Source organism: Aotus nancymaae, unplaced genomic scaffold (assembly GCF_030222135.1).
Source record: "Aotus nancymaae isolate 86718 unplaced genomic scaffold, 86718_ANA_hifiasm-v0.15.2.pri h1tg000009l, whole genome shotgun sequence".
Taxonomy (NCBI): Eukaryota; Metazoa; Chordata; class Mammalia; order Primates; family Aotidae; genus Aotus; species Aotus nancymaae.
This window is the reverse complement of record NW_026988420.1, coordinates 2213976-2286064: the sequence shown is the minus strand read 5'-3', so window position 1 is coordinate 2286064 and position 72089 is coordinate 2213976. Positions and strand designations below refer to the sequence as shown.

The 72089-nt window shown below is 40.5% G+C and overlaps 2 protein-coding genes across 2 annotated transcripts; one reads left to right on the top strand and one right to left on the bottom strand.

The window, feature by feature from the left end:
* The first annotated feature begins 21425 nt into the window (after positions 1 to 21425).
* Positions 21426 to 64453, top strand: LOC105709473 (ankyrin repeat domain-containing protein 18A-like). Its single transcript, XM_064373444.1, has 14 exons — positions 21426 to 21477; positions 28207 to 28716; positions 28875 to 29221; positions 30707 to 30775; positions 37477 to 37558; positions 40534 to 40607; positions 44015 to 44178; positions 52464 to 52644; positions 53844 to 54758; positions 56334 to 56483; positions 59118 to 59230; positions 60864 to 60987; positions 62602 to 62813; positions 64218 to 64453. Exons 1-14 carry the CDS (start codon positions 21426 to 21428, stop codon positions 64381 to 64383), a joined length of 3159 nt encoding a protein of 1052 aa, XP_064229514.1. The 3' UTR covers positions 64384 to 64453.
* A 500-nt stretch (positions 64454 to 64953) lies between these two features.
* Positions 64954 to 67706, bottom strand: LOC105709464 (ATP-dependent 6-phosphofructokinase, muscle type-like). The gene is given in 3 exon segments (XM_064373455.1): positions 64954 to 66538; positions 66540 to 67684; positions 67686 to 67706. Coding segments are annotated over 3 exon segments (2337 nt in total). The 3' UTR covers positions 64954 to 65367.
* Positions 67707 to 72089: the final 4383 nt, after the last annotated feature.

The following is a 72089-nucleotide window of genomic DNA, read 5'->3' as shown; positions in this document are numbered from 1 at the left end:
CCTGGCAGGTGGGGGTGCACACCACCCCTTCCCCATAACTTTGTCTCCACTGTGGGTCAGCACATCCCTCCCTCCTCCAGGTGGTACTCGCGGAGGGGCAGGTGGGACTGAGCCCTGGGGAGGCACTCACTGGTAAGCACTGTAGTCTAGTGGTCTCTGCAGCCAGAGGTGGCAGTGTGAATCCCCCGCCCCCAGTACTCAGAAGCCAGTGGAGTGTGTTTAATTGTGTCCCCACTAGCAGATGTGCTGAAGCCCTGACCCCTGGTACCTGTGAGCGAGGCCATCATCTTTGTAGAGGATCACATTAAGATAGAGCCATACTGGGTAGGTACCAAATCCAATGACTGGTGTCCTTGTAAGAAGGACCCTGACAGCAGGGAGAAGGTGGTGCCCTGACAACGGAGGCAGAGACTTGAGTGATGTGGCCACAAGCTCAGGGACACCAGGGATGGCACCAATAGCTGGAAGAGGCAGGAGGAGCCTGTCTGGGGGGCCCTCAGAGGGAGCAGCACCCTGTAGACACCTTGATTTCAGATCCATGGCCTTCAGGCCTGGGAGGAAATGGCCTCATGGGGTAGTTTGTCGTAACTTAGAGCCATTTCTTCTACAGAGTCCTAGCCCTGGGGTGGATGCCCTGCTATGGCGCATGCACATTTGCCTTTGCTGGGAAGTCGAGGCTGAGCCCAGCAAGTAGAGGCTGCAGTGAGCCATGAATTGGCCCAGGCCACTGCACTTCAGCCTGGGCGACAGAGTAAGACCGTGTCTCAAATAAAATAAAGAAGAAAAGAAACCTGAGAGTTGTCCTGAGCACCTTCTCCCTAACTCCGTTCACCCTTCACCATCCATCTATTGTCTTCTCTTCCTCTCCACCGCCTGGAGCCTTGTTTAAATCATCATCTCTCTCCTATACAATTGCATTAGCCTCCTACTTTGTCTTGTATAATCTATTCTCGACAGAGCCATCAATCAGCATTTTACAAGGTAAACTGGTAAACTCACCACCTCCAATTACAACCTTCATTTCCCATTGAATCAATATAAATCCAAACTCCTTAGCATGACTTTCAGAGCCCTATGTCATATGGTGTATCTCTCCAGCTCACCTCCTTTCAGTGCAGACCCTTGGGCCTTATTTCAGTTCCTCCACACAACAACCTTTTTCTACTTCAGGGTCCTTATACATACCATTTCCTTTGCCTGCAATGCAGCCCTCTCCCCAACCATATACACTTTGCCTGACTGACTTGAGCACATCCTTGTATGGGTCTCAGTTTAAATCTCCTCAGAGAGGCTTTTCCTTATCATCTAATTTAAATTAGGTCTCTGTCATATAGTCTCTCCCAGCACCCTGTACTTTCCCTTGCAGCATTTATCACAATTTGTAATTATAGATTGTTTCATATTTGTCTGTCTTCCTGGGCTATGGGCTCCATGAGGGCAAGGACTGTTTCTATTTAACTCAGCACTTGGTGCACAGAAAGATTTCCATAAATATTTATTAAATGAATGAGTAAACAAATATGAGCCTGGCATGGTGTCTCATGCCTATAATCTCAACACCTTGAGAGGCCAAGGCTGGTGGATCACCTGAGGTCAGGAGTTTGAGACCAGCCTGGCCAACATGGTGAAACCTCATCTCTACTAAAATTATACACACACACAAAAGAAATTTAGTCGGGCGTTGTGGCACACGCCTATAATCCCAGCTACTTGGGAGGCTGAGGGAGGAGAATCACTTGAACACACCACTGCACTTCAGCCTGGGTGACAAGAGTGAGACTCTGTCTCAAAACCTAATTAGATGCCTAATTAGATGTTCTAATTAGATGCCTAGTTAGATGTTCTAATTAGATGCCTAATTAGAACAGGCACAGTGGCTCACACCTGTAATCCCACCACTTTTGGAGGCCAAGGTAGGTGGATCGCTTGGTCTCCGGAGTTGGAGACAAGCTTGGGCAAAATGGCAAAACCCCATCTCTCCAAAAAATACAAAAATATTAGTTGGACATGGTGCTGTGCATCTGTAGTCCTCGCTACTCAGAAGGTTGATCCCTGGAAGTCCAGGCTGCAAACCTAATAAAAGTATGTTACAGGATTAGAAGAACATTTGGTATGGTTTGTATGTTAATTTTGTTTGTGGGGCATCCCAAAGCCAAAGATTGCCTTTTTCTCAGCTGTAATGAAAATAACCATGGGTTGAATTGTAGACTTTTTAGTGTTAAAAACATATTTAGAGTTGGATTTAGCCTTATGGATGAAGAAACAGAAGTTGTGGCCTGCCAAGGTTATACAGCTTGTGAATGGCCCCGCTATTTCACCAGATCAAATAATGGCCATGTTGGTGACTTTAAAAAAAAAAAAATTGGGCAGTCCCCCAACCAGAACGTATTCAGAATGACTCCCTAGTAATTTTTTTTTTCACTAGGACATAGCAATGAGCTTTGGAAAAGGGAGAAAGGATGAAATTATATACGCTAAATACACTAATGTAAATAGGATTTCAACCAAATTACAATCTGAATTTGAACTTACATTTCTTCCGTAGCATAAAATGGCTGATCCATCTTAAATCCATTTCGAATCAGTCTGTAGAAGTTAGCATCAACCGGAATGCCAGGGTACGGATTCACACCTGAGGAAAACATTAGCCAAGTGTAGCCATTCATCTATTTCTTCATTTGTTTATTGATTCATTCAATTAACAAACATATATTGAGAGCTGCCATGTGCCAGACACTGTTGCAGTCACATGGGCTACAGCTGAGAAAAAGAAGTCACAGCTCATGCTCTCAAGCAGGTTATAAACCAGTGAGGAAGACAGGCCAAAGGACACCAGGAAATAAAGTCACAGGCTACAATACTAGTAAGACCCATCGATGTTGGATAGGGCAGTGGTGGGGAGGAGGGGGGTCACCAAGAGAGCAGAGCATGCAAAGCCCAGAGCCAAGGGAGGCCGGCAGTGCCCCAACATACCAAGTGAGAAGATTTCCCAGAGTAACATTCCGTATGACCAGACATCACTCTTAATGGTATAGATCCCTTCAAATAGGCTTTCAGGGGCCATCCATTTTACAGGCAGACGGGCCTGTGGAAAACCCAGAGGAGATAAGATGGTGAATTTTCCACGTACAGACATGGCTTCTTTTATCTTGTATTAAGATGAAACGTAGGCCGGGCGAGGTGGCTCACGCCTATAATCCCAGCACTTTGGGAGGCCGAGGCAGGTGAATCACGAGGTCAAGAGATTGAGACCATCCTGGTCAACACGGTGAAACCCTGTCTCTACTAAAAATACAAAAATTAGCTGGGCATGGTGGCACGTGCCTGTAATCCCAGCTACTCAGGAGGCTGAGGCAGGAGAATTGCCTGAACCCAGGAGGCGGAGGTTGCAGTGAGCTGAGATTGTGCTGCCACTGCACTCAGCCTGGGCAACAGAGTGAGACTCTGTCTAAAAACAAACAAAAAAACAAAAAAAACAACAACTAAATAAAAATAATCCCTGGCCTCCAGAAGCCACTAGCCCTTTCTTAGGAAGCATGAGTGTGGAAAAATCACGTGACCCAATCACGCTGTTTGGTAGCAGGGAAACAGCATTGAGCTGGAGTTCCGAGGGTTGAATACCAGCTCTACCACTCTGCCTCCCAGTTGTGTCCATTGTGGCAAATCACTACTTCTCTAAGCTTCAGTTTTTTCACCTGTAAAATGGGTTGTTAGATTATCTTTGAGTTTTGGGAACTTGGAATTTCTTTGCTAATGCTTTCCCCATCAACACCACCACCCGGTGTAGTGAAAAGAGGCATTTCCAGATGAAGTAAATAAAGGAGAGCTCCCAATACCGAGGTTCGAATCTTGGCTGCCTCATTTACTTGACAAGTCACTTAATCTGTTGGGGAGTCTCCGTCTCAGTTTCTTTACCTGAAATATGTAATTGACAAATCTCACCTCATGGAGTTGTAAGGAGTAAATAAGGTGATATAGGCCGGGCGCGGTGGCTCACGCCTATAATCCCAGCACTTTGGGAGGCCGAGGTGGGTGGATCACGAGATCAAGAGATCGAGACCATCCTGGTCAACATGGTGAAACCCCGTCTTTACTAAAAATACAAAAATTAGCTGGGCATGGTGGCGCGTGCCTGTAGTCCCAGCTACTCGGGAGGCTGAGGCAGGAGAATTGCTTGAACCCAGGAGGCGGAGGTTACAGTGAGCCGAGATCGCACCATTGCACTCCAGCCTGGGTAACAAGAGCAAAACTCCGTCTCAAAAAAAAAAAAAAATAAGGTGATATAAGTGAAAAGAGCTCACACATACTGGGCACTTAGTATTTACTCAATAAAATGCTAGTTAAATATAAACTGAGTTTTAAATGGGTTATCTGTCCTCCTTCCTAAATTGTTAAGAGTCCATTTTCAGTTCTGTATTGTCTACATAGACCTGGGTAGATAGTGTGTCCTTTCCTCCTGCTGTGATTTCTTTGAAAATTACATAGAAAGTTGGTTACTGTCAGAGAATTAGGTCAAAAGGTTGGAGGAAATGGAAAGTCCCCAACTGACTCAAAGCCTATTGCACAGATACCTATAAACAGTTAACGACACTATAAGGTAAACTGAAAGAAGACTTACAGAACGAAACAGAAAGTGAGCTGGCAAAGAAAGAGTATATATGTATATGTGTATCTATCTATCCCCATTTTTTTTGAGACAGGGTCTTGCTCTGTCATCCAGGCTGGAGTGCAGTGGCGTGATCTCAGCTCACTGCAGCCTCGGTACTGTGGGCTCAAGCAATCCTCCCACCTCAGCCTCCCAAGTAGCTGGGACCACAGGTGCACACCACCAGGCCCAGCTATTTTTTTGTATTTTTGATAGAGACGGGCTCTCACTATGTTGCCCAGGCTGTTCTCAAACTCCTGAGCTCAAGTGGTTCACCTGCCTCAGCCTCCCAAAGGGCTGGGATTACAGGCATGAGCCACCGTGCCCAGCTGAGAGAGGATTGGTTGATGTTACTCACATAGTTGGGCGTGGACTTGTAGGGATCTTATTCAAGCTGGATGTGAGGACTAAGTAGCATCTTGACTGCTGGAGAGTAGAGGGTGAGCAGCATATTTCAGGATGAATGAATCATATAAATTAAAAGTCCAAAGTTGAGAATGTAGAGTGGCAAGTAAATGGCTGTACCTAATATACAGGGAGAATGCCGGAATAGAGAGGAGAACACAAGTGTGAAGGCCGTGTTGCCAGGATGGAGGGTTCAGGACCACGTGGGTCTTGGTTTGAGCTTCTCTTTTCATGTCCCCATACCCACAGGATATCCGGATCCCCTTCCTTCTGTTCAGGGGACCTGTCAGGTATCAGGAACTGTTGAATGGCAACATATCCATGCATGGTTAATTAGTTGAGGGAATCCATGCTTTGGGACAGACAGTTCACCAAATTTTTTCTCCCAATCCCTTCCACTCTTTCCTGACCCTAGGTGACCAGTGTCAGAAGCACCCAGAGAAAATGGTAACTCCTTTAAGCAGATTAGAAAACAGATCCCCGTGGCCAGGTATGGTGGCTCACACATGTAATCCCAGCACTTTGGGAGGCTGAGGTGAGCTGATCACTTGAGGTCAGGAGTTCCAGACCAGCCTGGCCAACATGGCGAAACCCCATCTCTACTAAAAACAAAAAATTAGCCAGCTGTGGTGGCGCATTCCTGTAGTCCCAGCTACTTTGGAGGCTGAGGCAGGAGAATTGCTTGAACCTAGGAGGTGGAGGTTGCAGTGAGCTGAGATGGCACCACTACACACCAGCCTGGGTGACACAGTAAAACTCTTTCTCAAAAAAAAAATAAATAAATAAATAAAAAGAGATAAAGAGAGAGAAAAAGAGGAAGAAAGAAAGAGAGAAAGAAAAAGAGAGAAAAAGAGAAAGAAGGAAAGAAAGAAGAAAAAAAGAAAATAGAAAAAGAAGGAAAGAAAAGAAAGAAGGAAAAAGGGAAAGAAAAGAGAAAGAAAAAGGAAGAAGGAAGGGAGGGAGGGAGGAAGGGAGGAAAAGAAAGAGAGAAGGAAGGCTCCCCTCTGGATGGGAGGAATCCAAAGAGGAGCCCTTACTCACGGCTCCTGCAGCCTGCCCCAGTCTGAGCCAGTCTGAAGGAGGGGAGCTTGAAGTGGGTCTCAGCCGCCTTGCCCACTCTGCTGGGCACTTTGGTTGGTGCAGAGCACAACCCACACAGCCACACAGGCAGTCCTGCCCACTCTTCACAATCCTATCTAGTCCCTTGGTTGAAAAACTGGCCTTGTCACCTTCCCCAGGATGACCTTCCCTGGTACATCTGTGAATACCTTTGTAGAATCTTTGTTTCTTTTCTTTTCTTTTTAATTTTTTTTTTTTTGAGACAGAGTCTCACTCCATCACCCAGGCTGGAATGCAGTGGTGTGATCTTGGCTCACTGCAACCTCCGCCTCCCGGGTTCAAGCAATTCTCGTGCCTCCACCTCCCAAGTAGCTGGGATTACAGGCACCCACCACCACACCCAGCTAATGTATTTTTAGTAGAGATGGGGTTTCACCATGTTTGCCAGGCCGGCCTTAAACTCCTGAGCTCAAGTGATCCACCCACCTCGGCCTCAATGTGCTGGGATTACAGGTGTGAGCCACCGTGCCTGGCCAGAATCTTTGTTTCTGCATCAAGAACTAGGGAAAGAAAAGGACTCTCAGAGAACCAGAGAGAAGGAGTGGGAAATACATGGAGAAAACATCGGTTAAGGCTTTTATGTCTAACCTCAGCACAACAGGGTTAGAGCAGGGAAATCACTGATTACATGATTACATACCTAGGCAGTTAGACAATGGTGAACTGATGAAGATTTTTAGGATGGAGAAACATGCTTCAATCTTTAAGAACCAGATCAAATATTCTGTGCTCTGCAAAGCCTCCCTCAATTTCCCTAGTCAGATTTCAGGATCCTTCTTCTGAATTCCCATAACATCCAGATATAACTCCATGTGAGACTCAATCCTAGTGTCTGACGACTTTATTTTATGCGTCTCTCTCTGTAGTCACTAGACTTATTAATCAGGGCAAAGATTGTTCCCTGTTCATCTTTACACCCCATGGGGGTAGTGCTTGGCCTGTGATATTAAATAAATGAGTGAAGTCAGTATGAAAGCAAGCTGGAGACCACATCTGTTTGGTTTGTCGTTATAGAACCTGTTACTAGCATGATACTTAGCAGGTAGTAGGCGCTCCGCAAACAATGCTGGAACAAGGAAGGAAAAGAGCATAAAAGGAAGTTTCGAAAAGCGAGGCAGAAGATGAGATGTCAGGACACCAGTTGAGAGGGGACGGTAGCAGCAGGGATGGGCACGCTGGGGGAGCACACCAGGCAGGGGCTGACAAAAGCGGGGGACATGCGTGTCTCCTGTTTCAGAAAAGGCATCTGAACTAACATCATCTCCCGTCTCCTACTCACCTCCATAAATTAGAGGAAATGTGGTGGTGGTTTATTTTAAAAAGAGAAGTGAGACCAGGTGTGGTGGCTGACACTTATAATTCCAGCACTTTGGGAGGCTGAGGCACAAGCATCGATTGAGCTCAGGAGTTCAAGACCAGCCTGGCCAACATGGTGAAACCCCATCTTTAAAAAAATAAAAAGAAAAAAAAAAGAAAATACAAAAATAAAACACAAAATGGCAAGAATCAGTGAGCCTACTTAGGAAAGAGAATCTCAGAATAAATAAAATTGTTATCATATATTGTTAGTGAATGCCACATTCACTAATCTCAGTACAATGTAATAAAAAATCACCCAACCGAAAGAAGCCCCCAAATTTACATACCAAAAATTAAAAATCGGCTGGGTGCGGTGACTCATGCCTGTAATCCTAGCACTTTGGGAGGCAGAGGTGGGAGGATCACCTAAGGTCAGGAGTTCCAGACCAGCCTGGCCAACCTGGTGAAACCCCGTCTCTACTAAAAATACAAAAATTAGCCAGGTGTGGTGGTGGGCACCTGTAATCCCAGCTACTTGGAAGACTGAGGCACGAGAATTGTTTGAACTCGGGAGGTGGAGGTTGCAGTGAGCCGAGACTGCACCATTGCACTCCAGCTGGATGACAAGGGCTTGAGACTCCGTCTCAAAAAAAAAAAAAAGGTTAAAAATCGTGCTTCTTAAGGAATTCTTTGCTTAAGAAGAAGGGGAAATAGGGACCAGAAATACAAATGGATATTGCCTATTAAAACCTGTGAGAGTTACCCAAATCCATAATTCTAAATTCATTGATTAGAAAACAAAGAAAAATGAAGATCAATAACTAATCTTTCTTTCCCCCTCTTTTTTTCTGAGACAGGTTCTTGCTCTGTCACCCTGGCTGTAATGCAGTGACGTGATTATAGCTCACTGCAGCCTCAAACTCCTGGAGTCAGGTGATCTTCCCACCTCAGCCTCCTGAGTAGCTTTTTAAAAGTTCTCTTTTGCAGAGGTGGGGATCTTGCTATGTTGTGCAAGCTAGTCTCAAACTGCTGGCCTCAAGCAGTCCTCCTGCCTCACCTCCCAAAGTGCTGGGATTACTTTTGTGAGACACCACACCTAGCATAATTAGTCTTTCAATTCAAGAAGCTAGGGAAAAAACAAAAAATAAGTAACAATAAAGAAGAAGGAGGAGAGAGAGAGGAGGAGGAGAATGAACAAAGCAGGAAGAAGGAGTTAATAGAGAGATAGCCAGATTTAATGAAACAGGAAGTAGCAACAGCAAAGCAATAGCGATGATCAGGAAAACCAAAAGTTGTTTCTTTGAACTAATAACGTAATTGCTAACATTTTTTGAGTATTAAATAATACAGTTTACTAATGTATTAGCCATAATATAATAACTCTTAATCCTCACATGAATCCCCTGAAGTAGGCTCTTTTTTTTTTTTTTTTTTTTGAGACGGAGTTTCACTCTTGTTGTCCAGGCTGGAGTGCAATGGCTCAATCTTGGCTCACTGCAACCTGTGCCTCCCGGGTTCAAGCAATTCTCCTGCCTCATCCTCTCGAGTAGCTGAGATTACAGGCGTGCGCCACAACGCCTGCCTAATTTTGCATTTTTAGTAGAGACAGGGTTTCTCCATGTCAGTCAAGCTGGTCTTGAACTCCTGACCATAGATGACCCACCCACCTTGGCCTCCCAAAGTGCTGGGATTACAGGCGTGAGCTACCACACCCAGCAGTAGGTTCCATTATTACACCTTTAGCAGACTAGTAAATTCAGGCACAAAGAGGTTAAGTCATTTGCCTAAGGTAACATGGTAAATGTCAGACTTAGGATTTGAATACAGCAGTCTGAGTGTAGTCTATGCTTTATATTAATACTATATATCAACAAAGTATACAAATATACTACTAAAGCTACTATCTTTGAAGTGAACAATTAAGAAAAAAGAACCCGGGCACGGTGGCTTACGCCTGTGATCCCAGCACTTTGGGAGGCCAAGGTGGGAGGATCCCTTGGGCTCAGAGGTTTGAGACCAGACTGGGCAACATAATGGGACCCCATCTCTACCAAAAATTTAAAAATTAACCAGGTGGGGCCAGATGTGGTGTCTCACGCCTGTGATCCCAGCACTTTGGGAGGCCAAGGTGGGAGGATCCCTTGGGCTCAGAGGTTTAAGACCAGACTGGGCAACATAATGGGACCCCATCTCTACCAAAAATTTAAAAATTAACCAGGTGGGGCCAGATGTGGTGTCTCATGCCTGTAATCCCAGCACTTTGGGAGGCTGAGGTGGGTGGATCACCTGAGGTCAGGAGTTCCAGACCTGCCTGGCCAACACAGTGAAACCCCGTCTCTACTAAAAATACAAAAAGTAGCTGCTCATGGTGGTGGGTGTCTGTAATTCCAGCTACTTGGGAGGCTGAGGCAGGAGAATCACTCAAACCTGGGAGGCAGAGGTGGCAGTGAGCTGAGATTGTGTCACTGCACTCCAGCCTGGGCAACAGAGGGAGACTCTATCTCAAAAAAAAAAAAAAAAAATTAACCAGGTGTGGTGGTGCACACCGGTAGTCTCAGCTACTCAGAGGCTGAGAGGCAAGAGAATCACTTCTGCCTAGGAGGTTGAGGCTGCAGTGAGCTGTGATTGCACTACTGTACTCCAGCCTGAGTGACAGAGTGAGACTCTGTCTCGAAAAAGAAAAAGCCCAAATAAATAACATTCAGATGAAAAGGAAAATACAACTAAGGAAAACAGAACCCTGTCTCCATTGAAAAAATACAACAATTAGCTGGTGTGGTGGTGCACACCTGTAGTCCCAGCTTCTTGGGAGGCTGAGGCACAAGAATTGCTTGAACCTGGGAGGCAAAGGTTTCAGGGAGCTGAGATCATGCCACAGCACTCCAGCCTGGGCGACAGAGTGAGACTCTGTCTCAACAACAACAACAACAACAACAACAACAACGGAAATAAAGGAATGGAAAGGTCGGGTGCAGTGGCTCACACCTGTAATCCCAGCTACTCCAGAGGCTGAGGCAGAGAATTGCTTGAACCCAGGAGGCAGAGGTTGCTGTGAGCCAAGATCGTGTCACTGCACTCAGCCTGGTTGACAGAGTGAGACTCTGTCTCAAAAAAAAAAAAAAAAAAAAAAAAAATCAAAACCCAAAACAAAAAAGAAATGGAAAAGAGTGATATATTACAACTATACCCAGCAACTAGTTATGGGAGTAGAGAGAGACTGAGGTGTTAGAGATGGTTCTGGAAACTTCTAGACAGTGAGTACGGATGAAAAGCAGATGTTAATTAATTCAGGTGGAGGACTGGAAGTGTTGTTGGTATTTGTGCTACACAAGCTTCTCGAGATGGTTAGCAATTCAGTGGTAGAGATGTACGTATGGATTCAATAGTTTCAACAAATGCTAACTAACTGCTCTACTTCACAAAAGGCATGCATAAAGAGCTACTGTTCATCCTTCAGGGTACAAGCAAAGCTGTCATTGTGCAACCCCCAGTTCACAATGGATATATTTTTGGGTGAAAGGATATATATACACACACACACACACACGTACACACACACACACACATACACAATTTTCAACAAAGAAAAGTGAAGTCTAGGAGGCAGTCTGGACAGTTCACACTAAAACTGTCAGAAAAACAAAAGACAAAAAGAAGTAGATAGTAGCAAGGGCTGAGGGAAGGGAGCAAGTCTATGAAATTTAAATAGAATGCATGATTCCTAAATCATAAAGTTCTTATGAACAAATACTAATAAAAACATCTATCGCCTTTAGAAATTTTTTTTCTTTTAGAGACAGGGTCTCGCTATGTTGGCCAGATTGGTCTTGAACTCTTGGCCTCAAGCAATCCTCCTGCCCTGGCCTCCCAAAATGCAAGGATTATGGACGTGAGCCACCACGCCCAGCCTGTATAGCCTTCTATGTCTATAAAAGGCAAAGGAAATAGGCAGGCTATTGAAAATGAAAATGAAATAGATATTAAGTCTGGGAAAAAGGCCCAACTTTGCAGATAGTGAAATAGTTAAGGAGATAGAACTTCTTGCTCAGCGAAAGAGATGTGAGAGGCTGACGTACCCACTGTTCAGAAGGCTCTGGAAAATACAGAGTTCCCAGGCACCATTGGTAGTAGTAGAACTCAATACAACGTTTCTGCAGGGCGGCCTGGCCTTGTGTATCACAGTTCAAGTGTGCACCCTTCTCAATCCAGCAATTCCACTTCTCCTGCTTACCCCAAAGTCAGACTAGATCGAGTGTGCACTTTTCAGTTTGTTTTGTGTAACCAGTTGGTCAAAAGGTCAATGATGATGCATCAGTACTGTGGAACTCTAGGCTGCCATGAAAAAAAAATATGTGGCCATACTTAGTGAATAAGGTAAATATGTAACACAGGCAACTTATGAGCAGTATAATAACAATATATTGATAATTCTAAAGTAAGGATCTAAAATAGAATATACAGCCTGAGTCCACAGACACAAATTTGTGTGTGCATAGCAGGCTGTCTATAACAGTGGCTACTTGTCATGATTTGTAGCCTTTTTTCTCTTTTCATTTTTTTTTTTTTTTGAGATGGAGTCTCACTTTGTCTCCCAGGCTAGAGTGCAGTGGCGTGATCTGGCTCACTGCAGCCCTGCCTCCTGGGTTCAAGCAATTCTCCTACCTCGCCTCCTGAGTAGCTGGGACTGCAGGCGTGCACCGCCATGCCTGGCTAATTTTTGTATTTTTAGTAGAGATGGGGTTTTACCATGTTGGCCAGGATAATCTTGATCTCCTGACCTCATGATCCGTCTGCCTCAGCCTCCCAAAGTGCTGGGATTACAGACGTGAGCCACTGCACCCGGCCTATAGCCTTTTTCCTATATCTCTTTCTGTATTTATTCATTTTTTAGAGACAGGGTTTCTCCACATTGGTCAGGCTGGTCTCAAACTCCCGACCTCAGGTGATCCACCCACCTCGGCCTCCCAAAGTGCTGAGATTACAGGCGTGAGGCACCGCGCCTGGCCCTCTTTCTGTATTTCTTAAATTATCTATATGACTGCATGTTAACTTCATGTTTGGAAAAGGAAAATAAATTTCTTTTCATTTCAGAAAAACATTTGAAAGTTGTGAAACTCCCAGGGGAAAACTCAAGAATCAGTCCCTTGTATTAACTGCATAATGAACAAATTTCTTTTTGTGGCCTTTCTCTTTTATGATTTTTCTGCATGGTTTTAGGATTTCTAGGGTGACATTTTATATCTAGGAGCAGACTGAATAATGAAATAAAATATTTGACTATGACTTGATTTCTCCGTTAATAAAAGGACCAAAATTGCTTTGTTAGTTATATGGAATATCCTTTGAGACCTATGCATAATAAAAGCAATTGTCTACACATGTTTCCTGAAAATATGTACGTGTATTATATACCACTTAAAACATTTTAAAAGCGATGGTCTAGGCCAGGTGCAGTGGCTCACATCTGTAATCGCAGCACTTTGGGAGGCCGGGGTGGTGCGGGATCACTTGAGCCCAGGAGTTTGAGACCAGCCTGGGCAACATAGTGAGACCTCGTCTTTACAAAACATAAAATTAGTGGGATGTGGTGTGGCATGACTGTGGACCCAGCTTCTTAGGAGGTTAAGGTGGGAGGATTGCCGAAACCAAGAAAATCAAGACCATGGTGAGCTATGATTGTGCCACTGCACTCCAGTCTGGGCAACAGAGTGAGACCCTGTCTCAAAAAAATCAAACAAACAAACAAAAAGTAATTGTCTATATAAAACGCTTTATTGTTTAAATAGTTTGCAATATGGGTGCAGAACATGTACGTTACACCAGATGGTTATCAGTGTTCTCTCGCCTTCCCACATTCAGATGTATCAGAACATGGATGGCCGTGTTTCAGAACGTCCTCACACCTACCAAAACAGGCGACCTTTCAGTAGAGATATGAATTCGGGGCCACTCTCTCCACAGGCTCAGGTGGAAGATTCATAGAGGAACGATTTAGTCTTAAGGACTTCATCCTTCCACCTATCCCTAACAGGCTGTAGATTACCAAAACAAGATTAATTTCATTACTAAAAGGAAATCTGTTATCAACTGCTGCTTCGCTGGACTTTTCTCTAGAAGCTGTCTGCATTTACTCTTGTTTTCAAAGGGACTTTTGTAAAATCAAATCATCCTGTCACAAGGCAGGAGGAGCTGATAATGAACTTTACTGGAGCATCGACTTGCATCCAAGGCCTTCTCTGGCTGGCTTGAGTGAACTGGGTACCTGAAATATAGTATATTCTTGTAAATACATAAAACAAAGCATTTTTGCTAAAGAGAAGCTAATATCATTTTTAAAAATCTATGTTTTAAAATAATATGTAACTTTTTCAGCTATTTAGTGATATATTTTATGGATGGGAATAAAATTTCTACTATAGAACTGGCCGTTATTGAATTATTTACATGGTATAATTAGGGCAGGTCTTAACTGGAGTTCATGAACCCCCTGAAATTGTGCACCCATAGCCACCTACACATTGCTTCCAGAGCACGTGTGCTTTTACCCCAAGATATAAGGAATGTGTAGGCAGCTATGGTGTCACAGCCTAAGATGTCTGCAACAACAAGGGTTCATTACAAACAGCAAGTTTATAAAGAATAGGTATTCTAGCATAAACAGTAATACATCACCTAGACGCTTTGGCAGCGTTCCCAGACTCAGGGGCAGTCAGAAGTAACATGAAGGATTAGTATTTTCAATAAAGTTACTTTTGTCCCCATAGTACCCATTTATTTATTTATTTATTTATTTACTTATTTATTGTTTAATGTCTTGGTGACAGGGTCTCACCCTGTCGCCCAAGCTGGAGTACAGTAGTGAGATCACAGCTCACTGCAGCCTCAAACTCCTGGCCTCAAGCGATCTTCGATCACATCTGAGTAGCTGGGATTACAAGCACATGCCACCATGCCCAGCTAATTTTTAAAATTTTTTGTAGAGACAGTGTCTTGCTATGTTGTGCAGGCTGGTCACAAACTCTTGGCCTCAAGCAATCCTCTTGCCTCAGCCTCCTGAAGTGCTGGGATTACAGGTGTGAGCCACGGTGCCCGGCTCCCTTTGTTCTTTGAGGCTTAGCACCCTCCATCCCGCAGGCTTATGAACTTGGCTCGTCCCTCACCCCCGCACTTACACGACAGATGCCACCAAATTCTGCCTCTTTATTCTTCTCGACCTCTGTTGTGTGTAGTGGTGAGGACAAGGGATCTGGCACCAGTCAGCCCAGGTCGGAATTCTCTTTCCACCTGGTCTTAGCTGTGTCACCAGGGGCAAGTCACTCAACTTCTCTAGTCTCAGTTTCCTTTTCTGGAAAATGAGACCACTAATAGCATCTCTTTTATAGAGTTGCTAGAAGAATTAGATGATTTAAATATATAACGTAGGTAGCATAGAAATATAGAACATAAACACATACATCATGTAGATCAATGCCTGGCATCTCAGTGTGACCTAATAGCATCATTTGTGCTTTCCTTTATAGTTTTAATCCTTTGCCCAGTACCAGGTAACCATGAACTCAGTTAGATTGCCAGTCCTTTTGATGGCAGCAGCGGCCATCTGCAGTGGTCATTGTGAAGATGCCAGCTGTAGTGTGGGAGCTGCAGGGGCTGTGAGGGCCACGGAGCTGGCGGGAGCCCCGCCCCCTTTTGAGACGGCAGGCGGGAGCCCCGCCCCCTTTTGAGACGGCAGGCGGGAAACCCGCCCTCCTGGGAGCAGCTGCCAGCTGCGGACTCAGGCATCCCTGCGCTCTCAGCTGGGGAAGCCCTCCCTGCCCCCACTGCTCAGAAGAGTCTGCCCTTGCTGTCTGGCCTCTTCCCACTCCCGGTGGCACTCAGATTTTGGAGCAAAGTTGAGGCTGAGCACGGGTGCTGTCGCCACCCTGCTGCGTGTGTGCACACTCAGGGCGGTGCTGACATGCCAGCCCCCTGCTGCCTTTGGCCCCTCTGGATTTTAGGTACCGACCAGCACAGGAAGGAGGCCAAGCCAGGGCGGAGGGTGTCTGGGGGCAGGCCTGCAGGTGCTCCTCAGGAGGAACAGCCTGGGCATCTATGGAGGACGTAATTGATGGTAGCAGGAGGCAGATAGGCTCCAGGGCAGAAGGGGTCAGATCCCCAGTGAAGCCCCACCTTCAAGCCAGGGACTGCTCGAAGCATGGGGGCCAGGCTCAGTTCCAGGTGTGGTCCCCGGCAGGAAGTGAGGACTTTTGGTGCTTTTTCTCCTGGCCTATGCACTAATCAGCATGCACCTCCTCCCTTCTGAAGCCTATTCACCTCTCTGCTGCCCACCCCCCTACTCAGCCAGATTTACAGAGACCTGGGCACAACTTGCCTGTGGAAAGGAGCTACCCACTTTAGGTCTCCTGACAGCCGTTCTGTTGCTCAGTGAATTTCTTCTCTGCCTTGTTCACCCTCCACATGTCCGGGTACCTCATTCTTCCTGGACACTGGACAAGAACTTGGGACCCACTGATCGGTGGGACTGAAAGAACTTTAACAACTTGGTGACAAGGAGGAAAGCCCAGACCTAGGGGCTCCCCAAGCCAGGGCTGTGACATCCTCGTTGGGGCTCTGTAGTTCCTGGCATCTCCAAGCTGCCAGGCACCACCGTGTTCGCCTCATTCAGACGCGGGTGTCTGCAGTGGTAGCCGAATATGGTGCATCTAGCCCAGCTGTAGCCTCTCCCTGAACCGGCACCTGTGCCAGTGCCTGGAGCTGCCCACCCCTCTGCAGCAGCCAGAATGCCTGGCTGTGCACAGTGGTCAGACCCTTGGTCACTTGCCCAGGCACCCTTCCTGGCTCTGTGTCTGGCTCACCCTTTGCGGGTGTGGGATCTGGGCTCCTAGGGCAAGCTGCTGAGCCAGACTTCTGGGCTGAGTGGGCGGAATAAGCCCGGAGGCTGCAAGCAATACTCAGGCAGAAGGCACCGTGGGCCATAAAGGTTTCCGCCTGGCAAAGCAACAGCCAAAGATCCCGTGACTCCGTCCTCACCGAACTCTTCCTCCAGTCTCTCCGCCTCCAGTGTTTTCTCTAAGCCACTGCCAGATTCATCTTCCTGAAGTACTGATTTGCTATTTTGCTGCCTGCAGGGCTTCCTGGGGTCTAGCTGCAAAAGCCAGGTTCTCTTCCTAGCACTCCCCATGCGCTCACAGCCTGGGCCTCAGCATTGCTCAGCCCTGGCTGCCTAGCTTGTCTCTCTAGTGTGTATGTCTTGAACGTTCCCCCCACCGGTCTTCCTTTTTGTCACCCTCCCTCTTCTTGGGATATCAACGTCTACGCTTCCTATTTACGTCCTTGCTTCCCGACCAGATTTCAGCTCTTTCTTTTCCTTCAGTTTCCCCACGCATGAGTGATGGCTTCCTGCACTGAAATCCTGTAAGGGCTCCTGGTCTGTATCTTAACACAGAGCCTGCCTACCTTACGCTGTTATCTTCTTAAGTAAATGTCCTGTCTTCTCAACAGGATTTTAAGAAGTTTGAAAGCAGATATGATTTATGCCAAGCTGTACACTTAACTCTGATTTGTGTATACAGTCAAGATACAATGAGTATACATAGTCAATCACTTTTTTACCTACTCAAGTAAAACATAAAATGCGCTTGATGTTTTCTGAGGAAGTTTAAACTTGAGTTAATAACTTACCCTCTCCAATGTGCTGTTAACACTTACCTTGAGATGACTGTTGGGTTCTACTATTACGTGGTTTTCTGTATTTCTTTACTTTTATGTTTTAGCTTTCTGTAATTCTCATTTTGTCTCTTTTTCTCACACCTGTCTTTATTCTTTTTTTAATTTATTTTATTTTTATTTTTTTCCTTTTTAAAAAAGTTAAAAGCCACCATGGCAGTCTTTATTCTTTATTGTGGTAAAAAACACATAAAATGTACGGCCCTAACCATTTTTAAGTATGAATGGAATCATGTTAAGTATATTCACACTGTTGTGAAACAGATCTCCAGAGCTCTTTTCGTCTTGCAAATATGAAACTCAGCACCCTTTAAATACTAACTCCTCAGTCCCCCTTACCCTGGTCCCTGGCCACCACCATTCTACTCTGTTTCGGAGTTTGACTGCTTTAGGGAACTCCTATAAATGGAATCATATAATACTTGTCTTTCATGTCTGGTTTATTGCACTTAGCGTAAGGTCCTCAAGGTTCATCTATGTTACACGTGTCAGAATTTCCTTCCTTTTTGAGGCTGAATAAGATTCCTTTGTATGTATTTATCACATTTTATTTATCTATTCATCCTTCCATGAGCATTTGGGCTGCTTCCACCTCTGGGTTATTGTGAATATGCCTCTATGAACACGGTGTGCAAATATCTCTTCAAGATCCTGCTTTAGGCTGGGTGAGGTGGCTCACGTCTATAATCCCAGCACTTTGGGAGGCCGAGGCGAGTGGATCACCTGAGATCAGGAGTTCAAGACCAGCCTGTCCAACATGGTCAAAGCCCATCTCTACTAAAAATACAAAAAATTAGCTGGGTGTGGTGTTGGGCACTCCAGCCTGGGGGACAGAGTGAGATCCTGTCTCTGAAAGAATAAAAAAGTTTGAAGTATATTTCCCCCATCTTCTTGCTAAATATATTTACACTCAGCTTTGGGAGGCCGAGGCACAAGAATTGCTTGAACCCGGGAGGCAGAGGTTGCCGTGAGCCGAGATCACGCCACTGCACTCCAGCCTTGGAGACAGGGTGAGACTCTGTGTCAAAAAAAAAAAAAAAAAAAAAAAAAGACCTGCTTTCAATTATTTTGGGTAAATCTTCAGACGTGAGATTGCTGGATCATAAGGTAGTTGTATTTTTAACTTTTTGTTGTATTATTATTATTATTATTAATTTTTATTATTGGTAGAGACAGGGTCTTGCCTTGTTGCCTAGGCTGGTCTCAAACTCCTGGCCTCAAGTGATCTTCCCACCTCAGCCTCCTGAAGTGCTGGGATTACAGGTGTGAGCCACAGCACCAGATCCACATTTATTATTTGTAAAGACCCTTACTGCAGTGCTCATGTGTTTCTTCGGCCATCCAGTATCAATTCCCATTTCACAGCAGTAGCACTGTGATTTGGGATATTACTTCTCCCTAGTGTAATGCAGTCTGTGGGGACTTCAGTCAGGTGGCCTTGCCTTCTAGCCAAGGAGGATCCTTGACCTACCCAAGGCTAATCAACTTCCTTTCTTGTTCTGGAATTTTATAGATTCAGGCAAGGACAAAAAACAGTTGGAGCTTATTCATACAGTTTCAGTCTCAAAGAGTGGCAAGCAGTTCTCACTTTCTAGATCCCCGGAGCTGTGCTGGTCTCTTTTCTTTCCCCAGCCTGGTCTCCAGGCTTCCTCTGAGCCACCCCGTATCGTTTCAGCAAATCCTCTTCTGATGTCGTGAGGCCAGGTCTGCCTCTGCTGCTTACAACTTGAGAACCTTGCGATGGGTCCACTTGTGCTGACTCACGGATTCCTTGGCAGAACTGAGGCTTTCATCTGCTTTACCTTTTGTTTGTTTGTTTGTTTGTTTGAAGACAGTCTCATGCTGTCTCCCAGGCTGGAGTGCAGTGGCGCAGTCTCAGCTCATTGCCACCTCGACCTTCTGGTCCCAAGCAATCCTCCCACCTCAGCCTCCTGAGTAACTGGGACTACAGGTGGACATCACCAGGCCCGGTGAATTTTTTCATTTTTAGTGAAGATGGGGCCTCGGTATGTTATTCAGGCCAGTCCCAAACTCCTGGGCTCAAGCGATCCTCCTGTCTTAGCCTCCTAAAGTGCTTGGATTACAGGCATGAGGCACCTCGCCCGACTTGCTTTCCCTTCTCCAGCCTGTCCTCTCTGGTTTGGTCTGCTAATGGTTTTTCTAGCTTTGAGAGCTATACTAATTTATTTTCATTTTTATAGTTTTCTATTATCTGGATAGGATCTGAGGAGGGAGTGGAGTCACAAGTGTTTAGTAAGCCTGCTTGAACTGCTTGTCACAAAATGCTTGCTGGTGATGGTAGGGAGGAAAATAAATGTGAGTTAACACTTGCAGAAATGCCTTCCTTTCCCTTGTGCCAAACTGAGTTCCTTCAGGATACATACACTTTTGGTTTTTTTAAGACAGAGTCTTGCTCTGTTGCCCAGGCTGGAGTACAGTGGTACGATCTTGGCTCACTGCAGCCTCCGCCTCCTGGGTTCAGGCGATTCTTGTGCTTCAGCCTTCTGAGTAGCTGGGATTACAAGCACGTGCCACCATGCCCAGCTAATTGTTGTATTTTTAGTAGAGACAGGATTCACCATGTTGGCCAGGCTGGTCTCAAACTCTTGACCTCAAGTTATCCGCCCTCCTCAGCCTCCCAAAGTGCTGGGATTACAGGTGTGAGCCACTATGCCCAGCCACATGCACATTTTCAATATGAATTCTCTGATCAAAGCCAAAAAAATACATTTATACCTAGCATCACCAACGGAGCCCACTCATTGCCGTGTGCACTATGAAAGTCACCAAAGAATTTGATTTCCTTGAAAGTGATTTTCTTTTGTCTGTGAGCTTTATCAAAATGGAATCATGTAAATCTCCAGATCCTTCATTCCTAAAAAGAAATCAGCATGATGCTCTTAGGATTCATTTACGGTATTAACATGGAGCTGAAGTTTTTTTTTGTTTCGCCGATGTACTGTATAGAAAGAGAATTACACTATTCATTCTTACACTAATAACATGTGAGTAGTGTTTTGGACTGATAGTTTGGCTGGATGGTGGCTCGCAGGTGTTCTTCCTGTTACTGTACTTAATTTATTTATTTATTTTTGAGACAGGGTCTCATCTTGCTGCCCAGGCTGGAGTGCAGGGGTGCAATCAGCTCACTGCAGCCTCGAACTCTGGGGCTCAAGACATCTTCCCACCTCAGCCTCCTGAGTAACTGGGACTGTAGTCCCCCTGCCAACACAACTGGCTAATTTTTCGGGGTCTTGTCATGTTGCCCAGGCTGGTCTTGAACTCCGGGGCTCAAGCGATCTGCCCGCCTCTGTTTCCAAAGGTGCTGGTTGACAGGTGGGAGCCACCGTGCCTGGCTGCTGCTGTGCTTCGGAACGTTTCTTCCGTATGTGCCAAATCTGATATTTAAAAGGCAACATTCTCTGTGGAATTATGGCACTTAAAAGCCTCTTAAGGAGAAATGAAAATCGACTCTTATTAAACCCAACTCTTACCACAGATTCTATTTCAGTTTGGGTCAAGTTTTGTCCCTGACCTACCTACGTTTTTTTTTTAACACCGAGGAGGCATATTCCTACACAGGTGCTGTGCGAGGACAGCCCTTTTCCACCAGGACTTCGTAATCTTGCCAGCAGGTGGCGCCCTAGCACTACTTTCTTTTTCTCTTTCTCCTTTCTTTTCTTTTTCTTTCTTTTTCTTTCTCTTTCTTTCTTTCTTTCTTTCTTTCTTTCTTTCTTTCTTTCTTTCTTTCTTTCTTTCTTTCTTTCTTTCTCTCTCTCTCTCTTTCTTTTCCTTTTTTATTATTATATTGTAAGTTCTGGGGTACATGTACAGATCGTGCAGGATTGTCACATAGGTATACACATGCCATGGTGGTTTGCTGACTCCATACCGGCCCTCCCCTCCCCCATGAGCCCCCGTCATCTACATTAGGTATTTCTCCTAAAGTTATCCCTCCACAGGGACATGGATGAAGTTGGAAATCATCATTCTCAGCAAACTGACACAAGAACAGAAAACCAAACACTGCATATTCTCACTCATAAGTGGGTGTTGAACAATGAGAACACATGGACACAGGGAGGGGAACATCACACACTGGGGCCTGCTAGGGGGTGGGGGAGCTAGGGGAGGGATAGCAGCACTACTTTAAAAAATTGATCTCAGGCCCCAGGCCTGACTTCACCACTACCCTCTGCCTGCCCCTCTGGAAAGGCAAATTTTAAGCAGCAGAATGAATGAAAAAGCCAATCCATTGATTCGAAGGAAAACAACCCTCTATGCAGGTAACTTCAATTAATTCATTCAGCATTCAGTTGGGTTTTTTAAGTTTTATTTTAAAGCGACAAATAATAATTGTATATATTTATGGGGTGCAATGTAATGTTTCAATACATGTAAACACTGTAGAATGATGAAGTCAGGGTAATTAGCATATCCATCACCTCAAATATTTATTTATTTTTATTTTATTACTTATTATTATTTTTTTTTTTTGAGAAGGAGTCTCGCTCTGTCACCCAGGCTGCAGTGCAGTGGTGCAACCTCGGCTCACTGCAACCTCCGCCTCCCAGGTTCAAGCGATTCTTGTGCCTCAGCCTCCTGAGTAGCTGGGATTACAGGTGTGCCCCACCATGCCTGGCTAATTTTTGTATTTTTAGTAGAGATGGGGTTTCATCATGTTGGCCAGGCTTGTCTTGAACTCCTGACTCCGTAATCTCCCCCACCTGGGCCTCTCAAAGTGCTAGAATTACAGGTGTGAGCCACTGCTCCTGGCCTCAAATATTTATTATTTTCTTATAGTAAGAATATTTAAAACCCTCTGTTTTTGCCATTTGGGAATATACAATACATTATTAGTAACTATAGTCATTGTGTTGTACAATAGAACACCAGAGCTTATTCCTACTGTCTAATTGAAACTTAGTACCCATTGACCAACTTCTCCCCTCACCTCTCCCCCACATCTTGCCCACTCCAGCCTCTGGTAACCAACATTTGACTCTACTTTCATGGGTTCAACTTTTTTAGATTCCATGCCTGAGTGAGATCATACAACATTTGTCCCTCTGTGTCTGGCTTATTCCAATTAACATAATGTCCTCTAGATTCATCCACGTTGTCATAAAGGACACCTGTCTTTTAAAGGTTGAATAGGCTGAGCCTGGTGGCTCATGCCTGTAATTCCAGCACTTTAGGAGGCCAGGTGGGCAGATCACCTAAGGTCAGGAGTTCGAGACTAGCCTGGCCAACATGGTGAAACCCCATCTCTACTAAAAATACAAAAATTAGCCAGGCATGGTGGTGGGTGTCAGTAATCTGAGCTACTTCAGAGGCTGAGGCAGGAGGATCACTTGAACTCGGGAGGCGGAGGTTGCAGTGAGAGGAGATGGTGCCATTGCACTCCAGCCTGGACAACAAGAGCGAGACTCTGTCTCAAAAAATGAAAAAAACATTTAAAAAAAAGGCTGAGTAGTTTCTATTGTGTATACATACTATATTTTAAAAATCCATCCATCTGTTGCTGGACACAAATTGTTTTTATATCTTGGCTATTGTGAATAGTGCTGCAATGAGCATGGTTGTGGAGACATCTTTTCCACATACTGATTCCAATTCCTTTGGATATATACCCAGTGGATTGCTGGATCAGATGGTGAGTCTATTCTTAGTTTTTGAAGAACCTCCATACTGTTTTCCAAAATGGCTGCATTAATTTACAGCCCCATCAACAGTGCATAACGGTTCCAGTCATCTTTTTATAATAGCTGATCTAACAGGTGTGAGGTGGTATTTCATTATGGTTTTAATTTGCATCTCTCTTTTTAAAAATTTTTTGTTTTTTGAGACAGGGTCTCACTCTGTTGCCCAGGCTGGAGCATAGTCATGTGATTTCAGCTCACTGCAGCCTCAACTTCCTGGGCTCAGATGATTCTCCCACCTCAGCCTCCCAAGTAGCTGGAACTACAGGCGTGTATCACCATGCCTGGCTAAATTTTTGTGTGTATTTTTATTAGAGATGGGTTTCACATGTTATCCAGGCTAGTCCTGAACTCCTGGACTTAAGCAATTTGCCTGCCTGGGCTTCCCAAAGTTCTGGGATTACAGGTGTGAGCCACCACGCCTGCATTTCTCTCTCTCTCCCCCTCCTTTTTTTAAATACACTGTTGCTGGCTTGAACTGCAATTCTCTTACAATTAGTGGTGTCGAACATTTTTTCACATATCTGTTGGTCATCTGCATGTCTTCTTTTAAGAGATGTCTATTCAAGCCCTTAGACCCCACCCCCCGCCCTTTTTTTTTTTTTTTTTTCGAGATGGCACCATCTCAGCTCACTGCAACCTCTGCCTCCTGGGTTCAAGCGATTCTCCTGCCTCAGCCTCCTGATGGGCTGGGATTACAGGCACGTGCCACCATGCACAGCTAAGTTTTGTATTTTTAGTAGAGGCGGGTTTTCACCACGTTGTCCAGGCTGGTCTTGAACTCCTGACCTCAAGTGATCCACTCGCCTTGGCCTCCCAATGTGCTGGGATTATAGGCGTGAACCACCACACCCAGACATTTGCCCATTTTTAAATAGGGTTATTTGTTTGCTTGTTATTGAGTAGTTTGAGTTCCTTATACATTTTGGATATTGGCCCCTTATCTGATCTGTAAATTGCAAATATTTTCTTCTAATCTATGGGTCACCTCTTCACTCTATTATTTCATTTGTTGGTAGAAGCTTTTTAGTTTGATACAATCCCATTCATCTATTTTTGCTTTTGTTCCTTGTGCTTTTGGGGTCATATCCAAGAAATGGCTGATGTTTTCTTCTAGTACTTCTATAGTTCAGGCTTAACATTTAAATCTTTAATCCATTTTGAGTTGATTCTTGCATAAGGGGTGAGATAAGCGTTCATTGTTATCCTTCTGTGTGTGGATATCAGGTTTTCCCAACACCATTTATTAAAGATTGTCCTTCCTCTGCCACTCCCTTTATCTTTTTTGTCGAAAAGAAATGATCTGCTTGGCGTGGTGGCATGCTGAAATCCCAGCACATTAGGAAGCCAAGGTGGGTGGATCACTTGAGGTCAGAAATTTGAGACCAGCCTGGTCAACATGGCGACCCTATCTCTACTAAAAATACAAAAATTAGCCGGGTGTGGTGGTGGGTGCCTGTAATCCCAGCTACTCAGGAGGCTGAGGCACAAGAATCACTTGAACCTGGGAGGCAGAGGTTGCAGTAAACTGAGATGGCACCAAGGCATTTCAGTCTGGGAGACAGAGCGAGATTTTGTCTCAAAAAAAAAAAAAGCGTGGGGAGGGGCTAAGGGCTTGAATAGACATCTCTCAAAAGAAAACATACAGATGACCAACAGATTTGTGAAAAAATGTTCAACACTACAGTACTCCGGCCTGGGTGACAAGAGCCAGACTCCATCTCAAAAAAAAAAAAAAGAAGAGAAAAGAAAAGAATCTATCCGTGTTTACATTTGATTCTGTCCATGCCACAGTCACCATTAGCAACAGAAATGAAAAGCGGGAGGAATCATCACCTAAAAAAAAAAATCACAATTTTTTTTTTTTTTTTTTTTTTTTTTTTTTTAGCTCCTAGGGGGGTCCAACATGTATTACATTCCAGATTGTCTTAATGAGGGATAAAAGGCTTTGGTGAATTTTTTTGTGGCAAAATAAACATAACATAACATTCACCATCTTAACCACTTGTAAGTGCATAGTTCTATGGTGTTAAGGACATATCATGTCAGGCAACTGTCACCACCATCCCCCTCCAGAACTTTCATCTTGGAAAACTAAAACTATGTGCTCATTAATCCCCTTCCCAATTCCCCTCCCCACAGCCCCTCACCACCACCATCCACTCTCTGTCTCTCTGAATCCGACTACTCTAGGCACCTCTTCTAAGTGGAATCGTGCAGTATTTGTCTTTTTGTGACTGGCTTATTTCACCTGGCATAATATCCTCCAGGTCTGCTTTGATGAATCCTCTTGCTGATAACATACTCTATGCTAGAGCTGGGCTAAAGGCTTCATACAGATCATCCCATTTAACAAATCATGAGGTAGGAGCTTGCTCTGTGGCAGTTTAACAGAGGGTGAAACCAAGGCTTAAGGCGGTTAAGTCACTTGTACATGGAGCCAGTACCTGCCAGTACCTGCCTCACGTGACCTGGAACCCATGCCTGCCCACCTCCTGGCAGCCACATGGTGTGATGGCCTTTCAGAGCCCCGCCCACCGGTACTTCATCTTCCTTGGCTCAGTCACCCGGCCAGTGAAGGGGTCTGGTAACAGCAGAACAAATGAGTCCCAATGTATAATTTGCCTCAAATTGAAGATGTATATACCTGAAAGTAATTTGTCTTTCTTGTATCTTATCAAAAAAACATTTCTACATAAGCTCTAGTCACGAAAGTGAATGACTGTAGTTGAGGATAACAAATGCAGATGCATGAAATGTGTTTTGTTTTGTTTTTGAGATGGGATGGGGGTCTCAATCTGTTGCCTGGGCTCGGTGGCGTGATCATGGCTCATGGCACCTTTGACCTCCTGGGCTCAGGCAATCTGCCTGCCTCAGCCACCACATCTGGCTAATTTTAAAATTATTATTATTATTTTTGAGACAGAGTCTTGATGTATCGCCAGGCTAGAGTGCAGTGGCCCAATCTCGCCTCACTGCAACTTCCACCTCCCAGGTTCAAGTGATTCTCCTGCCTCAGCCTCGAAAGTAGCTGGGACTACAGGTGCGCACCACCATGCCCAACTAATTTTTGTATTTTTTAGTAGAGATGGGATTTCACCATGTTGGCCAGGATGGTCTCAATTTCTTGACCTCATGATCCACCAGCCTTGGCCTCCCAAACTGCTGGGATTACAGGTGTGAGCCACTGTGCCTGGCCGATTATTATTATTTTTTAATAAAGATGGGATTTCTCCATGTTGCCCAGGCTGGTCTCAAACTCTTGGGCTCAAGCAATCCTCCCACCTCAAAGTGCTGGGATTACAGGCATGAACTACCACACCTGGCCATGTGTTGTTTGTTTGTGTGTATGTGGTGGTTTTTTGTTTGTTTGTTTGTTTGTTTGTTTGTTTGTTTTGATAGAGTTTCGCTCTGTCGCCCAGGCTGGAGTGCAATGCCGCCATCTCAGCTCACTGCAACCTCCACCACCCAGGTTCAAGGGATTCTCTTGCCTCAGCCTCCCAAGTAGCTGGGATGACAGGTCCCCACCGCCATGCCTGGCTAATCTTTGTATTTTTAGCAGAGATGTGGTTTTGCCATGTTGGCCAGGCTGATCTTGGATTGCTGACCTCAGATGATCTATCCTCCTTGGCCTCCCAAAGGGCTGGGATTACAAGATAACAGGTGTGAGCCACTGCGCCTGGCCTTTTTTTTTTTTGAAACAGGGTCTTGTTCTGTTATCCAGGTTGAAGTGCAGTGGCACGATCGTAACTCACTGCAAGCTTGAATTCCTGGGTTCAAACCACCCTTCCACCTCAGCCTATCAAAATGCTGATATTACAGATGTAAGTCACCGTGTCCAGCCTAAAATGTTTCCACTAAAAAGTGAAATAAAAAATTGGATTTTACCTATTTAAGAACTTTCTCTATGTGCTGCTAAAACAGTCTTTTAACAAAATTAGAATAAAGTCAAATATAATCAACAACTAGACATAAGAATCCTATATTGTGTGGTCAAACAAAAATTATGAGGCTACATTAGTATATAAAGTAGCTTAAAAAACAGCTTTGTTGATATATAATTCACATAGTATACAATTCAACTATTTGTATTGTACGATTTGATAAATTAGTTTTTTGCTTGGATGAAAATTGCTTTACTTTCTGACCACCTTACATTTCTTTGATTGATTTGGCTGATGAGAATCAAACAGGAAAACTTAAGCCCAGAGTTCCTTTGTGACATGAACTGTTAAATTCCACATTAATAATGTATTTGTTTGCTTTTTGTCAATGTTGCTTCTAAATCCATGACTATTTAATTTTGTAACCTTTCATGTCTTAAAAGTTTCTGCCTGGCATGGTGGCTCATGCCTGTAATCCCAGTACTTTGGGAGGCCGAAGCGGGTGGATCATGAGGTCAGGAGTTCAAAACCAGCCTGACCGACATAGTGAAACCCGGTCTCCACTAAAAATACAAAAATTAGCAGGGTGTGGTGGCACATGGCTCTAGTCCCAGCTACTCTCGAGGCTGAGGCAGGAGAATTACCTGAACCCGGGAGGCAGAGGTTGCAGTGAGCCGAGACCTTGCCATTGCGCTCCAGCCTGGGTAACAGAGTGAGACTCTGTCTCAAAAACAAAACAAAACAAACACCCTAACAACATGAAAAGCAGATCTGGCTCTAATGCTGAGAGTGGAATATGGACCCTGCTGCCTTTGGTTATGGGAATGGTTTGGTTGGAAACGGTGACCATGCGGAGATCTTTGCTCCCTGGATTAGAACCTTAAGCCTGTGCTTGTTCATTACACAAGTATTCTGGATCTGCTTCTCTCACAGGCATTTAAAACACGTGAAGTTGGTGTTGCATAAAAAGCAAGCTCGTGTGTTCAGCAAATATAACCAAGTGAGCAGAGACAGCATCACTCACTCGCCGAGAGGAGAGCTGGGCGTCCCACTGTCTCCTGTGGAATACAAGCGATGGACATCGAGAAGGTCAACTCCATGGACTTTGGAGAATTCGTGGATGTGTTTGGGAATGTCATTGAGAGATGTCCTCTGATTGCAGCCGGGAGGATCGCTTGAGCCCAGGAGTTCAAGACCAGCCTGTGCAACATGGTGAGACATTTACTGTCTCTATAAAAAATAAAACACTAGCTGAGTGTGATGGCATCCGCCCGGGCTCAAGTAAACCTTCCACTCAGCTACTTGGGAGGTTGAAGTGGGAGGATCACTTGAGCCCAGGAGATCGAGGCTGCAAACTTACAAGGGCAACCCCTGACTCTCCACGCCACTCAACCTGCTCGCACACCTGCCACGCGGGCCCCGGCGCCAGTGCCTGAGTGCCCAAGTCAGGCAGTCTGCACAGCAGCGGCACCAGGGTGGGAACCGGCTGCTGAATACCGTCGCAGTTACCACGAAGAGCCGTCCCCCGAGGGCCCTGCGCTCTTGGAGGAGGCCAAGGCAGAGCAGACCTTTAGGTGGGCGGGCGATGCACTTGACCCTGAGGACTTCAGGTCCAGGCCCGCCAGCCGCCAGACATGGCTTGCGGACTGCAAGAGGCTGGACACCCCGGACCAGGCCCAAGCCCCCAGCAGCGCGGATCCTGGGTCCAGATGCACAGAAGACAAAGTCAGGCGATCGGCCCGCCCGCAGCGGCTCAGTCTCATCCTGTGGATGCAGAGTACTCAGCGCCAGGGCCCAGGATCCCGAGGGATGTCCAAGAGGAGCAGCCCTCAGGTAAGGCGGGCTGTGCGCTCGGCGGCCCTGACGCTATCCAAGGGAAGCTCGCCATCCCCTGCCAGTGCCAGATGTGCAGCTGCAAACTGCGTCGGGCCAGGCCGCGGTGAGAGCTGGTGGGGGAAGGAGCGCCCTGACTCTCCGGCTACCTGATATTAGCCATACAGACTCCAGGGCTAGAGCCTCAGTGCTGAAGCCCGGCCATCACGAAGCCACTCCAGTGGCCGCGGAGTGCCGGTGCCGGCACCTGCTCTCCTTTCCGAGGAGAAGCCGGCCGGGCGCACCGCCAGACAGGCCCTCCTCCTCAGGCCGGGCGGGAGGCACGCCTGCGACCCTGCGCCTGCGATCCTGGGGCCGCCGGGGCGAGCCCAGGAGAACCCGCGAGCCCAGCGGCGCCCGCCCGGAGCTGCAGCCTCACCTGCCGTCGCGCTCCACCTGCCTGGGAGCGGCTTCCTGGAGCCCCGCGGCCCCCGCGGCGCAGGCGCGCACCCAACGGTTTTGCGAGGCTCACTCGGTCTGAGAGGTCGGAGGCTGCGAGTGTCGTTGCTGAGGGCTGTGGTGGACCGAGCTGGATCGCGGATTCTGCGCTAGACATTTGGGATCGCAGACTGGTAATTGGATCGCGGGTTGGGGGATGGATCCAGGATTTGCGGCTGGGTCTGCGGTGGGGGGTGGGCGGTGACAAGGTGACCCGGAGCTGCCCCGGCCAGGAGTGGGTGGTTGGGGGTCTGAGAAGAAGTCACCACCATGGAATTCTTACCACGCGGACCTGCGAAAGATCCACAGGGCGGCTGTCAAGGGCGACGCCGCGGAGGTGGAGCGCTGCCTGGCGCGCAGGAGCGGAAACCTGAACGCCCGGGACAAGCAGCACAGGTGCAGCCCAGGGTGGGAGGGGGTCCCCAGGCCCGGCTTCCCCGCAGCCCCGCAGCCCCTGGGACCGGGCCTTGGAGGGCGTCGGGCACACTCGGAGCCAAACGCAGGCTCAGCTGCTTTCCGTCCCTCATAATTCCCTGGCTGGAGCAGTTGGTGGAGAATTTGAGTGATTTAACTCACAAGGTTAAGCGTATACTGTGTTGTTATTGTTAATATACACGTTAGAAACACGGTGTTACATACATTAGCGGAGGTGCCTAATGAGAGAACTTATTCCCCTATCAAAAATACCGTGAGTCATTTTCAGTAGGCGAAAAGTTCTCAGAGAAAACTGTCCGTTTTACATCGGTTCCCACCTGTGTAGATAAGTCCTCTACTGAAGGTTCTTAGAGGGAAACTTGGAAGTGGGAGGTGGGTTCTGTGTTCTTGAATAGGAAGACACATTTTTCTCAAAATGTTGATGTTTACCAATTTTACATAAACCGAACAAAAACATCAAGGTTTTAGCATTTTTGCATGACACCTGCTGTCTTTTACTATTGTGATGACATTTCAAAAAAATATGATGAGGAAGTGAAAACACACTTGCTCCTCTAGATATCAAAATGTGCTTTGTTATTTGGCTTTTGTATATTTAGCTTTCACAGATTTCAAGTATTGCCGGGAATTCCCTGTACTGTTTTAGGGCAAAGGAAAGCAATAGGACCTTCCTAAGTGGTTTGCATGCTGAGGAATTTATACTGCCATTGTGAAGTGACACAGATTAGTCTTTTAAGCAGAGATAGATTATGGACAAGAGAGTGGATCTCTCTACCTTGTTTCAGGTCATCAGGTGTCTTCCAGTTTAGGTAACAAAAGTTATGTTATTCATTAATTGAATTTTAAGCTCAGCTTCAGGACAGATCATTTGTGAGGGTATAAATTATTGCCAGGCTCTGCTAATATATTGGGTGTCACTATTTGTTATGGACCTCATGGTCAGTTTTCATTGAATATTTTGTAGATTTAGACAGGTGGAGACAGAAATAGGTAACTAAAATAAAGTTTTAGAATAGAGGCCATATTTTAATTATATCAAGAGACATTATTTAATATACAGATAGCTGACCTTTCCCCATATTGTGTTTTTGTTTTTTGGAGAAGGAAGCTGGATATGAACTAGCAGATAAAAAAAAGTAAAAAAATCATCTTGCTCATTTTCATTGTGTATTTTTGCTCTAAAGCATTTCCAAGGCCTGTGTATGGATTCATCCACTAAACCAGAAGACAAAGTCTTGACAGTTGCTACCAAGGTAAAGTGGCCGCTTGTTAAATTAATTTTCTCACTCTGAATCTAGTTTTACATAGTATTTACCTTTAAAATTGAGCAGTGGTTACCTATCATTGTTTTGTGTTGGTAATGGAAAGTTGGTCAGAGAAAAACATAGACATATGGCTAGTTGATTAAAGCAATTTGCTTAACTTTGGCAACTAACAAAAGATTGATAACTGCTGTGACAGGGTGGCAGCTGAAAAAAATAAACTGGAAAATACATAGAGGAAAACCACATTAGGAAATGCTTTCCTTAGTAGAGGAAATTTAAAATTTGGTTAAGTTTTATTTGGACAAATATTAATACTTTGACTTTTAAATCACACTTGTGTGACTTTCATAATATTTATGCCTGTATAAATCTTCAGTGGATCAAATGACTTGTAGTAATCATGGAATCTCCCTGACCTTTTAGTTGCAAATCTGTACAGCACATAGCATATAGCTTTTTATCTTGGACACTTATTATTTTGGTATCATGTAGTTTTTAGGCGAGATTATTTCTCTACTTATATTATTGGCACCATAGGGAAACTAAAATAATATTAAAAGTTGTAGAAAAATAGCTGGGTGTTGTGGTGTATGCCTGTAGTCCCTGCTACTTGCGAGTTTGAGGCAGGAGGATTGCTTGAGTACAGGAGTTTGAGAACAGCCTTGGTAACATAGCAAGACTATCTAATTTAAAAATATAGATTGTGGAAATGTAGACATTTAACTTTCTGTTTTGAAAGTTTGTATTACAAAGGGATTTTTGTGTGTTTTATAAGTTGTCCATGAAGGGCATATATAAAACTATTCATTTAATTGAATAACATGGATTTTGCTGCAAATAACCAGTCCTAAAAGCAGAGACTCTTAATAGCAATATGGTAAGACTTCAACATCATAATTTTGTCATTGTAGTTTATTTAAAATATCCACTCAAAGTCCTTATATCACATTCTGAAATTTCAAATTTCAGAAGTTTTTATATTTAGTTGTTTAAATTAGCGTTTAAATCTCCTGCGTGCCATGAGCTACTGGAGGTCAGCAAACATATTTGTGTGTGTCTTGGAGTACCTTGAATACACTCATCCATATAAGAAGCATTTTAATTGTGTGTGTGTGTGTGTGTATTGTTTTTTGGAGATGGGGTTTTACCTTGTTACCCAGGCTGGAGTGCAGTGGTGGGATCCTGGCTCACTGCAATCTCTGCTTCCTGGGCTCAGGTGATCCTCCCACTGCAGCCATCTGAGTAGCTGGGAATATAGACCTGCGTCACCATGCTCGGATGATTTTTGTATTTTTTTATAGAGATGGGGTTTTACCTTGTTGCCCAGGCTAGTTTTGAACAGCTGGGCTAAAGGGATCCACTTGCCTCAGCCTCTCAAAGTGCTGGGCTTACAAGATATGAGTTACCACATTCAGCCTTAATAGTTATTTAATCTAAATAAATAAATAGACAAATGAATTTTTATATTATGGAATGTTATAAGTAATATTACATACCTAATGTATCTCATGATTAAATACCTCATTTTTAAAATATTGCTTACATTTGTATTATTTTTTAATGTTTAAGAACGTATAAGTTTCAATGTGTTATGTTGAGAAATTATGCCATTAATAAAAAGGAAATAAATTATAAATAGGTCATAAATAGCCAAGAAGTTGACAATATATTTTCTTGTATCATTCAACTGAAATCTTAAGATTATGATTTTAGATTAAAATTTCTTAAACATTTTGTTAGCCCCAATTTATGTTGTATATATATTAAAGATATCATTTCAAAATATACCTTTTTATACATGCTGGGTTTATGCTAAATATACTCTTTTAAGCCATACATTACTCTTTAGCATTCTGGTGACCAATTCTTTCTGTAGGTGGAAAGTTCCAGTTTTCTCTCTCTGTAATAATACTGTTCTTTCAGGTAGTGGTTGACGAGCATGTTTAGCTAATTGAATGTCTTATAGTAATAAACTCCGTATCACAGAAGTATTTACAAAAAACTCATTGTAGCATAAATATTAATTAGCATTATTAGGGCTATAAAGGACCAAAAAGCTCTTTCTCCATATACTTTACTGTACTCATTGTTTCTTTTCTTTTCTTTTTTTTCTTTTCTTTTTTTTTTTTGAGACGGAGTTTTAGCTCTTGTTACCCAGGCTGGAGTGCAATGGCGCGATCTCGGCTCACCGCAACCTCCGCCTCCTGGGTTCAGGCAATTCTCCTGCCTCAGCCTCCTGAGTAGCTGGGATTACAGGCACGCGCCACCATGCCCAGCTAATTTTTTCTTTTTTTTTTTTTTTGTATTTTTAGTAGAGGCGGGGTTTCACCATGTTGACCCGGATGGTCTCGATCTCTTGAGCTCGTGATCCACCCGCCTCGGCCTCCCAAAGTGCTGGGATTATAGGTGTGAGCCACCGCGCCCAGCTGTTCCTTTTCTTTCTTGGCTTAAGCTCATATTTAATTGACCAATCAGGCTTGTTTTTTGTTTGTTTCTCTCTTTTTCTCACATTTTAAAAATGATTTATTCCAGCTTATTTTTTTTCTCCCAGATCTCGTTGCTCTAGTGATTGGTCTTTCAGTCCATCTCTGCCTTCATCATCAGCATGTTCAATTACAGCTTTCTCTTTTAGTTAGCTATGTGCGGCTTTCATTAAAAAATTATTGCCCCACAATGTTTATTCTTGTTTTTCTTCTTCTTCCTTGGAAGGAACTGAATTTATACACCTATCTTTAGCTTTTGACAAACAGAATAGAAGCAATTCATACTATTTTCAATGCCAACCCACTTAAATAAGGTACTACTATAAACTAAACTCTCACAGTTTTCCCCACAAAAATAAGTGATTTATGCAAGTGATTACCTCCTACATATGCCTGTAATGAATTATTTTCATATTTTTAGCCCATAATTAATATAGTAATTATGTGCCAAGTACATTACTGCTGCATAGTTTAATTCTGATAATCTGCTTAATTCATTTAAAAACCAAATATAGTATAGTGCATGGAAAATAAAGCTTAGAATTTGCAAAAAGTTAGTTTGTGTTCTGAAGGTAAGTTTATCTAAAAACTAAAGAATTATTTCAGGTTAAGCCATGGCCAAATGTATCTTTCTGAGATATATCTGGATGTGCAAAAGTCTTGAAGAGAGTTAGAGAGAAACAGTTTGAATTGTAGGGTTTTTTTTTGTTTGTTTGTTTTGTTTTTTGCATTTGGAACTTGAAAAGAGAATGCTGAGACTTTAATACATTTATATATTTTGATTGTTCAATACAGATGTACAATGAACATTTTAGGATAAGAAAAAACATGGGGAGTAGCAACTAGGTGGGACTGTAATAACAGCAACTTGGTTTAGTGTTGTAATAAGTGAGGTCATTTTCAAAAACAGAACACACTGAGTACTTTTGTGGCAGCCAAACTTGTAGCAGGAGAAGTATAAGAGAAAGATGATGTATCCTAATGTGATGACTCTGGAGAGAAATGGGAGGGGCCTGACCACTGGAAGCAGCTGCTGCATAGTTCTACCAGCACCAAGTGGAAGTCAAAAGACATGTTAGCGTCCAGGTTCTGCCACTTACTAGCTGTGTGATCTTGGGAAAAATTCTTTAACCTATTTAAATATCACTGACGTCATCCATAAAAATGGTACTAATGGTACCTCTCAGGCATAGGTAATGAACCAAAGTAGTGGGAAATGTGAAAACATTTGTAAACTAGAAAGTATATATACAAAGGTGAGACAAAACGATCACAGCAGTATTCAGTGACTTAATGAATCTTGAGGAAGATTTTGTAAACTGAAGGACGATAAAATGGCAGTAGCATCAAGGAAAGAATGGGAAAGTAGGAACTGGCATGTGGATTTTGAATTTGGGCTAGGAGTGTGTTCAGTTTCAGCAGGCCACTACGACTGGAGATGTCCTATAGAAACATAGCAGTTTGGGACATGAAACCTCTCGATGAAATTTTAAGTGTTTTCATCTAGAATTTATTTTGGTTCTAGGTCACAAACTGTGCTAGTCAGTGAGACACCGAATATACAAGATGAGGGCTTACACTATAGTGGTGGGAACAGAAAAGTAACCAGCAAATTATTCTAACTCACAATAAATGCTTTCTATAAAGAAAACAGAAAATGTTAGACGATATCAAGGAATTTTGTAGTTAGGATGGGGATGGGAGTGGGAGTGAAATTCTGTGGTCACAGAAGACCTCTCTGAGTGTGATATTTAAGCCATCAACCAAAGGATGAGAAGGAGCCAGCCATGTGAAAGTCTAGAAGGAGGAAATTCTGAATGGAGAGAAAAATGGAACACATCTTTTCATCATTTTGCTCGTAACATCCTGGAATGACCAGGAAGTCATCATCATAATCAGTTTTTATGATTACAGTGTGTACAACATATGTGCATATAAGATCCTGGCACATTTTAGATGCTTTCTAAATAAACATTCTTATTTTTTTCCCGTTTAAAGAAAGCTTGCCACACTTTTATTTTTATTTTATTTATTTTTTTGAGACAGAGCCTCACTCTGTCACCCTGGCTGGAGTGCAATGGCTCGATCTCAGCTCACTGCAACTTCTGCCTCAGTCTCCCGAGTAGCTGGGACTATAGGAGCGTGCCAGCACACCTGGCTAATTTTTGTATTTTTAGTGGAGATGGGGTTTCACTGTGTAAGCCAGGATGATCTCAATCTCCTGACCTTGTGATTCACTCATCTTGGCCTCCCAAAGTGCTGGGATTACAGGAGTGAGCCACCATGCCAGGCTTAGCTTGCTTGCTATACTTTTTTGAAGTTATTTCTTTTTCTTTTTCTGAGATAGGTTCTCACTTTGTTGCTTGTGCTGAAGTGCAGTAGTACAATTTCAGCTCGCCACAGCCTTGACCTTACAGGCTAAGGTGATCCTCTGACCTCAGTCTTCTGAGTAGCTGGGATTACAGGCTTGCACCACCATGCCCAGCTAATTTTTGTATTTCTCATAGAGATGCAGTTTCAACATTTTGCATGGGCTGGTTTCAAACTCCTGGACTCAAACAATCCGCCCACCTTGGCCTCCCAAAGTCCTAGGATTACAGGTGTGAGCCACTGCCCCTTGCCTGAAGTTATTTCTTAATTGGAAAAAGTTGCACAGTTTATACATATCTGCTTGCTCTTACTTAAATACAACATAAAAGTTTTATTACTGCATTATCATCCTATTCAACCATTTTTTCATGTCACTAAAAATTTTATCGAAAAATATGTAGGTATTTCCAAGCCCCTGTTTACCTAAATGAAGCATCAATGGAACAGTGTCCTATTGCGGGTCAGGATGACGCATTTCCAAGTTTTTTCTCCTAAGTATCTTATTTTAGTACTGAAATATTTATGAAGAATATTTAAAATTATTAACACTGTAAGTATTATAGCAAGTATATGATACATATCTTGAGAAACAGTCTGTTTCTCAACACTGTCACCCAGGCTGGAGTGCTGTGGCATGATCTTGGTTCACTGCAAACTCCACCTTCCTGGTTCAAGCAATTCTACTGTCTCAGCCTCCTGAGTAGATGGGACTACAGGTCCACACCACCAAGTCTGGCTAATTTTTGTATTTTTAGTAGAGACGGGGTTTCATCATATTGGTCAGGCTGGTCTTGAACTCCTGACCTCAGGTGTTCTACCCACCTTGGCCTCCCAAAGTGCTGGGATTTATAGGCATGAGCTTCTGTGCCTGGCTGACATGTGTTTTTTATGCTTTCTTATTTTTGGTGGAGACTGCAAAGTAGAGTTAGGTACTTTGAAGCCAATTCCTGGTTGAAATATGCACATGTTAATATTTTGTCTGTGAACATGTTTCTTTGGGCTGCCATGCTCAGATAATAGAGTCAATGTCCATATGAAGATAAGAGATGAGCCTGATCTAGAAAGTGTAGATGAGGTTCTTTACTGAAATGCTTGCATTTTTAATACATACTTCTCTTATTTTAAAGTCAAATTAGTTTTAAAATAGTAAATTGAAATTTTTGGGGAGACAGGGTCTTGCTGTGTTGCCAAGGCTGGAGTGTAGTGGCATGATCTTGGCTCACTACAGTCTCCATGTCTCAGGCTCAAGTTATCCTCCCGCATCGGCCTCCCGAGCAGATGGGACTACAGGCATACGCCATGATGCCTGACTCATTTTGTAGAGATGCGTTCTCATTATGTTGCCCAGTTGCGTCTGGAATTCCTGAGCTCAAGCAATCCACCCACCTTGGCCTTGCAAAGGGCTGGGATTACAGATGTGAGCCACCATGCGTGGCCTAAATTGAGGTTTATTTAAACAAATTGATTAGGGCTGGGTGTGGTGGTGCGCACCGGTTATCTCAATACTTTAGGAGGCAGAAATGGAAGGATTACTTGAGCCCAGGAGTTTGAGACCAGCCTGGGCAATATAGTGAGGCCTTGTCTCTACAAAAATAACAATAAAAACATTAGCCTGGCATGATGGTATACCCCTGCAGTTCTAGCTACTCAGGAAGTTGAGGTAGAAGATTGCTTGAGGTCAGGAGGTTGAGGCCACAGTGAACCACAATCATGCCACTGCATTCTAGCCCTAGAGACAGAGTAAGACCCTGTTTTTTTAAAAAAGAAAATATTGATAAGTTTGATGCAACTCATTCTAATTTTTAAAATGAAAACTCACTCTTTATATTACCTTAGCAGTGTGTTCCCGAGAAAGTGTCAGAGCCTTTACCTGGAACTTCCGATGATAAAGGAAGCAGTGTAGTCAATGGAAAAAAAGGTGAGAATCATATTTTATTTAAAAAGTCATTTGATTGAATGATTCTTTAAAAATATGACCACTAATATATTCTAATAGCTAAACAAAATGTCCTATTAAGTGTATAATAAGTAGGAGTAACATGATGATAAGTTGTGTCTCTAATCAGGGGTCAGCAGTTGATTCTATCGAGAGTGCCACTAAAGGAGCTGAGTTATTAGTTCCATTTTAAGATACTCTAAGACCTGAGGCAAGTCAGGAAAGATGTATAGAGATGTATATTTTTACGTCTCTAATTTTGCAATTGTTAGGTAGAACTATATGCAGTGTTACTAAAAATACCTTCCAAAATCAAATATTAAATAATGTGTATGGCTTTCTGTATTATAGTGTTGATTTTTCTAATATTAATGGGAACTATTGAGCATTTGCTTTATGGCGTCTCCTCAGCTGTATTCATACTTTCCATCATCTTATTTTAATAGATAATCATGCACTAGGAATACGGGTTTTAAGAAGAGCTGTATCATTTAAAGAGAACACATGAGCATCAAATTTAATTCTGGTAGAACACCCAGTCTGTTAATTAACTGCAGCTAATATGTGGTCTACTTTATGTACAAGTTAAATTCAGGGCCCTTAATCAGTCATGTGATCAGGTCCACAGTAATAAATCATGCAATATTTTTTCACCTCTATAGTTTTAATTTCTTTCTTCCCCTTATGTCTAGAATTAACATTGTGTTTTATAAAACATGATGATAATCTTATAGAGCAGTGATAACAAGCTATAAATCCAGTTTCTTACCTATGCAAATGACTTGTTTGATCCTATTTTCTCATGTGCTTGGTAGATCAAGGAAGCAAAACTTAAAAACAAAAAAAATCCCAAATGCATTTCCTCAGTACAGTAAGACTGAAACAGAAAAAGTATACAGTAAATACATGTAACTGAGACAGTTTATGTGTGTTATTTTACTTCTCATTTGATAACTTTTATAAAGTAATGAGCAGAGTGTATTTCTCCAGGGACCCAGATATATACATTTATTCATTCAATAAAAATTTATTCTTATAGTGACTACTGATACTTATATCCTAAATATTTCTGAAAACATCTTCTCAGTTCAGGCCTGCATCAACTTTGCAACATTGCCTTACATTTTATCTTTGTTCATTTATTTATACGACTCTGAATTTTCTGCTCCTCATAGCATTTAGAGTTAATTATCTCTAATGCAAATAGATCTGTGAACCATTCTTGAATACATTAATGTCTAAGCATCTTAAAGGTTTATAGAAGGCTTTCAGAAACTGACTTCTGGGCTGGGTGCAGTGGCTCGTGTCTGTAATCCCAGCACTTTGGGAGGCTGAGGCAGGGGGATCATTTGAGTTCAGGAGTTCAAGATCAGCCTAGCCAACATGGTGAAACCCTGTCTCTACTAAAAATACAAAAATTAGCAGGCAATAGTGGCATGTGCCTGTAGTCCCAGCTACTCAGGAGGCTGAAGCAGGAGAATCGCTTGAACCCGGGAAGCGGGGTTGCAGTGAGCCGAGATCGTGCCACTGAACTCCAGTCTGGGAGAGAGAATAAGACCTTGTCTCAGGAAAAAAAAAGAAAAAAGAAAAAGAAAAACTGACTTCTGCCCAATCTCCATCTGTAGCCCTTTCCCCATCTGCCCTTTTCTCTGGAATTACTGAGTTGCTGGTAGTGCCCCCCTCACCATTCCTCTTTTGTAGAGAAATACCTAAGCTCTTGGAGGCTTCTCGCCCTCTCTTGTTGCTGCCTGGCCTGTGCTCACCCTTCCCTGCCCTCTGCCTCACTTAATCTGGCTGACCTCACTCTCTGAGTCTCAGCTCAGGCATGATCTTTGGGAAAGCCTTCCTGACAGCTGTTATTTTCCTTCCTTATATCCCAGTGCTTAGCACTTAGCAGGCACTCAATAAATAATTATTTAGTAAAATTAAGGCTGTTTATACAACAATGACTCAAAAATTGTCCCCTACAGCCTAGTAGCAAAGGGGATCAACAGGTAAAGATATGAGGTGCAGTTCAGGTGGTCAAGTTACACTAGAAAAATTGACAAAGTACGAAGGGAGCCCCAAGAAGCAGACACCTATGTATGTGGAGAAAGATAGCCAGAATCAAGGAAGACTTTGCATAACATTCTGAGCCTTATTTTTTTCTTTTTCTGTTGTTGGAGACAAGTTCTTACTCTATCACCCAGGGTGGAGTGCAATGGCATGATCAAGACTCACTGCAACCTCAAACTCCTGGGCTCAAGGGATCTTCTCACTTAAACCTCTTGAGTAGCTGGGACTACAGGCACATATCACCATGCCTGTCTAATTTTTTGTAGAGTCAAGGTTTTGCTGTGGTTTCCAGGCTGGTCTTAAATTCTTGGCCTTGAGCAATTCTCCCATTTTGGCTTTCCAAAGTGCTGGGATTACAGATGTGAGCTATTGCGCCCAGCCTACATTCTGAGTCTTAAAAGATGAAAATAAATTTGTCCGAATAGTAGAGGAAGACATTTGAGATGTAAAAAATGGGATGCACACTAATTAAGGTATAAAAAGTAACAATAATTTTGCAAATTATTAGTAACTGCCTACTCAATTAGTGTGTGTTAAAAAGATATTGTTATGAAGTATAGTAAAGTGTTACATTGCATATTTCTACTGTATTTTTAAATTATGTTTTGTGTCCATCAGTTTTGTTTATTTATGTTGGGTGCAACAATTGGTGGGTGACCCTGAGATTTTATATAGCTTGAACCTGGTGATACCCAATGTCTCCCCAAGTGGTTTGTTGAAGTTTTGGATGGTTAGAAGTAGTTCTTAAAGAAGTAAATATTTTGGTGAACATTAAGCTTCATTTAAACTCTCCATACATAAAATAAAAATAAATGCTATTCTCCAGTCACTTTTATAAAGATTGTAGTCTTTATCCAACTGTTCAACGTAGTTCATTTTAACTCAACCTATGTATTTGTCAGCAGGACAAGGCTTCCTAGTGGATTCAGAGGAAGAGCAAGAAAGGCTTGAAAGAAGTGAAAAGAAGGAGCCAGAGGTATAGAAACATTTACATTTAAATTTCTTACTCATATTGGTTTTTTTTTTTTTGCTTACTAACAAAGCATGGTCCAAATGACATCACCTTTTAGACTATACTTTTAGAATCCAATAGATCATAATTTTATATTTAATTTTTAAAACATTTTAACCATTTGTGAAACTTAAGATATTCTTACCACCTCTAGTAACTCATAGTTATCTTAACCCTTGGAATTGAGGCAAGAAATTTCCAGAATTCTCTTGCTTTTTTATTTTTATAACCTTATTCATAATACAGAAGGTAACATGAAATATTGAGTCATATTACTAAGCAATAGAAATTATGAACAATTTAACAGTGATGGCCACTGAGTTCAACTAATGTTAAAGGAATCATCTTTGCCAGTGGTTCAAATTTTGCAGTTTTATGTTGCTGGTCACCAGTGCTGAATTTAAAGATTTATTCTCTTTTGTGGTCTCCAGTTGACTTCAGTGTCTGTGTTCAGGGAGAGAATGGGGTCATAAAAGTCAAGCCGGTTGCCTATTAAGAGAATCATACCTTGCAGAATGGGAACTTTGGTGTCAGGGTAAAAACAATAACTTTATTTCAACATAAATAAATAGTAAATATTACTAAAATTTTTAAAATCCATCCACCATCACAAGTGGAAGTTAAAATATATTAGAAGTGGATATAAGCAAAAAATCTATCTAGATACATAACACTATCATAGTGTATCATTTGAATTAGAAGTTAAAACTCTGCTTCTCTTTCCGATTGGTGTTTATTTTGGCTCTTAATAATTTAGTGTTTGCTAGTCTCCAGTTAATCTTCAGAAATACAAATGCACTGTAGGGGCTCACTATTTCTGGTATACTGAGGTAAAATATTTTTAAAAGAGGAAGCTTCATAATACTACATCTTATCTATGAATTCATTTCTGGTAGATTTAACACATGATGAATTAAGTTTAGTCCAAACAAGCACTGAGAGTTTAGCTTGCTGGTTCATGTTTCTCTCCTATGTTAAGCCAAAGCAAATTATTTTTCACTTTTTAGATACAATCCCATAATTTAAGAAATTTAAGAGTAGCAACACAGATTAAGTTTCACAGTTAAATTTTAATTATTTTCTAATATTTCTTTGTTTATACTTGATTAAAGCTAATTTTAAAACACATACAGAGGCTCATGCCTGTAATCCCAGCACTTTGGGAGGCCAAGTCAGGCAGATCACGGGGTCAGGAGTTCAACACCAGCCTAACCAACATAATAAAACCCTATCTCTATTAAAAATACAAAAAAAAAAAAAAGTAGCCGGGTGTGGTGGTGCACATCTGTAATCCCAGCTACCTAGGAGGCTGAGGCAGGAGAATCGCTTGAACCCAGGAGGCAGAGGTTTCAGTGAGCTGAGATTGCACCACTGCACTCCTGCCTGGGTGACAGAGTGCAACTCCAGCTCAAAAGAAAAAAAATATGCACCCTGACAGAAAAGACATCTGAGAAACAAAGCAAAACAAGCAAATTAGTTTTCCACTTTTGCACCTAAAAAAAAAAAAAAAAAAAAAAGACTCAAGCACCTGAACTGAGTAAGAATTGTGATAAAGGGAATATATATGTATATTCAGGACTTTCTGTAAAATTCATTACAAACAGGTTAAAGCTGAATATTGGTGAAAGTTTTGAAAACTCCAAAATTACTTCTTGCCCTGAGGAAGAGCTCCTACACAGTAACTAAAGAGAGACAAACTTAAAGGGAGTGCCCTCTAATCTGCTGAGTCATGTCTTTGTGAGGAGAAAGATGCCTCTGGAGGGGCTAACTCCGTGGTGTTCCAGGCAGCACCTAAACAGAGGAAGCCCATGTCAAACGTCCTTCCATTCCATTCACACTCCAGGTCCCTGAAATACACTTGCCACTCATCTTCTCAGCTTCATTTAAATGAAAATGAATCAGACTATGAAAATGATAACAAACCAGACACACAGCTTATTTCTAACAAAGATGAAGAAAATTTTTGTAACGTTACAGAAACTGAAAAATTAAGGAACCTAGTAGCTGGATGGGAATACAATGGGAGGGAAGCAATGATTGAGAAGAGCCTCAAAAACACATCTAGCCTGGAGAGTTGCAATGAATATTCCCAAGCCAGAGGATTCTGTTAAATGTGTTTCCATGCATGCAAGTTTATCTGCTTACTTAACTCAAACTGTTTGAACTGATAGTTCCATCATGGCCATTTCAAATATTTTGGAAAACAAATATATACTTCCACATATTTTAAAAACTCATCAACTCTCCAATATTTCTGTTGAATCAGACCTTTCCATTATGTTGTTTAATGAAGTATGGTAAGTTTAGACATGTATGATTTTTATCATATAAGAAACATAACTTCTCAGCCAAAAATTTAGCATTTGACTCTTTAGCAAAAAGTTAAGTTCTATACATTGTGTTCTAAAGATAGACAAAAATCTAGGGATTTTCTTCTTTCAAAGTAAAAGCAGATGAGACCTTTTTCCACCCTTTGAGGCATTAGATTGCTTTGCCCAAGTTACACTTTAAATATAGCTAACTAATTTGATAAATTTATCTGGTAATTTATGTCATTCAGCAATGTGGAATTGTATCTTGTTATTTGGTGCTGTGAAATGCTAGGGAATGCCACCTTAAGAGATTTGGATGAAAATTTAATATGACTTGGTTGGTTTGACTCCCATTATCAGAAGATAACTGTATCATATGCTTTCCAACCACAAGCTTTTGTGATAATGGAATGTGAAATCTGGGAAGCATCTCATTTTCCAGAATTGTGCACTAGCAACTCAGCAGTTTCACTCTGGTTCCTGTGTTGTGGCAAACTTTGGTTCTTATAGTTCAGGGAGTACCATTACTTTTTTAACATCCTGGGATTCAAATATTAAAAAATAAATAAATAAAAGGCAGTGGCTAAAAGAATAGCTTAGTGCAGAAAAGGGAAAGCTTCTTTTATGTTCCTGAAGCCCCCAAGGTCACATCCTCTCAATCTGGCTATTTCATGTAAAATCCAGGTGGTAAAGATAGAAGACATATCTTATATCTGCGCCATTTTATTTCTCTGTTTCTGCCAGTCAGATAGCATAAAAAATCATATCAGATAGCAAAGAGTGGATGGGAATAAAAGCACAAAATGGAGGAGAGCCCTTTTGAAATTTTGGAAAATTCTTTTATTCATTCAGACAGAAATGGTCAGACTTTACAAAAATTTCAGTGATGGAATGATATAAGTATGTGATAATAATTACGTATAATGATAAAATTAAAGTAAGCACAAAATATTTTTGTGATTTAAATGGTGACAGTTAACCTGAATCAAATGATAATATTAGGGAAAGAATTCTTTTTATTGAATAAAATAATTATTGTTTATATTACTTTTATTAAAGGTCAAAGAAGGAAGGAATACAAACAAAAGTGAAGAAATACAACTATCAGAACATATATGTGACAGTACATCTTCTGATGCCGCTGATGGATTAACCCAACAAAGAAAGATCAGGAAAACGTATCCTCAGCAATTTCCCAAGGATGTGAAGGAAAAGCATGATAGGTAAGTGTATGGCAGTTGTTTTGTTTTATTTTTTGTTTGTTTGTTTGTTTGAGACAGAGTTTTTCTCTTGTTGCCCAAGCTGCAGTGCAGTGGCATAATATTGGTTCACTGCAACCTCCACCTCCTGGGTTCAAGTGATTCTCCCGCCTCAGCCTTCCAAGTAGCTAAGATTACAGGGGTGCACCCCCATGCCCAGCTAATTTTTTGTGTTTTTATTAGAAATGGGGTTTCACCATGTTAGCCAGGCTGGTCTCAAACTCCTGACCTCAGGTGATCTGCCCACCTTAGCCTCCCAAAGTGCTGGGATTACAGGCATGAGCCACCACATCTGCCTATAGCAGTATTTAACAGGAAATAATTGTCATTGTGCTATAAACTAATCCTAAATTTGACTAATATTCATTATGATTAACAAATTTTATACTTTTACCAGGGTAATCAGAGAAATGAAAATTAACATAAAATAAGATATATTTTTTAAAGTCATGATTTTTAAAAAGTAATTACTAGTGTTGGCAAATGTGAAGAAAAAGGCATTCTCATACACTGTATGTATATGAAATTGGTAAATTGTTTCTGAAGGGTAACTTAGTGCTGTGTATCAGAATTTCAAATAACCTGACATCCCTTTAATGTGACAACTTCACTTCTGGGACTAGATTGTACAGGAAAACATAATTTGTGTAAACATACATGCACACACTTATTAAGGACATTAATTATATGTTATACATAATGAACAATAGGCCAATAAATATATAAAATATATGTAACATGATAAGACTATATACCTATGTTAAGAATATTTATATTAAATATGTTGCATATGTACATGTGTATGTTAAGTATATTTATTATAGCATTGTCATAACCCATCAATAAGGAAATAAATCGGCATATCTATAAAATAGTGTAATACGTAGCCATTAAAAAATGAGGTCATTTCTATAGTGCACTGACTATTTCATAATTAAAATATATTTCAACTATTTAGTTTGATGACACATCTTAACCACTTTTTAAAAGAATTCTTATAATACCTGCTGAGTTGCAAAAGCAAGATACATGCAACATTGGCCCTCTATCTTGTCATTAACAAAATGCTAGTTTTTAAAGTTTTTGTTTTAGGTTCTCAGTGAATGACTGTTTAAATATTAAACCCTCAAAATTAATCTGAATATTGCCAAGGGATTGCACATGGGGATCCACATTCTGTATGAAATTTCAGCATATGGAGTAAAGCTTCTGAAAATGCATCAGAGGATCTTTGATCTAAACCAAGAGTTGAACAACTTTTTCTGTTAAGATTCAAAATAAATATTTTAAGCTTTGTATACTACAAAAACTTTTGTGGTATTCCAAAATCTGCCATAGACAATATGTGAATGGGCATGGATGTGTTTTAATTGAAACTTTACTTAGAAAAACCAGCAGGGGGCTAGATGTGACCCACAAGTGCTAATGTGATGATGCCTGCTCTAAAACCAAGGTGCTGCTAATGCAGTGAATCTTCTTTTTAAAGGTGCACTTCATGCATACTGTTATCCTTCCTTTCAAAAGATAAGCTATTTCAGTATGCACCACACCACATTTTTCAGCAGTGACTTCATTTTATATGAATTACAAACATTGAGTTTAAAGAGTAATATTATTTTCTGCATTTCATCTCTTTTACTTTTTTTTTTTTTTTGAGATGGAGTCTCACTCTGTTCCCTAGGCTGGAGTGCAGTGGTGTGATCTCAGCTCACTGCAACCTCCACCTCCCTGCTTCAAGCAATTCTCCTGCCTCTGCCTCCCAAGTAGCTGGAATTACAGGTGCATGCCACCACGCTTGGCTAATTTTTTTGTATTTTTAGTAGAGATGGGGATTTACCATGTTGGCCAAACTGACCTCGAACTCCTGACAATCCTCCCACCTTGGCCTCCCAAAGTGCTGGGATTACAGGGGTGAGCCACTGTGCCCGGCCCCTTTTACTTTTTTTTTTTTTTTTAATAGAAATCGATGTTTTAATAATTTTATACAACTCAATATATAGTTCAATGTTATAATATTTTAATAAGACTAGTTACTTTGCATATTTGAGTATAAAATACTCTAGAGTTGGATGATTTTTATCAAGCAAGAAATACTGCCCTTGAAACTTTTAATCTTTCTGTGGTCTTTATTTATAAGCATGAGCAAAATGATAATCAGCATATATTACGTAGAAATGTTCAACTGGTCTTTGGTGAATGCATTATTTAACACCTTGGTCTGGCCTTTTAAAAAAATGTCACATCTATGTAATTTAAACAATATTTAAAGTGTTGAAATATTCTATAAGGCATGAAAACTACAGTTAAACAAAAATAAAAATAGTTCATCCTCGATCATATCACATAAGTAAGAAACAGTGAGAACATATGGACACAGGGAGGGGAGCACCACACACTGGGGTCTGCCGGGGGGAAAATAGGGGGGTGGGGAGTTGGGAAGAGATAGCATGGGGAGAAATGCCAGATATAGGTGATGGGGAGGAAGGCAGCAAATCACACTGCCATGTGTGTACCCATGCAACAGTCTTGCATGTTCTTCACATGTACCCCAAAACCTAACATGCAATAAAAAAAAAATAAAAAGAAAAGAATAAGAAAAAGCTATGTGTACTCACAGACTCAGATTTTCTCTCCACCCACTGTTGAACTCTCCAGTAACTTCCACTCCCACCACTCCTCCAAAATTGCTCTTCTCCAGGTTTCTACTGATTTTCACTTTGATAAATACAGACATAATTTCTGAGACCTCATTTTATTTAACCCATCGGAAGTCCCTTCATATCACTTTCTTTCCTTGACTTTCGGCAACGCGCTTGCACACTCGGCTCTATCACTTGCCTTTCTAGTCCGTCCATCATAGTCTGTTTGGCTTGCTTCTCCTCATCCTGCATCTTTCAACACTGATGTGTCCCAGGGCTCAGTCCTCGATCCACTTTCTCGTGACTTTTACTACCTTGCATGTGCTAGTGATCCCTAAATGTGTATCTCTCCAGCCCAGATCTCTCTACTTAACTCCAGACCTAAATATCAAACTGCCTTCCTGACATCCGTCTTTGGTTAGCTAATGGGTGTCACAAACTTACCAGGCCTGAAATTGATCTACTGATGTCCTTCCTCATACCTACCCCACATAGAGCCTTTCCTACCTGTGTCAATGGCAACTCACCCGGTTGCTCTGCCAAAACCTTTGGTGTCATCCTTGTCTCATGCCTTTCTCTGACACCTCACATCTCATCTGTCAGGAAGTCTTGTCAGGACTACCTCCAACATATATCCAGAAGTGCCATATCTTCCGTGTCCCACCAACCACCACAGGCTGTTGAGATGAGTGTAATAGACTGTTCATTGGTCTTCTTATTTATTATGTATTTGAATCCTCTTCCCACCAAATCTTTACTCAGCAGATGTATGGAAACCTAAGTCAGCTTGTGCCATTCCTCTGCTCTAAACCTTCTAATTGCCTCCCATTTCAGAGTATATACTGAAGTGTTTTCTATCACCTAGAAGGCACCGCATCATTTGGCCTCTTCATTCCTCTAACTTCAACTTTGATGTTTCTATTTCTTTTTCTCTGCTCGAGCCACACTGAGCTTCTGGCTGTTCCTCAAACACTCCTGGCTCCCTCTGTACTTGGCAGTTCCTCTGTCTGGAGTGCTGTCCCCTCAGATGCCTCCTGGCTCACAGTTCCATTCCTTAAGTTCTTCACTGAAAAGCCACTGTCTCAGCAAGTGGCAGAGAGACAGAATTCCGGCAGTTCTGGTACTTCCAGCGGGCTCCCTTTCAACACATCACAGTTTTGTTTTCCTGCTTTAGTTTTTCTCATGAAATAGACTCTATATTTTGCCTCCCTCTTGTGTTTATCATTACTGTGTGCTCACTCTCATAAGTAGGCCTTTTGTCTGTTCACTGCCATATTTTCTGTCTAGGAAGGGGTCCAACCTAAAATCAGAAGCTACTAAGTGTTTATTAAAGGAGTGAATGAAGTTTAACCTTGGGGTATTATTTTAAACATTAGACAAATTCTCATTTAAAAAAACCATTTGACATGGGTTCATCCTGACAATTTTACCCCACAATTATATGCATATTTTAGATACTTTTGGCTCTTCCTAATAAGCTATATTCTTTATATTAGTGTTTTTCCATGGATGGAAAAACCCAATATTGTGCTTAGTGACTCTTTCTTCTTTTACTGGTAATTACGCTTGTTTTAATTATGGTAAGATGGTTAAAAAGAATGACAATTTTCATTTATATTTCATTAAGAAATCTAAAATATAAGGGTGGTAAAATTAATGGATTTAAGGAATTCTTCTTAAATGATTATGAGTCTTCAGTGTCTGAAATTAAAATACAAAGCGGATTGCTTTCTGTAGTAAGAGAGCTGTGCTGGTCAGGCACTCTTCCTCCTGTTTGGAGCAGCTGCTGATCTTAGAGCTTTGGGAGGAGGGAAGCTGAAGGCTTGGCTGAATCTCAGAGGCGTAAGTTGGCTGACATCATCTGGAGCAGCATGGTAATGTGAGTGGGACTATTGTGGATTGTTTGGCACTACCAGGCCTGCTGATTGGAGTAGAAATATCTCTGATTGGTTTTCTTGTGCAAGCAGGTGGCTGACATTGATTAGCTGGTGAGTGAGGCCAGTGGTCATTGCTTGACTGACTTGATTTGAAACAGGTTCTGTGGGGCTGCTTGTTGCCAGGGCTACAGGTCAGTCCTTTCCTAGGTTTCAGGCCACTTTAACCAGATGTTTTCTTTTGTAAGTTGCCTTTCATCAACCGTGTTTAAGATGAACACGGTTCATTTTCCAGAATTGTAGAACTTTTTTTTTTTTTTTTGAGACAGAGTTTCGCTCTTGTTACCCAGGCTGGAGTGCAATGGCGTGATCTCAGCTCACCGCAACCTCCGCCTCCCGGGTTCAGACAATTCTCCTGCCTCAGCCTCCTGAGTAGCTGGGATTACAGGCATGCGGCACCATGCCCAGCTAATTTTTTGTATTTTTAGTAGAGACGGGGTTTCACCGTGTTGACCAGGATGGTCTCGATCTCTTGACCTCGTGATCCACCTGCGTTGGCCTCCCAAAGTGCTGGGATTACAGGTGTGAGCCACGGCCCCTGGCCTATAGAACTATTTTTTAGTTTAGGTCAAGAGGAATTTTGCTCTTGGGACGATCTTTCTTGTTTTAGGTGCTTGGTCTTAACCAAATGATAAATCTCTATAATTTTTCTTGTAAATAATTCTTAGCTTTGTTTTAGTTTTTTTTTTTTCTTTTTTGTATTTTTAGGGGCTCATACTTAATTCCTAACATAATAACATCAGTAAATTTTAGTATCTTTGTACATTTATATAGGTATGTAATAGTGATATTGTTATGTGTAGTAGTAACACTATAAACCGAGATATTCTCCAGGTCTTAATTGTGCCAGGATTCTGCTTAGCTCTCTTTCCTCAGTACCTATATGGGGGGTTACCCACATTGTGAACATGTTTAAGCCATAAAAAGTAATTAAAACTACTAATAAATCTAGCTTGTTAAATTAGAATTAGATACCAGCTTATGTATATGGAACGTAAGTGTATTTTATGTGTAGAGCTGGGTCCCACATACAAGATATCTCATTATGTATATGCAAATATTCCAAAATTGAAAAAAATTCAAAATTTGAAATACTTGTGGGCCTAAGAATTTAGGATAAGGAATACTCGAGCTGTATCAGTATCACACTGTTTTGATTACTATAGGTTTATAGTAATATATATTGTATTCTATTTACTATTTCTTTATTAGCTATGTTATTCACAAAGGTGTTTTCCCAATTACTATAGGTTTATAGTAATCAAACCATGTTATTTTAGGGTTTTATGAGCTATGATAATCCCAATGCACTCCAGCCTGAGTGACAGAGACCTCATCACTAAAGAAAAAAAAGTCTATATTAATTTATAGTTTAGCCCACACAGTATGCAATGGCCATTTTTCTCAACCCAAAATATATATATATATTTTTTGGTTTTTCTTTCTTTTTTTTTAATTGCATTTTAGGTTTTGGGGTACATGTGAAGAACATGCAAGATTGTTGCATAGGTACACACATCGAAGTGTGATTTGCTGTCTTCCTCCCCATCACCTATATCTGGTATTTCTCCCCATGCTATCTCTCCCCAACTCCCCACCCCCCCGCTCTCCCTCCCCTGTTTCCCCCCGACAGACCCCCGTGTGTGATGCTCCCCTCCCGTGTCCATGTGTTCTCATTGTTCAACACCCACCTGTGAGTGAGAACATGCAGTGTTTGATTTTCTGTTCTTGCATCAGTTTGCTGAGAATGATGGTTTCTAGGTTCATCCATGTCCCTACAAAGGACACGAACTCATCGTTTTTTATGGCTGCATAGTATTCCATGGTGTATATGTGCCACATTTTTCCTGTCCAGTCTATCATCAATGGGCATTTGGGTTGGTTCCAGGTCTTTGCTATTGTAAACAGTGCTGCAATGAACATTTGTGTGCATGTGTCCTTATAGTAGAACGATTTATAATCCTTTGGGTATATACCCAGTAATGGGATTGCTGGGTCAAATGGAATTTCTATTTCTAGGTCCTTGAGGAATCGCCACACTGTCTTCCACAATGGTTGAACTAATACACTCCCACCAACAATGTAAAAGTGTTCCTATTTCTCCACATCCTCTCCAGCATCTGTTGTCTCCCAATTTTTTAATGATTGCCGTTCTAACTGGCGTGAGATGGTATCTCAATGTAGTTTTGATTTGCATTTCTCTAATGACCAGTGATGATGAGCATTTTTTCATATGTTTGTTGGCCTCATGTATGTCCTCTTTTGTAAAATGTCTGTTCATATCCTTTGCCCACTTTTGAATGGGCTTGTTTTTTTTTCTTGTAAATCTGTTTTAGTTCTCTGTAGATTCTGGATATCAGCCCTTTGTCAGATGGGTAGATTGCAAAAATTTTCTCCCATTCTGTTGGTTGCTGATTCCCTCTAATGACAGTTTCTTTTGCTGTGCAGAAGGTATGGAGTTTGATTAGGTCCCATTTGTCTATTTTGGCTTTTGTTGCCAATGCTTTTGGTGTTTTGGTCATGAAGTCCTTGCCTATGCCTATGTCCTGAATGGTTTTGCCTAGGTTTTCTTGTAGGGTTTTTATGGTGTTAGGTCTTATGTTTAAGTCTTTAATCCATCTGGAGTTAATTTTAGTGTAAGGTGTCAGGAAGGGGTCCAGTTTCAGCTCTCTGCACATGGCTAGCCAGTTTTCCCAGCACCATTTATTAAACAGGGAATCCTTTCCCCATTGCTTGTTTTTGTCAGGTTTGTCAAAGATCAGATGGTTGTAGATATGTGGTGTTGCCTCCGAGGCCTCTGTTGTGTTCCATTGGTCTATATCTCTGTTTTGGTACCAGTACCATGCTGTTAATACTTTTTAAAAATTTTATTCAGCATTATTCTTAATATGCATCTAACAAAAAGTGAATTGAAAATTGATTATTGATTAGTTTAGTCAACATCTCTCCTAGATAGGTATAATTCCAAGTTCTATGTTAAAAACATATGTTTTTCTTTATTGTTTAAATATAAGATCCTGTCTTGTTCCAAAAAAGATTTAATAATTGTTTATAAGGTATAAAATAACAAGGTGAATTGAAAGTATTACTCAAGAAAGAAATAGAAAAAGTGTGGGGTAACAGATGTTAGCCTCTTTAGCCTAGTCTTGGATTACAGTAATCTGCAGATACATTTTGTGTGAAAGACATCTGAAGGTGCCATCTTACATCTTACACTAAATCATTTGGAGGGATACCTGCAATATTTCATTAAGATGAAAATTTATTTCTAGTGAACTTATACACTTGTCAACAAATAGTAACTTAAAAAATTGTTGATTGTAAATGATCTTTTTTAATTGGGGAGTAATTATGACTGTGTGATTTAAAAAGGTAATTTTCAACTTCTAACTTTACTGAATAATCTAATCTCCAGTATCCTTTTTTATAAAATATACTAGAGTGACTAGTAACAGAAACTTTAGCAGAATATTCTTTCCTTATTACTTTTCAAGTATATGCATTCTTTTGAAGACATTGAAGTGAGAAGTTAAATATCTGAGAACTAGAGAGGAAAAATATTCCAGAACATGGAAATTTTATTAGGATAATGAACAACATATGCAGAGGCAGATCACAAGATGAACTTTTTATTTTCTAACAAAATGAATTTTAAGATAAGTGCCTTTATTTGCAGATGCACCTTAAAACAAGAAAATGAAGAGAAAAGTAACGTTAATATGCTGTACAAAAAACTTAAGGAAGCGTTAGAAAGGAAATGGGAACAATATAAGGAAGAAGTTAAAGCCAAACAACTTGAACTGACTGTTCAATCATTAGAGATGGAACTGAAGACCTTAAGAAATACTCAAAATCACGTAAATCGATCTTTGATAAAAATTCTATATCTTTAACTTTATTTTATCAATATTACTTATAATATCCACTTGATTTAATACATCTTATTTAGGTCTAAAACAAACCAGAAATGTTATCTCATTTTTAAAAATGAATGATGATGCTTATAGGTACAATTATTAATATTTATTATATGTCTTGGCATCCAAGTATGATATTATTTTATTACAAAGAGCTTTTGAAAACAATAATATACCATAATGTATACTTAGTAATAACTTATTGATAAAAGTTTTGTTCCCAGAAAAATAGTTCCTTGTACTTTCCCCTATTTCATATTGATTACTGTTTCTAATACTATAAAGAGGAAACAGAAATTATGGCAATCACAAATAATCTGATGATATTCTATGAAGAGCTCTATAAATTTTATCTTATCTACTATTGGTGTTTTGAAATAAAAGCCTCCTTTCGTACTGATATATTTACACCACAGAAGTAACTGTGATCTGGTGGAAAACTAGAAGTAGAGTCAGAAGCCCTGGGGGAAAATCCTGTGGCTCGCTTATATTTTTAACCTTGCTTTTTCAAAATTGTGGTAACTAAATGAGTTCATCAGTAAACGTGTAAAGGAGTGACTAGTACAATGTCTAGATTTATGATTTTGTAAATATAATTCTTATCACTGACTATAAAAGTGTTAAAAGAGTCAAATTGCAATAGAATATTATCAGGAAAACAGAACTTTAATAACTTTGGGAAATTTTATCTGTCCAAATATGTGAGAATGGAGACTTTTACTATGGGGTGGTGTTTGGGTTAGATGTCAGAATGTAAATGCAATTTTCTTTTCGTGATATTTTAATTTAGTCAAATTTGTTAATGTTTTAATTTATGCTTTTAGGTTTGTTGTAATTCAGCGAAAGGCTTTTCCAATTCTGATATTCTTAAAAATTCTCTGGAGAGTGTGTGTGTGTGTGTGTGTGTGTGTGTGTGTGTTTACTTTTATGAATTCTTCGACTTCAAATAAATTTTTGAACTTTTTGGAATTTATGTTCTATAAGGTTCAAAGTTTTGCTTTAACTTTTTCTCCAGTTGGACATCCACTTACGGTAATCTTTTTAGTGCATGGATGTACAGGTTATTCTTTAACTTCAGAGGTAATCATGAAATGTTATCTTATTGAGTACTAGCTAAAACTTTCTTTTGTTTTATTTAGGATTTTCATAATCATGAAGAAATGAAAGATCTGATGCATGAAAATGGCATTTTGAAGAGAGATATTGCTATGCTCAGAGAGAAAATATGCACATTAAAAAATGACAGCCTTGAAAAAGAAAATAAATATTTTAAGGATTTTGAAATTTTTAAAGAAACAAGTGCTGGTCTTGAAAAGCGTTACAAACTCAGTGAGGAAATGTTAATAAAAACAGTATCCCAGTGTCGACAACAGCTTAATGATCTCCAAGGTGAGATCACAAGGTTCAATTCTGAACTGGGGAAGGAAAAAGAAAATGAGGAAAGACTGGAAGCTGAAATTGAATCATATCAGTCTAGACTGGCTGCTGCTATAAGAGAACACAATCAAATGGTGAAAACAGAAAGAGACCTCAAACTTTCTTTACAGAGAACACAAGATGTTTCTGTACAGATAAACATGAGTTCTGAACTAAAAGATGAGAATGAGTTTCTTAAAGAACAACTTTCTAAAACACAAATTAAATTCAATACCTTAAAAGATGAGTTCTGTAAGACAATTGATGCTCTCAGAGAAATGACATTGGCTTTAGAAACTGCACAAAACTACCTAAGCCAAACACAGCAGCAACTAAAGGAAATGAAAGAGATGCATCAAAATGCAGTTGCTAAAGTGAATAAATCCACTGGAAAGCAGAACCATGTACAAGAGAGAATATATGAATTACAACATGAAAGTCTGTGGCATAAACAGCAACTAGATGATGCTCATCAGATAGGGGATAATAGAAAGATAGTAATTAATATCCAAGGAGACTTTATTGAGAGTGGGAAGGAAGGTCTTCTGCTAGAAGAAAAAAATAAGACGTTAATGAAAAAATGTAATCATTTAGAAGAACGTCTGTTTCAACATGAGAAAGAGAAAGCAGAAGGAGAAGTAAGTATCAAGGAAGATAAATACTTTCAAACTTCTGGAAAGAACATGTAAACATTTGGTTCTGAATACATGTTGAACCTGGTTGAATAAAAAGAATAGATAAAAAAATATGTTTACCATACTGTATAATTGCATTTACATGAAACATGCAGAAAAGATAAATACATAGAGACAGAAAGTAGATGAATGTTTGCATAGGGCTGGGGCTGGAAGCTGGTAGTGACTGCTAATGGGTGTGAGGGGTCTTGCAGTGATGGGAAGCCTCTGAAGTTGGATTGTAGAGATGGCTGAACAACTCAGTCAATATACTAAAAACCTTCTAACTTTATGTTGAAACAGATACATTCGATAGTATGTAAATTATATTTCAACAAAGCTGCTTTAATAAAAAAACAACAAAAAAGGAAAAATGTGTTTACGATATCAGCTTAGAAATCTACCTTGTTTCCAGGAAATAAAAGGTAGAGCTGAGGAACTATTTACTTTGAGTACAGACATTTATACTGCTTATGAAATTTTAATAGGCATAAAGTCATATTTTAAGGTAGATAGTCCTATCCTGCTGGAATAATAATTTTAATGTCTTTATATGCCACATGTTAAGACCATGATGAAGCAGATACATGAAAATGCGTGCACCTGAAATGAGTATTTTTAAATTAAGATTTGAGTGATTTGCTTTGACACGTAATTCTAGATTTTCCAGATGAACTAAAGTGTATTGCTTTGTCTTGTAATACTTTTGTGTAAGTATCTTTTTATATATTTTAGTTGGTATAGTTTTGTTTTTATTCATATTAATTTGACTTACATCTGAAAATATATCAGTCTCAAATTACATATTTTTATGACTACGTTTACATGGTCATAAAAATATATTTTAAAGGGAACTACTTGTTATAAAATCATAATTTAGGATAAATATGTTAAATTTTAGCAAAACCATATTTGATTTAGTCTTCCCACTGGTATTTATAATTTACTTTGAATATTTGTATTAATAATTGCCTCATAATTTTTATTTCAAGGCTCAATGACTATCGTTTGAATACAATTTTGTCCAGTACAAAAATACTTGTAGCTACCTGTGATTTATGAATTGGGCATTAGATCCTCATTTTCAGACTAACGAGGGGTGGCAGGCTTTACACGCAATGGGAATGGAATGAGTACAGGAGGGAGTTTTAGGAGCTTGAGGTCAGAGAGGGAGGTAGAGGCCTGTTTACCTAGGGCCTCAAAGGCCATTGGAATTTTACTTTTATTCTGAGATAGAAATCGGTTGGAAGGATTTGAATAGGTGATTGAATATGTTAGGAATCTGAGGTTGAGTTGAGCTTCTAAGATGATTGAATAGTGGGATGAATCTGTTGTGTAAGTAAGAGAATGCCAATTTGGCAGGAAAACAACAAATTCTGCGTCCCTCACTGAATTCAGTGAAAATAAAAATGTGTACATGTGATGAAAAGAAGGTGAATTGATGTGTGTGGTGATAATTTTCAAAGTATGTATGTTAAATATTATTAACATAATTTAATATTAATTATTATAAAATCAGTAACAAAAGTATTTTTTCAGGTGGTTGTGAGACAACTTCAACAACAATTGGCTGATACCCTAAAAAGAATAAGTATGTTAGAGTCGTCACTAGAAGGTACATCACGTTGTCACATTAATTTGGATGAGACACAGGCCTCAAAGAAGAAGTTATTTCAAGTAGAAAGTCAAGTATGTATCGAATTTAACATGTCGGCAGTTATTCTATAGCTGGTTGAATTCTATAACATGGTTTAGGATACTAATTTTGATGGATGCTTAATCTTCACAACATCCCAGTGAAGTAGATGGTATTATTCTCTCCATTTCATAGATAAAGAACCAGAGACACAGAAAGTTAATTTGCTCGAGGTCACACAGCTCGTACCTGTGGAGCTGGGATTCAGACCTAAGCCATCTGGCTTCTGTGTAGATACTGCCTCTCAAATCACTCCATGAAATACCTGGTTGGGTGAGGTGGCTCATGCCTGTAATTCTAGCATTTTGGAAGCCTGAGGCAGGAGGATCACTTGAGACCAGGAGTTTGAGACCAGCCACAGCAATAAAGTGAGACCCTGTCTACAAAAAAAAAAAAGTTTAAAACAATTGGCTGAGGCATGGTGGTGCGTGCCTGTAGTTTCAGCTACCTGGGAGGCTGTGGTAGGAGGCTCACTTGAGCTTGGGAGATCAAGGCTGCAGTGAGCAGTGATCAGGCCACTGCACTTCAGCCTGGGTGACAGAGTGAAACTGCCTCATGAAATAAACAATTTTGTATAGATTCCCGTAGAAATGACTTAGAAATCAGGCATAGAATTATTAGCCACTTTGATGTCTACTTTGGGTAGAAAAAATTTAATAAGGGGCAGTTTTCAACCATCTCAATTAACAGCCTCTAACTTCTCCAGAAAGTTCTTATTTCATAAATTCCTAAGCCAGAGACTACTTGGATTAAGATATTTAGTGGACACAGTTTTGAAATGAAGAATCTCAATTGGGCTGAAGGGAGATGTCTACTTGACTGGAGCTTCCCAATGATATATGGTGGAGTTTCCCCTGAAAGAAACTTTAGAACAAGATTTTCATCATGCCATATCTCTATGGAAAAGGAAATTCTTAAAAAAAAAAAAAACAGGCAAACAATGAATAATTTGATTCTTATGGGAAAGTTGTGCATTATAAAGGAAAAAGGACAATATATGCTGGTTAATATCATAAGGGTGAGGCTGTCCTTCTCAAGATTAGAAAATAACACTACACTCAAAGTAACATCAGTGTATGAGCATGTGGCTGAGAATATTTTCTTTTTTTTTTTTTTAATTTTACTTTAAGTTCTTGGATACATGTGCAGAATGTGCAGGTTTGTTGCATAGGTATACATGTGCCATGGTGGTTTGCTGCACTCATCAAGCCATCATCTAGGTTTTAAGCCCTGCATGCATTAGGTATTTGTCCTAATGCTCTCCCTCCCCTTGCACCCACCCCTAACAGGCCCCAGTGTGTGATGTTCCCCTCCCTGTGTCCATGTATTCTCACTGTTCAGCTCCCACTTATGAGTGAGAATATGAGGGGTTTGGTTTTCTGTTCCTGTGTGAGTTTGCTGAGAATGATGGCTTCCAGTTTCATCCATGTCCCTGCAAAGGACATGAACTCATCCTTTTTTATGGCTGCATAGTATTCCATGGTATATATGTGCCACATTTTCTATATCCAGTCTATCATTGATGGGCATTTGCGTTGGTTCAAAGTCTTTGCTGTTGTAAATAGTGCTGCAATAAACATGCGTGTGCATGTGTCTTTATAGTAGAATGATTTATAATCCTTAGGGTATATACTCAGTAATGGGATTGCTGGGTCAAATGGTATTTCTAGTTCTAAATCCTTGAGGAATATTTTCTATGAGAAGTGTACTGAAAGGAAGAGGCCTCAGTAAAAAGGACAGAGCTGGAAATGTAGATTCGGGAATCTGGGCGAGAGTTTTGAGATTTAAGGAGCTCTGGGATAATTTAAAAAGAGCAATAGAAAGGGATAGGACTAAACATCAGAGGTTGCTGCATTCAGAGATGGGAGGGTTTGGTCACTGCTTGCAGCTGCTGCCAAGTAAAGCAAGATAAAGTCCTTGATGTCCGACAGCCTTTCTAAAATAAGACAGTAAGTGATGAGAAATAGATTTCTGAGTGACATTATGCATTATAAAGTTCAATGGAAGGGGAGAAACAGGACAATAGAAAAGCCTCAAAAGTTAGACAGAAGTTGTTTTTGTTTGTTATGGAGAAGAATTAAACTTTATTTAAAGAGAAATGGTTAAGAGAAAAGGAAAAACTGAAACCATGGGTGAATATTTACAGAGAAAGAGAGTGTTTAGCTCATCCTGAAAACAGATGAGGATGAAAAATGTAATGGGAACCAGATGAGAGTTTTCTAAAAATTGTCTTAGTAAGATGTAATTTAACACAACCTGGGAGATGTTGAAGTGTTGATGACAGTGTTTCTAGGGCATCTTTGAAAACTAAAATGTAAATATAACTACTCTTAATTTTTTTTCTACCAACACTTAGTTTTTTATGTGCAAAGCCCTCTGTTTTTAACAAAAATTATTTGCAGTATAAATTTCAGAAAAGTTAGTAACAAAAGTATGAATCATATTTGGCTGTTTTAAGAAAAGTGATTGTTATTAAATTCTGTCCTTATTGGCAGCAGGTTTATAAAATGCACTTTACACACCTGCCTAAATACATATTATTCATAAGCTTATAAGAAATATGTTTAAGATAGAAAAGTATGTCTCTATATTTTTAAAAATACTTTTAAAAACTATTTTTTTTCAAGCCTGAGGAAGAAAAAGAAGAATTAAGAAAACTTTCTGAGTTAAATTCATGTCTGAAGTATAATATGGATCAAATAAGAAAGAAAAATGATGAATTAGAAAAAGAAATAACTAGGTATGATTTTAATATTGTAGAACATTTTAACCATACATCAATTGATTTAACTATACTTTTACTTCATTAAAACCTAGATACAAATTCATTTTATATCTGCATTTTCATAATTAAATTCTATTTTAACATTTATTTTAGAAACTCATAATGCAGCCTGATATTTTTGAATAACAAAATATTATACTTATTCTTTAATGATTTTGAAAACAATAACGACAAAGCCTTGTACATATAATGTCAACTGAACCTTTGTCTTCTTGTGTGAAGTTTTTTTTTTGAGACGGAGTTTCGCTCTTGTTCCCCAGGCTGGAGTGCAATGGTGTGATCTCGGCTCACCGCAACCTCCGCCTCCTGGGTTCAGGCAATTCTCCTGCCTCAGCCTCCTGAGTAGCTGGGATTACAGGCACGCGCTACCATGCCCAGTTAATTTTTTGTATTTTTAGTAGAGACAGGGTTTCACCATGTTGACCGAGATGGTCTCGATCTCTTGACCTCGTGATCCACCCGCCTCGGCCTCCCAAAGTGCTGGGATTACAGGCGGGAGCCACTGCGCCCGGCCCGAAGTTTTGTTTTTGAAGGTGTTTTTGCTGTTTTTGGTAATTTTTCCTTCCTTTGTTAGTATCCTTCTCTGCTGCATTCAAATTCTTTGAAGAAGACCTATCTGTGTCATTCTTTAACAACATCAACATTTATTTTGATATTTTCCTTGTATTTTCTTTCTGCTTCTTCCTTTAAGATAGAAAACCTATCATGGAAATTTACTCATTTTCCATGGGTGCCTCCCTTATATACATGAGGTATACGTGTTATTAAACTTGTTTCACATAAATAAATGTTATATATACAAAAATATATGTATAACTTAAAAGAGTAAAATGAGCAATCATGATTTTATCACAGATGAAAAACGGAATGTGTCTTTGAAGTCACCAACACAGCTACTTTTCTATGTTTGCTGAGTACTTGAGTTCATTTGCTGATTCTAATCAACATTTTTCTGTCATCGCCTTTCTGGACACGGTTTTGTGTCTCTTTCATTTTGTTGGTAGTGTCAGCAAAGATCTCTAGATCTGTTCTTCAAGCAGTCTTTAAGTCTTCATACATCTCTATGCTCATTTTCTTTCTTCTAAAACTGCCTGTTTCTTTTCCCTCTTAACTCAGACATCAAAGATGTTTTCTTACCTGTCTCTTTTCGTACTTTGAATGATCGCCTTGATGCTTTTTGCACATACTTTCTTTTCTTCTTATAGACTGTGGTAAACAGGTATCAAAATGTGTCTTTTTCAAACATGTATATGTTTTACTTTTTCATCTTGGATACTCTTCTCTGAGTTAATATTTAGTATTAGATTATTTTATCTTAACATAACAAAATGCATAGGCATAGTTTATTTATAAAAATTGTGCATGTGACAATATAGCTCTATCTGCCGTATATATGATAAAAATTTTCTTTATGTTATTCATCTAAGATTATAATTTTATTAGAATGTTTTTAAACTATTTTCAGTTGAAACAAATGAGAGGATCATAATTTATATCTTTTATATGCTAAAACATAATATCTATTTAAAAATTATTCCGTATTTACTCTTAAAAATACTTGATTTACTAATGCAGTACATTTCTGCAGATATAAGAAACTCCTGGAAATGACAAAATGTATATTAAATAAATTTGGAAATGAAGAATTGGATTTCCATGGAGACTTAGAAACAGATCAACTGGAAACGAATATTACGAAGCTAAAACATAAGGTAATTTTTGATCAATCTTGTGATTTAAAAAGGTCACTTAATTTGGGGAAATACTGATGATGAAAAAATCCACATTCTGCCAAACAAGTTTAAAGAGGATTATTCTAAGCCGATATGAGTGACTGTGGCCCTGGGTTACACAATCTCAAGAGATCCTGAGAAAGGAGTTACAGTTTGGTTGTACACATTTCCAAGGCACAGAAATTGTAGGGAAAAATCACATGAGGAAGGTATACATTGATCCAGCCCCAAAAGGTAGGACATATAGAAAGGGAGGCTTACAAATCATAGGTGGGTTTTAGGGATTCTTTAGGTGACAGTTGGTAGAGTTAAGCTATTGTCTAAAACTTGAAATCTGTAGAAAGGAATGCATGAATTAAGATGAGGGGATCATGAAGGCCAAGGTTTATTACTATGTAGTTGAAGCCTCATAGCCTGCAGCCATCAGAGAGAATAGATGGTAAATATATCTTTTCAGACTTTAAATGTGTTAGGCTCTTAGATAATTTCTCCTAGCCCTAAGAATCCATAGAAGGGGAGAGATCTGGTTACATTAATAGAGACTTTTTACAGATGCAAATTTCCCAGAGAAGACAGCTTTATAGAGCCATTTTAATATCTTGCCCTGTGGCAGCCATTTCAAAACATGTCAAATAAGTATGTTTGGGGGTAAATTATTTTGATTTCCTTCAGCATCTGCTATCTTTGATGCTGTACCAGAGTCAGGCTGAAAAATAAGCCTTTGATATGAGTTAATGAAACCTATTGATGAGATTTTATAGTGTGTAGGGTGTGACTCCCCAGGCCCATAAGATAAGAATTGGGGCAAAAGAAAAAAAGATCAGAGTTTAGTCCTCAATATACATCTGTCAGTATGTTAAGCAGTGAGGGAAAGATTTTTTTAATATATATATATGTTTTACAGACTTGATGCTAATGGAAAGGACAGGTTTATATATATAAATATATATGTATATTTATTTATATAATAATTATACAATTTTTAATTTAATATAATATAATATATAATTATATAATTATATATAAACACTATATGTATAAAAACACTATGTATAAACACACTATAGAGTATTTTCTCTGCTCCTCTTATAGGAATTTGCTTTGTAAAGTTTTTTGGAAAAAAGTGGTGCCTGTTTGTCCTTTTAAATATTTTAATTTCCATTATTATTGTAACTAAATTGATCTTTCAGAGTAATGATTTTCATTCTAGTGTCACTTAGTTATTAAGGCCAGTTGGCATAAGACTATTAGAAAAAGAAAATTGTAATTTAAAATTATATGATGCTTTTGAATTGGTCTTAAGCTACATTGTTCAGTTTTTAAAATTTTAAATGGATTCTATTATTTTTTAAATGATCAGATTACATGAATACTAACATAAGAATGATTTCAAATTTTTATAATTCAGATTTAATTCTTAATTCCATTATCAGTTTAGATGAAATTGCTGATAAATGTTTTAAGCATCAGCTTCTTTTTAAAAAACATATTTATAATTGCTTTCTGAATCACTTACTCTACATAAAAGGCAACAAATATAGACTAATTAGGTTATAATTGTTTTAAAAGTATGATTTTTTTTATTTGTTTTAGAAACAAGCAGAATATGAAAAACACTTAGAGCAGTTACAAAAGAATAATATGACTTTAGTAAATAAAATAGACCTCATACAGAAAGATGCGAAATATCAGTTCTCCAAAATGAAAACTGCTTATGAAGAGGTTACTACTGAATTAGAAGACTATAAGGAAGCCTTTGCAGTATCATTAAAGGCTAACAGATCCATGTCAAAAAAATTAAAGACGTAAGTCAAAACATAGACTTGTAGAAAATCAACTGGGCTCATTAACTTGCCATGAAAGCATACTTTATAGTGAGACAACTTTATGAGATTGGTAGGAAGTGAAAGCTACCCTGATGGTATAATTTTTGAAAATAATATTAGTAAATAAACTTACATTTAAAATGTTAGCCAAGGACGGTTTCTGTCTTTTTTTTTTTTTTTTTTTTTTTTTTGCTTTTGTCTTTTTTGTGGCTTTTTTCCCCTGGAAAATCTCATGTATTTACTGTAATCTATTAGTCTTTTAGCATTTTTTAAGCTTTATAGTCAATAAAGTGATTTTGTTATAAAATTACTTGTCAGAATTCTTCTAAATATAAATATTAATTTATTTATTTTTGGTAGATCGCAACCTAAACCCAAACTGCCCAAACTACTACAACTCTGGGCACATCCTGGCATTCAGTAGCTGAACTTTCCTGATTGTGATCTTTACTATTATCACTAGAGGGCGCTTTGAGACAAACTATTCTGTATAGTTTTTTCCGTGTACCGGAAGGCATCCTTGTGAAATAGGGAATGATTATCCTAAGGATGAAAGTGTAATTTACAAAGTCGTTAAAAAAATAACACCTTGGTCAGCCTGAAGGGGGATCTGTGGAAGAGAGAAAGCGCTGGCCCCATCTCCAGTGCCTTGGTCACAATGCTAGTGACTAATGGCCTTCAGAGATGCTTTCGTTCTTTTTGATTACCAACCCAGCCATCCAGTTCTCCCCTAGGAGTTCTTGCTGTGACTTATTCCTCAGTGCCAAATGCTTAATTTTTCTTAAATAATGGATGAAAGGTACAAGGGTGGTGAAAGTAAATGTTTGAAAATACATTTGGAAGTAGTTTTTAAAATCCTGAAACTGGTTTCCTAAATATAAATATTTCTAGCTTTCTTTTCTTTTGTTTCTTTTTTTTTAAGTATATAATTTAAAGAGTACAACATGATGTTATGATATATTTATTCATAGAGAAGTGGTTCTTATAGTCAGGCAAATTAACATGTTCATCCTCTCACAGTTACCTTTAAATACAAGTATTTCTAATTGCATCCTCAGAATCTTACAGGTAGAGCCTTCTAGAATGAAGCAAGTGTTACCTGTTGAGCCGTACATCATTGATAGCCATTTCTCTTTCCTCCTTACTTTGTTTGAATTACTTATTCAGTAGGAATCTTCTTAGAAACACGTGTACTTTTTTAGAACAACTTTTGAATTATACTTGCTTACAGCAGGTATGCTCTCACATGTCTTTGGTGTTAAAACACTGTTTTATGGGTAATTTGGTTTACTCTCATGGCAACTTTTTAAAAAATGCAAGTCATTTAGATCATTTAAGAAAAAATAAAATACAAAGCATTTGTTTTTTTTTCTATCTTTTCAGATCGAATAAGATAATCACAAGAGTCAGCAGCGTGCTCGATATGGAGATAAAGCGGATGACACATTTTCTCAGCACTCTTCCTGTGAGGCCAGACCCAGAGTCACCTCGGGTTGGAAATCTTAATAGTATGGGTCTCCACAGAAAATATATTCCAAAAAAACCATAAATATCCCTACTTTAAGCCCACAGACTTCAAATAACAGCATGAAGGACTTGACCAAGCTTAGTTTTATTACCTTTCCTCTTTTGGGTTTTGTTTTTAATTTGGTGAAATGCTCAGTTGTTCGATTGACTTATACATGTTAAGTAAAGATTGTAATTAGCTGTGTTAATACAGGAAGGAAGTGGAGTGCTTTCATTTTCAAGAGATACTTATTTGTTAACTTTATTTAATAAATGTAACTAAACTGACACATTTTAAATTTATTTAAAATCTGCATTTAAGTTAGGTTTTAGAAATTGCTGTTATTGCCTGATAACCGACAGTGTACTTGGAGATGCTGTGGGTTACTTTCTAATTGATTGTAGTTGGGCTATGGTTCATACCTCCTTTTTGTTTGTTGGTTTGTTTTTTGAGATGAAGTTTTACTCTTGTTGGAGTGCAGGCTGGAGTGCAGTGGCACGATCTCAGCTCACTGCAACCTCTGCCTCCTGGATTCGAGCGATTCTCCTGCCACAGCCTCTTGAGTAGCTGGGATTACAGGTATGCGCCACCACACCCGGCTAATTTTGTATCTTTCTTTTTTTTTTTTTTTCCCACAGTGACCAGTTGGCATTTATTAGTGTAGTTACAATTTGTCACCATAGTAAAAGTAGTAGAGGAACCAGGACTCTGTTATCACAAAGAAATAAATAAAGCTTATTTTTCGGAAAATTCTAACTGAGTAAGTGATATCTAGCAGTAGTACTAGAGGTGTCAGCCTTGTGTGACAGATGAAGCTGGGGTAGAAGTCATGTTAAATTCTACCTAAAAGGAGCTTCCATCCAGTGTCCCCTCTTCCAGCTCCTGGCCAGAACTGATCATGGCTGCAAGGTACAGAATAAAAGGAAACCTAATGAAAATCATAGCTAAAACACTGACAAGATGTGGATTTATCAGGGGGTGAGCTGACCATGATCAGGTAATCTGTTCCCCTCACTCCAGAGAGGTTTAGACGCCAGCTTCCCCACACCGCTTCCGACTGATGTGCTCCAGATGGGCATGGTCTGAGGTGTCCAAGTCAATCTCATACTTGGCCAGGATTTTGAGGATGGGCCTCAGTTTCAGCCACCACTGTTCCTTGGGGATTCGATGCTCAAAATCTGTCTGGTCCTTCAGCTCAGCCACTGGTTGGAAGACCAGAGCCCTCTTACGCATCCCCAGAACACAGCCAGAGTCTGGAGTATTGGCAAAAATCCGCCCATTACGGTAACTCTCTTTGATTTTCCCAGACATCCAGTTCATAGCCTTGGTGCCCATCTTAGTGGCAAAATTCCTATCAAATGGAGTTGGGCTCCCACCCTGCTGCATGTGACCAAGCACATTCTTCCTGCTGTCGAAGATGCCCTTTCCCTCCTCGGAGTACAGGTTGAAAATGAAGTCAGTGGTATAGTTCTCATTGCACTTTTCATTCCTTAACACCAAGCCCCTTTTCACAGTTGTTTTCATCTTTTGCACCAGATGTTCAACCTGCAGGTCTCGAATGGTGAAGGGCTCCTCAAAAATGTAGGCAGCATCGGCCCCAGCTGCCAGTCCAGCCATGGTGGCCAGGTAGCCACAGTAGCCACCCATAGTCTCGATGATAAACACCCGACGCCTGGTGCCAGCTGCTGGCTGCTTGATGAGGTAACAGGTCGTGCAGATAGTATTGAGTGCTGTGTCAGCCCCAATGCTAAAGTCTGAGCCAGGGATGTTGTTGGAGACTGTAGCAGGAATGACCACAAATGGGATGCAGAGCTCATCAAACTGCTTCCTGCCCTCCATCAGTTCCAGACCCCCTATGTACGCCTCAAAGCCCCCAGTGATGACAAGGCCCTGAATGTTAAACTTAGTTATATTGGCACTGATCTGCTCAAAGCTCTTCTTGGGTAGAGTCCTTTTAGTCCCAAGTTTAGAAACACCTTGGCCAGTCCAGCCCCCAACATAGCTCCAGCCAGCTTCCTCTATCTGCCTCTTGGCCAGGCCCTCGAAACCATCATGGACAACAAGCACTTGGTTGCCCTGGATGAGGCCAATCCTCACAGTGGAGCGAACAGCAGCATTCATGCCTGCAGCCGGAGCCCCCACGTTCATCACAGCCACTGTGTGTGAACCACTCTTAGATACCGGGGGGTCTGACATGAGCTACAAGCTTGTACACCTCCCAGTTGTTCATGAAGCTCTGGCCTCTCAGCTTCATGGCTTCATCAAATTTCTTGTCATCCATGGCCCTGGTCACATCTTTAGTCACCTGGACACATTCCATGAGGGGCAGGTGCACAGCCTGGTTCCCAGAGAGGCTCACTACACAGGCTGGGGTATCTGGAGTCCCCTCCAAAAGTGCCATCACTGCTTCGACACCCATCCTGCTGCCCAGAATTCTGTCAAAGGCCGATGGCGTCCCACCCCTCTGCACATGCCCCAAGACAGTGACCCGGGTGTTGTATCCCAAATGCTTTACCACCAGATTCTTGATGTCTTCTGAGGTGATTGGTTTTCCATTCTTGTCAATTGCACCCTCGGCCACAATGATAATGTTGAGACGAGAACCACGGGTCCTTATCTCGCTGAGTCGGCGACAAAGGTGTTCCTCCCAGTCATCATCTGGTGGACATTGAGGAATAAAAACCCAGTCGGCCCCAAAGGACAGAGAGGTAACAAGGGCCAGGTATCCACAGTGGCGGCCCATCACTTCTAACGCAAATGTCCTCTAGTGGCTCTGAGCAGTGGTAGTGATGGCATCTACAATTTCTATGATCTGGTGTAGGGCAGAGTCAGTGCTAATGGTCATATCAGTGCCACGGAAGTCATTGTCAATTGACCCAACCAGGCCCACAATGTTCAGGTAGCTGGACTTCGTAGCCTCCTCATCTGTGATCTTACCTGCTTTCTGGAGGTCACTCAACAAGTCACTCCACTCAGAACGGAAGGTGTCAGCCCCAGTGAGGCTGCCATCACCCCCAATGACACAGAGATTGGTGATCCCACGTTTCACCAGGTTGTAGGCAGCTTGGAGTCGTCCTTCTCGTTCCCGAAAGTCCTTGCACTGGGCACTTCCAATCACCGTGCCTCCCAGCTGAAGCATCATCGAAACGCTCTCCCAGGTGGCTTCCCTGATGTGATCACCACCATCCACCAGGCCTTGATAACCCTCATGGACAAAGAAGACAAGGGCACCGGTAAAAATACCAACTTGAACCACCGCCCGGACAGCAGCATTCACACCTTGGGCATCTCCACCGGAAGTTAAGACAGCGATGGCTTTGCCAATCCCCAAAGTTTTGGCTGCCATGGTGCTCTTCACGGGTCATGATCCACTCTTTTAGTCTTAGCTCTCCTCCGCCGCTGCTTTCTTGCAGATTGTCCTTGGGAAAGGGGGCTAATTTTGTAACTTTAGTAGAGATGGGGTTTCTCCATGTTGGTCAGGCGGGTCTCAAACTCCCCACCTCAAGTGATCTGCCCGCCTCAGCCTCCCAAAGTGCTGGGATTACAGGCATAAGCCACCATGCCCAGCCACCACTTTGAAAATTTCTTTGCACCGTCTCAAATTTTCTATCCATAATCACAAGTGAGTGGTGGGCATCCAAACACTTAACCACATATGGATGTTTATTATTTAATAGAATCCAAAATAAATACTTTTTTGAATTAAATAAACATCAAACACTAAATGATTTATTTCCATTGTTATGTTAAAAGCTTTGTGCTTTTCTTATGTAGGAGTACGTCCTTTATTGCTACTGGATTTAAAGCATTTTTATTTCATCTTTTGTAGCATGTATCTATTGCTGGGCAATTTTACAAGTTTTTGAATTATTAAATCAAGCACTATTTGCATTTTTTAAATGAAGCTCACTTATCTCTATCTTGCCATCACTTGTATGGTTAACAACTAAGGTGGCAGTGATATCAAGTCTTTTAAAAGCAGCTACGGCCCAACAGAATCAATTATATTATTCCAATTCAGAATTTAATGCAGAGCCACACAGGGTATTCCCATCTCCCCTGGACTTGTAACAGGAAGCTTCCAATTCAACCATGTGATTTCACTCGTAGTGAGATTCCATTTCTGGGAATCCTAAAATGTATCCAACAATAACAAGCTGTGTCAGTTGTAGAGCTGATAAAGAAAAAATATGTAGTTTAACTATGCTTGACCCATTTGAATATATTGTCTCATGTTTAACTATTTTTTGACTAACAAAAAAATTCTAAGAACCTGGGGCAGCGGCACACACCTGTAGTCCCAACTACTCGAGAGGCTGAGGCAAGAGGATGGCCAGAGCCCAGGAGTGCAGGGCTGTAGTGCATCCTGATTGGGCCTGTGAACAGCCACTGCACTCCAGCCCAGACAACACAGTGAATCCTGTCTCTTAAAGAAAAAAATTTACAAAAACCGTACAACAATTGTTTGAACAAAAGTAAATAAACAGCAACTAGTTTTGTGTGTCATTGTTATTAAAATATTCATTTAGATCAGTACACATTCATTTACAGTTTCCATGGTGATTTCATAATCTCCTTAATGCAGAGAAAGGTGACAATGGCTTGTGTTAAATGAAGTTTCGACCTTGTTTTGTTACCTGGCCTCACATCCTCACAAATCACAGAACAAATCTCAGGTTTCTTGGCATTGCAGCCAAATAGCTTAAAAGGGAATGAACTAAATGACGTTATAAGATTATTTCTGGCTGATCGATTTTATCATATTAACTTAGTTTTATGTTTCTACAAAAAAAAATGACTATCAGAGTCTAAGTGCTTCAGAGTTATGAGATTATATGACTGAGCACAAAAAGAAAATGTTAAACACTTCTGTAAATTGTTAAGCATGATTCCAATGTAAAATATTCTCATTAATTCTTACCATAAAAGTCAGGTCATGCATCATTTTGTAAGATGATGAAAGAATGTATAGATGCAGATATAATATGAGAAAAGTTTTGAGGAAATATATTTCCTTAACTAATTTTTTTGGGGAGATGGGGTGTTTGTTTTTAGTATTTCTGGATAAGTTGAAAGATCACTTATTTTAAACTCAATGTAGTAGTTCCAAGGAACACATGGTTTCCTTGTGGGGCATTGGTTTGTGAAATCATGTTAGACTTAATAAAGTAGACTGAAAAGCAATAATCTATCAAGAGCAAAGACACATCTCTATAAGCCTTAAAGATAATCCCTGCAGAACACCTTGAAAGAGTTCTTTACTATTATTACTTTTCAAGATGGAGTCTCATTCTGTCACCTAGGCTACAGTGCAGTGGCACAATCTCAGCTCACTGCAACTTTCGCCTCCTGGGTTCAATTGATTGTCCTGCCTTAGTCTCCTGAGTTGCTGGGATTACAGGCATGCACCACCACACCTGGCTAATTTTAATATTTTTGGTAGAGACTGGGTTTCACCATTTTGGCCAGGCTGGTCTCTAACTCCTGACCTCACTCAAGAGATCCACCCACCTCGGCTTCCCAAGGTGCTGAGATTACAGACATGAGCCACCACGCCCGGCTAAGAGTTCTTATAAGAGTTGTTGTTTACAAAATTTTTAGAGTTACTGAAAAAGATGCCTTCTAGATTTGCTAGGAATTGAATTACTTGCACTAGGAGAACATCAAAGAATACTAGAAAAGGGAGTAAGCTACTATCTAAATTGATAGAAAGGATGGGGTTTTTTTTGGCTAAAACAATAAGATGTTTAGATTTTTAGGCTATGATTCTAGAAAGCAACATGTTAAAAATAAATAGGCTGGGCACAGTGGCTCACACCTGTAATCCTAGCACTTTGGGAGGCCAAGACGGGTGGATCACTTGAGGTCAGGAGTTCGAGACCATCCTGGCCAACATGGTGAAATTATGTCTCTTTTAAAAATAAAAAAAATTAGCTGTGCATGGTGGCATGTGCCTGTCATCCAGCTAGTTGGGAGGCTGAGGCAGGAGAATCACTTGAACCTGGGAGGTGGAGGTTGCAGCAAGCCAAGATTGCACTACTGCACTCCAGCCTGGGAGACAGAATGAGACCCTGTCTCAATAAATAAATAAATAAATAAATAAAATCTAATTCTAATATAAAAATGGTTTTTTTAAAAAAGCATCAACACAGAACTTTTGTGCCTATCTTTTTTATTTGCAAGGTTTTAACATTTTGGACTATTCCTACTGGAATAGTATGTTTTAGTGTGTTTCCTTTCTGGAAACACACAATCTCCCAAGATTAACTCAGGACAGAATTGAAACCCTGAACAGACAAATAATGAGCTTCAAAATGGAATCAGTAATAAAAATCCCACCAACCAAAAACCACAACCACAACAACAAACTCTTCATCAAATACATTCACAGCTGAATTGTAGTAGACATACTTTTAAAATGCTACCAATTCTACTAAAATTATTCTAAAATAATTGAGGAGAGACACCTCCCTAATTCATTCTATGAAGCCAACATCATCATCCTGATACCAAAATCTGGCAGAAACACTATGCTAAAAGAAAACCTTAGGCCAATATCTCTGACAAACACAGGTGCAAGAATTCTCAGCAAAATACTAGCAAACTGAATCCAGCAGCTTATTCAAAAGCTAATTTACCATGTTCAAATAGGCTTTATTTTTGATCGTGGAATGCAAGATTGTTTCAACATATACCAATCAATAAATAGAATTTGCCACATAAACAGAATTAAAATTAAAAACTCTGCTATCATTTCAATAGATGCAGAAAAAAAGCTTTCAATAAAACCCAACATTCCTTCATGATTTAAAAAAAAAAAAAAAGCTCGACAAACTAGGCATCAAAAAAAAATCACTAAATAGTAGGAGCTATCTGTGACAAATGCTTAGCTAATGTCATCCTGAATGGGCAAAAGCTGGAATCATTTCCCTTGAGAAATTGAACATGACGATGGCACTCATTTTTACCACTTTTATTCAACATGGTACAAGAAGTCCTAGCCAGAGCCAACAGGCAAGAGAAAAAACTAAAAGTCATCCTAATAGAAAAAGAAGTCATCAAATGATCTCTCTTCACTGATGATTCTATTATATGCCTGACAAAAACCCTAAAGGCTGTGCCAAAAGCCTCCTGGAGCTGATAAACAATTTCAGTAAAGTTTGAGAATACAAAATCATTGTACAAAAATCTGTAGCATTTGTATACAATAACGGTCAAGCTGAGAGCCAAACCAAGAATGCAATCGAATTTACAGTAGTCAGAGAAACAATATAAAATATTTAGGAATCAGATAACCAGGAGGAAATGGTCTGTACAAGGGCCGCTACAAAACATGGCTGAAAGAAATGAGACACAAAATGAGCAAGTGAAAAAGCACTCCATGCTCATGGATTAGAAGAGTCAATATTATTAAAATGTCTGTATTGCCCAAAGAAATTTAGGGATTTGATGCTAGCCTATCAAACAACTAATTTTAATTTTTCCAAAATTAGGAAACAACTATTTCAAAATTCACATAGATAGAACCAAAAATGAGCCTGACTAACCAGAACAATCCTAAGGAAAAAGAACAGAGCCAGGTGCATCACATAACCCAACTTAAAACTTTACTGTGAGGCTACAGTGACCAAAACATCATGTTACTGGTACAGAAAAAGACATATAAACCAATGGAACAGAATAGAGAACCCAGAAATGAATTCACATACCTACAACTCTATAGTCTTTAGCAAAGTTGGCAAAAATAA

Coding starts and splice junctions, on each gene's coding strand:
- LOC105709473 (XM_064373444.1), top strand. CDS start 21,426: ATGAATGAAAAAGCCAATCCATTGATTCGAAGGAAAACAACCCTCTAT. Junction 37,559..40,533: donor TGTAGTCAATGGAAAAAAAG/GTGAGAATCATA, acceptor TGTATTTGTCAG/CAGGACAAGGCTTCCTAGTG. Junction 62,814..64,217: donor ATGTCAAAAAAATTAAAGAC/GTAAGTCAAAAC, acceptor CTATCTTTTCAG/ATCGAATAAGATAATCACAA.